Source organism: Dipteris shenzhenensis, chromosome 25 (assembly GCF_047967505.1).
Source record: "Dipteris shenzhenensis isolate YYH24624 ecotype China chromosome 25, Dip_SZ_1.0, whole genome shotgun sequence".
Taxonomy (NCBI): domain Eukaryota; kingdom Viridiplantae; phylum Streptophyta; class Polypodiopsida; order Gleicheniales; family Dipteridaceae; genus Dipteris; species Dipteris shenzhenensis.
The window spans coordinates 36,061,399-36,133,487 of record NC_141620.1 but is presented as its reverse complement, the minus strand read 5'-3'; the positions used below and the strand labels follow the sequence as shown (position 1 = coordinate 36,133,487).

At 40.9% G+C, this 72,089-nt stretch overlaps 2 protein-coding genes across 3 annotated transcripts; both read left to right on the top strand.

Annotated features, from left to right (window-relative positions):
- Positions 1–12,850: 12,850 nt before the first annotated feature.
- On the top strand, positions 12,851–25,866 carry LOC147885819 (citrate synthase 3, peroxisomal-like). Its single transcript, XM_087396355.1, has 14 exons — positions 12,851–13,416; positions 14,253–14,433; positions 14,817–14,902; positions 16,914–17,018; positions 17,119–17,181; positions 17,421–17,530; positions 17,710–17,829; positions 24,029–24,104; positions 24,241–24,314; positions 24,503–24,563; positions 24,723–24,782; positions 24,936–25,033; positions 25,262–25,385; positions 25,502–25,866. Exons 1-14 carry the CDS (start codon positions 13,153–13,155, stop codon positions 25,631–25,633), a joined length of 1,554 nt encoding a protein of 517 aa, XP_087252481.1. The 5' UTR covers positions 12,851–13,152; the 3' UTR covers positions 25,634–25,866.
- Positions 25,867–55,074: 29,208 nt separating this feature from the next.
- Positions 55,075–68,278, top strand: LOC147885818 (protein NUCLEAR FUSION DEFECTIVE 4-like). 2 transcript variants are annotated; one of them, XM_087396827.1, is made up of 3 exons: positions 55,075–55,786; positions 66,351–66,507; positions 67,625–68,278. In XM_087396827.1, exons 1-3 carry the CDS (start codon positions 55,334–55,336, stop codon positions 67,654–67,656), a joined length of 642 nt encoding a protein of 213 aa, XP_087252953.1. In that variant the 5' UTR covers positions 55,075–55,333; the 3' UTR covers positions 67,657–68,278. The 2 variants fall into 2 exon arrangements, with proteins under 2 accessions (XP_087252953.1, XP_087252952.1); XM_087396826.1 differs by having other exon boundaries at positions 66,351–68,278.
- The last annotated feature ends 3,811 nt before the right edge of the window (positions 68,279–72,089 follow it).

Genomic DNA, 72,089 nt, shown 5'->3' with positions numbered 1-72,089 from the left:
ACGAATTATCTTCATCCTTGGCAACTTTCTCAGCTGAAACTTGGGCTCAACAAAAGCAAAAGATCTCTGAGACATTGCAATCCTACTCACATTTGATACATAGAACATACATTACTTTATTACGATGATGAGTATCATAGAAGTGGTACATGTGGGAGATCGCAATGTTCAATGGTGCAACACTAACGACAAGAAACATGCCAATAGTAGATCCACAATAACCTGCTCCTAAAAATGGAGTAGCTCCATAAGAACCTACTGTTGCTGCAATCAAGGATCTCAAAGAATGTCAAGCAACATTTCTACCAATGGGATGACAACTACTCACCAAAAAAGATCTCCAATAATGTCTTAGTGAATCTCCTTCGAAGTGATTATTAGACTTACATGAGGTCACAATTGGTCAATATGTCACTGCACTCACCTTTTGATGTACTCATAGATACTAAGGCCATTTAGGTGAATAGGAACTCAGTTCCAAGTGCTAGGTCTAGTGTGTCCATAAAGAGCAATAAAGTTATAACATGTGAAAGTTCTAGGTGAAAATAGGACGGTGAAAATAGGCAGTCGAGTCCTCAACACGGCACATTTAGAAAATCACAACTACATCAACCCAAGGGCTCCTAGGAAGATAAGCTCCAAACACTAGGGAATGTCAATACATCAATCAGGATCAACAATAAATTCCATCAGCAAAGCTAAAACAGAATAGGGCACGGACTTATGCCTAAGTCACCAGGGTCTTGAATTTGAGTTCACACATGGAACGACAAGTGGCTCCCCACAATCAGCTCTCGAGGATGCATTCAATTCAAGGTGAAGGTGATTACACTAATATGGGTTTGGATGAGTTTCTTCTGACCCTCAAAGCTTTTTTCATATTCCTTTACTAACATTACCATTAACTATCTAACTTCTACTCATCCTCTTTTCTTTATTTTTCTTTTCTTTCAATTCTAGCTTAGAAGCCTTTCCTAGAATCCCCCTTCTATAACCCTCTTCAACCATAGTCCTCATTTTAGGGGTTTGTATGGTGTATTCTCAGACTCCTCTTGATTTAATGACTCAGGCAAATAAAGCTCCAGATGGTGCCACAACTTTATTGGGCTCAAATACTTCCAAGCAAAGCCCTAAATGAAATGGATTTTAAAGAAACTTCAATATAAAGAAGCAAGACAAAATGTCATGCACAACTTTAGACATTTAAACATGGCATGATAAAGACATAGTCTGATGAGAATCCATTAGAAGTCCTACCCAAATCAAATATGGGACTTAAAAGCAGCATGATAATGCACTTACTTACTCTGCTAACACTAACACCACTAGGATCTTACATCAATCCCTACTAACACCTTCTTCCCACTAAGTTACCCCTTTGATTTCTCTTTTTCTTTTTCTTATTCCTTCTTTGAATGGTCACAAGTACTCAACTCAGCTCACACAAACCCTGAGGTGCTAGTTCTAGATGAATCATGCATCCATACTTCCACCAAGCATTCCATAACAAGGATCCACTACATCGCTCTGCTACAATGGATCAAAAGAAGATTCAGCCCATTGGCACATGATGACAACACTCCAACAACTATGAACATTGCATGATCCAAAGGACTGGATCGAGATCAAAAAGGGGGGCATGTTAATAGATTGGTTAACAATATGCCACTGCTGGTTAAGTGATGTGATTTGATGGACAGTGGCAACTCCGTAGAACCAAGATTGTGTCTTGGGGCTAGATGGGCCCAAGAGGATGGTAAAAGAATGAGAAGAGAGAGTGGTATAAAGAAATTAGGGTTGGCCCTCCCTTCAAAATGTGACTTGTATAAAAGGCCAAATGGTTGACTTTGGTCTTCATTGTTGTTTGCACAAGTTTGAATACAAGCTCCCTCTTCTCTTGCAAGAGTGTTTTGGGTGTTCTCTTGTTTCCATTGTAGTGCCCTTGTGTTTGCCACTCCACCCCCCTTCACTTTCCTCTTCCCTTCTCCTTCTCTCCCTCCCTTCTCCCTTCTCTTCTCCCCTCTCCCCCTTTCCTCTTTCTCTCGTGGAAACACATTGCAACAATCTAGACATCGCTTGAGTGGCACTTGCAGATGACTCGTGCCTTGCATTGCTCTCATAAGGAGTAGCTTGGAGTGGAGGCTCCATTGGCATCTCTTCAACATCCCCATGACACGTGAGTCACCACTGAGACCCATACAAATTTTCTTGTGAATAGAAAAACAAAGCCCAAATGTCTCCATTATGAAAAGAAAAATGGAGTAAGGGTATTTCCAAGGGGTTTGAAATAAAATAATAGGGATAATTTGGCCAAGGTTAGTCAAAATACATGTGTGTGTGCATGCACGCACGTGTGCACACGTGTGTGCTCACATGTGCATGTGTGAGTGCACACATGCATGTGCACATGCGCACGCACGCGTGTGTGTGTGTGTGTGTTTACTTCTGTGATTGTGGGAGGGCTTCAAAAGTCTAGTGTGCCTCCCATGTTTTCTTACAATTTGAGCATTTTTGGAACCATGACCATAGGCATGTTTGGGCTACAAATTCTTCTTGCCCTTATCCTTGGCTAAAGATGCCCTTATTCTAGGCCAATTATTGCTTGCTCCTACTACAAGAATGAGATGCCCTTTCTTTCAAGTCTGCTCCTCCTGCAATAAGAGTGCTGCCAACTCTTGAAAAGTTAGAGAATATAGATTTCCCCTAACTGAGAGATTGAGCAACATGTGAAAGAAAGATAGGACTCTTGTAGGAAGTTCAAGGTAGCAGAAACAAGATGTGGGTTTGGAATAATTTCATAAGTATTCAAGAGTTTCTGACTCGTCTCAAATTCTAGTGACATGTTCTTGCATTGATTGCCCTTCATTCATGTGCACCCCATTAAGCTCCCTATGCAAAAATGGGACTCTATCTACCTATTTTTGAATGCCACAATACGACTGAATATGAGGAAATATGAACCTTTTCATGTTCAGTGAAATCGATGACAATGCTTGGGCATCATGAGTATCCCACCTCCTCTCAAGAGTAACCATTGCAAATGCTTGCACTTGCAGTTGCCCACTTGGAGTAGCTTCTTATTGTCCTTGTCTGCAATGACCAAGATAGCTCCCCCCTTCGGCACATAGTGGAGGAGTACTTGGCACTTGTGCAAGAGCACCACGATGGGCTTTAGCACCTATGACAAAGTCCATAAGTCTGAGCAACCAAAATATTATGAACCATAAAGCTCCAAAGATGATAATTGGAACCATCCAACCAATCCTCTTAATCAAGCATCTAAAATAAATCATATGGATTATTCTGTGCCATATGAGCAAAGTAAAAGGAGGCAAGAAAAATCAGTATAGTTCACACACTATGAACGCGTTGCTCAAGTCAGAGAGCACTGTCAAAGCCAATACTTGGCTTGAGGATGCACCTCAAATCTACTTGAAAAATCCTATGCTAGGATATGTATTTCAATCTCAAAATTATATGCTCAAGACTCCACCAAGTGCTCCGCTCAATGAGGCATAAAATAATGGCATAAAACAAATTGAAAATCATCTCTATCCTAAACAATCTATTAATTACAAAGCCTAATTCCTCGTAAGAAAGTAATTCAAAAACAATTGCTACGACTAAAAATTAGTGGGAAAACCAACAAAAAATAGGTTTCCCTACTTCTAAACTACTCTAGAGTTCAAAAAATCAAGTTAAGTTTCTTAAAAAGCACTCTAAGAGAGATGCGACTAACTTTTGTTGCCAAAAACTAGCCAAAGGTCACCACCCCTGAAGCATGTCAAAATTAGCAAAAGAAGTGGCACTTTTCCTCCAAAAGGAGTTGGCCACAGAGCTTCTATTGCTAGGTGAATTAAAAAAAGAGCTTCTACTGATAGGAAGTTTTCATGTGACAAAAGTGACTTTCTTCACAATTGAATCGAAGCCAGTGGTGTGGGTGCAAGAGGTAACTTTCTCTATATCAAATGTTGGAAATGGAAGTGTGAACATGAGAAATGGAGCTAGAGCAAGTTGGAATGAAATTCTAGTAGATAAATGAAGTTCAAAGAAAGGGTAGTCATAGAGACAAAATATTAGGATGGACCCTAAAAAGGTTCAAAATATGTGTGGCGACTAAAACACCCACAAACTCAACCTCTAATTTAGGTTAGTGGGAAAAAATCTTAATAAGGGAAAGAGTATGCCCCTTGTTACATAACCTTGGCCACTACCTTAGGACTATAAATATTTCTAATAGTCTGCACTTTATTCACTCTTGAAGGATGATGTCCATCAAGGTAAAGGGAAGCAAGAGGAAGGAATGCCCACATCTTATGCATCTGCTTATGAAGTTCTATTCATGCACTCTTCAATTATTATTGGCAAATAGTGTCCATCAAGATAGAGGGAAGCATGGACATGGAATCCTCACATGCTATGTATATTTGTTTCATAAGTTAGCGTAGCCTCCTCTTGGTGTGCACTTCATTCTCCTTGCAGGGCCTTATCCATCAAGGTAGAGGGAACAAGAAGAAGGAATCTTATGTATGCCCTTAGTGAATACTTGTGACTCTATTAATGTTTTCTTCATTCACTCTTGATAGATGGTGTCTATAAAAGTAGCTCAAAGAAAGAAGAAGCAATTCCCACATGTTGTATAAGGGCTTAGTAAAGGCTTGTGTCTCTATTCATGTCTAGTTCATTCAATATTGAGGGTGTCCATTAAGATAGCTAGAAAACGAGTCATGTTTTCCATCCAAAAGACCACGGCTTTAAATTCAAGTTCCCCCCCAAGAGAAATTAGATTCCAATTCAAATATCCCCCCAAAAGATTTGAGATTTTAATGTTAACTTACCCTTCAAAAGAACCAATTTAATTTTCCCTCTAAAATTCCCAAAAATATACTTTTAATTTAAATGTCTCCCTCTTCTTACACTCACTTTTAGTCCGTATTCTCTTTCTCACAATGCTCAACTTCCTAGTATCTAGAATTTTCCTTGGAAGCTGAAAATATTGTTAAAATCCTTATCCCAAGAACTCAACTTTTAGTTTAGACTCCTACCCAAAAACATAGTCTTCATCTCAAATTCCCCCTCTACTTAAACTCAATTTCTAGTTCTAGATTTATGCTAGTTGTGTGGAAGATTATACGAGAATCATTTACCATCATTTGAGAAAGATGAAAAGGACATAGAGAAAAAGAATGGAGTGGCATACTTGGTAGGGAAAGCACACAATTGGTGGATTAGCACTTTTGATTACCCAAGGAACTACATCTTTCTTTTGTGTATTTGTTGCTGAGAATAATTGAATCTAAGTAGATTAGGACAATGATCTAGAAGAGGGTTGATGGAGACTCAAAACATCTAAAAAATCAAACCATTACAGAGGTAAAATGAATAAGAGATGAAACCTTGGAATGGCAAAACAAACAAGAAATGAATATTTCGAAGAGGTGAAATGAATAACAAATGAGGAAAAATGGAAGAAGGCTTAGTGGCAACACAAGAGACTAGTGAGGTTAGAAGGTAGAGTTTGGTTGACAAAGAGAAATAGGCCCATCGAGAGAAGCCTGTCAAGAGAGGCAGTACGACAAATGGATCACAGAGAGAGAGAGAGAGAGAGAGAGAGAGAGAGAGAGAGAGAGAGAGGCTTGTCAATAGAGGAGAGAAGCCTATTGAGAGAGGAGAGAGGCCCCTCAATTGAGATGCCCCTCAGTTGAGAGGCCCATCAATTGAGAGACATGAGAGAGAGAGGCTTGATAGAGGAAAGAGGCCTGTCAGTCAAGAGACCCATCAATTGAGAGAGGTGAGATAGGCCTATCAATAGAGGATAGGCCCACTGATTATGAGAGGGAGAGAGAGCTGTCAAGAGAGAAAGGCTTTGCGGGGGTGTGTGTATGTGTGTGTACGCATGCGTGCATGTGTGTGTGTGTGTGCATGTGTGTGTGTGGTTGTGCTTGTGTGGTATGTGTGTGCACATGCGGCGTGTGTATGTGTGTGTGTTTTGCAAGACTAGTTTAACACACCGACTCTAACTTCCACATAAATAGACAAAACTGGACAATGAATCACATAATAGACAAAACAAAGTATGGTTACCAAGTGTTATGCACAATTGCCAAAAAACACACTTTGCGATGTGTTATTCAAATGCACACATATCCGATGGGCACGATACTTTGCACATGTGTCAATCCAACCTATGTGGAGCCGTATGCAAAGTATCCTACCCATCAGATATGCTTTGGATGGTCAAAGTTGTGACAAACCTCATTATTCACCATGTGTTATGCACAACCGCCAAAAAATAGCATCTGAGGTGTGTCATTCGAATGCACTCATACCCAAAGATGGGCACAATACTTTACATGCATGTGAATCCAACCAATGCTGAGGCATGTCTAAAGTATCGTGCCCATCGGATATGCTTTGGATGGTCAAACTTGCCACAAACACTATTTTTTCACCAAGTGTTAATGCATAACCGCCAAAAAATAGTATCTAAGGTGTGTTATTCGAGTGTGCCCATACCCGATGGGTATGATGCTTTGTACACATGTGAATCTAACATATTTTGGACACGTGCAAAATAGCGTGCCCATTGGATATGCTTTGGATGGTCAAACTTGGGGCCTAATGGCCACGATACTTTGTAAAATGTATATGATATAGAAGGAGCTTCACTCACGTGCATCCATCCACAAAAAATATATGTTAGAACAAAAAATAATTTACTGTGGACTACACGCTTCAATGCAGAAATCCACTTGTTATCGATGTCATCATATGAAGCAAATCAAATATATAGTCCTAGCAAGAGGTACTTTATGAGGTACCTCAGTGTTTGAGTCATCACTCGCAGACTATACCATAAGAATATTTCACACCTTGATGTTATTTAAGAGTCATCATGGGACCATTTAGTTTTTGAGTTACTAGCCCCATGTTCCACCAATGTCAGCATACACGACCATTTATAGCTATCCCATACATAATGAAGCCCATGTGTCTTCAAGGTCATTAAAGCTTCCATGGAGAGAAGGCCATTGCCTTAATAGATAGTAATTGATTGAGTCAATCATATTTTTAATGTATTGTCATACATCTCTAGCATAGAGATCCTACAACATTTCTTTCTCTATTTAATACCGCTAGCATAGAGAGCCTGCGACCTTACCTTCTCTATTCTACATAGAAACAAGCCACTGATAGATAGTACTATATGCAAAGTTTTAGGTAATATAATGTCATTTATATAGCACACACAAATGTCAAAAAAAGACTAGTACTCAATAAAAAAGGTCGATACTATATGTTGTATATAGCACATTCACAGTTATAAAGTATGTGAAAATGAGAAACAAAGCTCCAAGTTAATATTATATGCGACCATGAGCTTTACTTAGTCGAGCTCGATCACCGGATTGACTGGACCAAAAGTTATGCTAGTGTATGAGCCGGCTACTTTCATGCATTCCTCTAGGGAACATTATATGAGTGAATTGAGTCAATATCCCTTTGCTTTCATGTCTCATCTCGTAGGCCCTTTATAGGTTTCAACCCGACCATCAGTGAGTTCTTAACCTACAAAATCAACTTGTAACCAAATGATGCTTTACTAGCATGCTAATCTTCATATATCAAGCATGTGTAAGAGTGCATAAGGTCATTGAGATCACAAATGCATCATCAACAATATACTAACCTCCATGGAGCACTATCAGTTAGCTATAACCGTTTGTGTGATTCATCTCTAGCTGAGCATATACTTGTGTCTTTGTATGAGTATCCAAACTTCAAAGGACCTTCGATTAGAGCATTATAGAATAGATCCCCAAGATTCCACACTCAGTGTAAAGATGTGCAAAGATCTACTTAGATTAATCTATGTTCCCATGCTACGGGAATAGCTCATAAATGCTCATGGCACGTCACTTGTCTATTAGAGCAGCTTGTAATTACTCAAAGTAATCTTGAGGATCAACATATAGTCGTTGGTGGCAGTCTTATCCTTACAATTTTCACATAGAGTCTACCCCTTAGAGTCTACATTGTTGTGTCTATAGAACTGTAGGCAAGCCAGCATGCAAGGGACACTAAATATGCCAGCCCATGTGAGCTAGAAATGCTCATGGAAGCTATTCTTAGAAGCTCTACTAGCCCAAAAGCTCCTCTAGTCTACGTATGTTCACGGTGGCGATGTAGTCTAGTAGTGTCAGCTCGTATATATAGTGTCATAGCTTATGGGCCGAGTGGGTTGGTTAATTGATCATTTGTTGGGAATTCAACCAACATGCCAGTGCTCAAATCAGCTAGCAAGCAAAAGACATGGGTGAGCCCTTCTATAAGTCCTTCTTTGTCGAGCTTCTCCATCATGAGAGGCAAACAATTGTGCAAATGCAAGCTCTCCATTGGTGAGGCATCCAAGGCAAGTGGAGGGGGCACATGATGAATAAGGGATGAGGAGAAGCATGGGGACATTGGATTTAAGAGGCATGAAGAGGCAAGGGAGGGGATGAAAGGAAAGTATGCAAGAGTTGGTTCTACTAACCCATTGTTATTGGAAAACTACCGACTTCTCACCTTTCATTCATACATGTCATGTCGACTATATACCTTCCAAACAAAATACTCATGCAAGGTGCCATGACTCCTTGTATCCATTTTAAATTCTAATGATCCATTTCTTCATTTCTAAAACATGCAATTCTTTTGAGCCTGGGACCCTATGCTCATAGGAGAATTTGTTTTCCCTTGTAATTTGTAATCCAACTTCATGTACAAGTGTATTACAATAAGAGAGCCATCATAGATCCACTCAAGGCCCTCATTTTCCTGAAAATTTTGGGAATCATTTATCACAAGTGCAATCAATTTCAATGTATCACATATGTATGTGTGCTCAATGGACCCTTTTATGGAAAATGTAAAAGTTCCATATATCAAGTTAAACCAAATCAGGTGTGTCTCTTTTAGGAAGTTTCCTCAAGACATTGGAACAAGTAAATTCCCAAAAGGAAAACATATTTTTGGATTACTTTGCACCATCGCCACCATAGTGGAGTATGTTTCCATATTACATTGCACCATGGTCTTCACAAGAGTGATGTTATCACATCTTTGGAACAATTATTACACATGTCATTGTGTAAGTACCATATCCACACACACATCTAGAACACAATTTGTGTGTGTATGTGTGTGTGTGTGTGTGTGTGTGAGAGAGAGAGAGAGAGAGAGAGAGAGAGAGAGAGAGAGAGAGAGAGAGAGAGAGAGAGAGAGAGAGAGAGAGGGTAGGCCGCGGGGGATACATCAACATAGTGGAAAGAGCATGAAGGAATGTGTGAAAAGGAGCCAAAAAAAGACCTCATTCTACTATTTCATGCTTCTATATGTTTTAGGAAAGACTGGTGGCTAAGATATTTTTAGAATAAAGGTTAAGCGTCAGTTGACTAGGATGAGACTAGGAGGGGGAACTCCTAGCAAAAAGTACATCGACGATGATGGGAAATTTAGAGTGGCTGTTGTCAATTCTGTTGATTGCCCTTTTCAAAGCATCATCTTGAACGTGCTCTTTATTGCCTAAGACTTCTCTATAGTTGATTCGTGTGTCTTACCACTTTGACAATGTTGAAAAGGGCATGGTCTTTGTTGTCAAAAATTGTCCATGGTCCTCAAGAAGGTGCAATAAAATACGTACATATAAATCATTTGTAAAAGCAAGTGAGGATGAAATAGTCTCTTCGAGATGCACTCTAAGCTACCAAAATTATAGATAGTGATCATTGGGGTTTTTGCACTACAAAATGATCATCGCAGGTCACAAGCAGAGAGAAAGCCACTATGCTGCTTGTGGTCCTTGAAATGACATCTTGGAAGATGCATTTCTCATAGCATGGATCATTCTCACCAATTCGAACCTCCTTTATTGGCCCATAGAAAACCACCATTGGGGAAATTTGGACCTCCTATAGTGGCCCATTGGGAAAATTACTGTCATAAGGCTAGGGACTTTAAGAGGGTCTTGAGGGACACTTCTTGGGATGCTTAAGACTTACCTTAACTTTGGAGCTTGCTATGCAATGAAAGAGGAGATAAAACATTGTGTAGATGAGTCAAATACGAAGAGTTAAGTTTGAGTAAAGTATTGATATAGAGGTAGGAGTTCATATACAGACTCAATAGATTGAGGTAAAATGGGATATATCTGGATAATCCTAAAGACAATCAAGACCACCCATAGGTGTCATTGGAACCTTATGTGTGTAAGTGATGATAGGTAGTCAAAGGAGATAGTGAGGGCTATCATATATTGATCCTAAAGATGATTGAAAACAATATATAGGTCTCATATTAGCACCCTATGTGTGCAAGTAAGGATAGGTAGTAATAAAAAAGATGGCAAAGGCTAGTGAGAAGGCATTGGTAACAGAAACCTTTTGAGTTTTGTGAATCTACTTATACTCCACTTTTATTAATTCTTTTTTGTTGTTGCAATGAAAGCCTTTGCTTTTCTTCCCTTTGCTTTAAATTTACACTGTGTATGCTTACTTTCATTCCATTGTCTTTGCTTTTCACACCCTTTTGCTACATATTGAAGAATTGGGCTCAAGGTCCTTATTTGTTCTTCTTATGATTATTTGTTGAGCTTGTGTTTGATCAATTGCTCTTCCGTGTATTGATGTGGCATCTTCTTTTGATTTTGTCCCTATATGTGTCTTCACCCTATTTTGGTGTGCTTTAGAGCCTTGACTATTGTGTAGCCTTGCTTTCTTGCTTTTATGCAAGTTTCTATTTTTCTAGGTGATTGTCTGGTTTGTTTTGTCCATGATCTTCTTGGGGCAAGTCTTCAGTTGCATTGTGGGAGGAGCAAAGTAACTCCTTCAAATCTTGGGGTATGCAAGAGGATATGGAACCAAATTTGGTCAAGCCCAAATTTTGTGGGAGCGATGTTGGAATTGAGGCCAGGGGCTAGTTGGAAATTGGGGAAGGAGGAGAGGTGTGAGATGAGGAATGGGAAATATGGCTTATTGCCCTCTTCATTTAGCTCTCTCTTTCATCCCTTTCCTAATCTAGCACAATAAGAAGCACATCTCGTTCAAGGTTTGAAAGTAGCATTCCAAGTTAGCAAGGATGAAGAATAAAGATTAACTAATACAATACGAGCCTTTAGGACCGATAGGTAGGGGCAAACAAAACTTTTCTTATATTTTGATTAGCTATCATAGTCTCATGTGATGTGTAGGAGTTGCCAAATAGGTTCAGAGTTAGGAAGATAGAGCAATCAACACTCTTCATACATTTGTGAAAGATGCATTGGATTAGTGAGCAATGTTTGAGATTGATTTTCTTAATTATGTTGGTTGCAATATGCTACATGTTGGAACAAATTTTTGCCATTGCTTTGATCTGTGATAGATGCATTGGATCTAGTGAGCAAATGTTTTGATGTTGATTTTCTTAATTATTGGTTGCAGTATGCTACATGCTAGAACAAACGTTCGGCATTGCTTTGCATTTCCTTATTGGTAATTTTGTATGGAAGGTGCATGTGTAAATTTCATATGGAATTTCATTACTTTTCAAACCACATGTGGGGTACCATTGCACTGGCATCCTCTCCCTATTTTTAATTAAAAATTCCCATGAGGTAATGCTATCGAGCATCTTATACCTATTGTTTTCCTCACACCAATAGTTTTCTAACAATAGACTCGATGTTTAGTTTTTGGGAGCATTTGAAATTTTAGTCCCTAAATTTTAAGATAGGCTACCCTTCAAATTTGAGGCCTCATGTGACTCCCTCACCCCATGCACCCCCCTCCCCGTGCCCCCCCCGTGTGTGTGTGTGTGTGTGTGTGTGTTGCAGAGAGGGCCCACTCCCTAGACTCATGGAAATGCTGCCTTTGCTATCTTTTGCCTACGACGGCATTCCCACGTATCTCCGTGGAAGGTGTCGATTTTCGTTCTCAACCTTTTCTAGTTGTTTCCATGGTTTTCATCGTGAGTATCCAAGGTCGTGCTCACATCGCGAAATTTGTAGAAGAAATAAGCGTGAAATTTGTTGGATGCTAAAATATCGCGAGTGTTGAACAAGGCATCACAGGAATGTACTCTACACGTGGGAAAGCCCTCCAAACACCCTCTTCTCTCTCTCTCTCTCTCTCTCTCTCTCTCTCTCTCTCACCCTGGGCACATGAGGGCCTTTTGGCAAGGTTTCGACAAAAAAGCCTATCGGATGCCTGACATATGGAAACGGGCTGCACAATCAGGTAAGGTCTAGGAAGATCAAGAATTAGACAATCGGATTACATATGCTTGTAACTCCGGTAGGGTCTAGCAAGCTTCTGGCAGACGTAGCCTGCATGTGCCCTTGATTCTGATAACTCGAGCCTGAACGAATTTGCAATCGAAAACCTCTCGTGTGCTCGATCTCTCTCACCTGGGCACATGAGATCTTTTTCAAGCCCTCCAGGCAGGTTCGCGCTGAGGTGGCAAACGGAAGGCCATCGGAAGGCCAAACCTTGCCTGGTGCAAAATCGGATATACAGGCAGGTAAGGGTCAAGCAAGGATCCGGCAACCAATGAAATGCTCACAGAACACTCCCTTTTAATCCGGCAAGGTCCAGAATACACAGGCAGGTAAGGGTCAGCAAGGATTCGGCAACCAATGAAATGCTGCCCTCAACCTCACAGAACACTCCTGAGCCTGTGGCCGTCCAAAATACTTTAGGCAAGCATGTGCCGGTAAATCCGGCAGGCAATTGAAATCGGAAATGAAACGGAAATAGAACGGAAGCATACCATGTGCCCAAGCGCGCTCTCTCTCTAAGGCGGAAGATCAAAAGCAACAAAAAGGTGGATCATCACTGATGCAAGCTTTTTCAGTTTGGCTCGCCAGAATTTTCGCTGAACACTTTCTCGCCAGATCTCGCTTCTGTCCAGTCAACTTGCCTTTTCAGGAGACTGTCTCTGGTTTCTTGTGGGAAATCTCATTGGTTTCAATTGCGATAAACCAGCGACCGACACTGTTGGACATCTGAGCTTCCCTTTGTAATTCACCCTTCATCCCTTCGAACCTCCTCTTCAAATCCTTCGTCTTCGCATCTTTTTGGGCTTGCGCGAATTGCCCAACTCACTACCTCTCATCCTCACCGTTGTTTCTCCATGGCGCCCTCTCCTAATTCTCACGAAAATCCTTACCGCTCTTCAAAATCTCTCAATAGGTTATCTGTCTTTGCTGGGCATTTCTCCGGCTCAAACTCTGAGCCGTCAGCTATCGTGGAACGTTGCAATACTCTTTCTGTAGACTCTCAGGTTGCTCCTGGGAGCGGGGAAAATTCGCTGAAAGTGACGGATAATAGAACTGGAAAAGAGTACGAAATTGCTATTAGCAAAGGCGGAACAATAAAAGCCACAGACTTCAAGAAGGTACCCTACTTCATGTAATTTAATTTAGAAAGTTTTATGTGCGGATTCAATTTTAGTCTCGCAATAACTTTTCAATCCAAATAATAGAGCGGTGGCGACACTTCGCGCTCTTTCACCCGTATTTATACTTTGCTCTCTTGAGCCTATTCTGTAAAGTGAAACTAAGCTACTATTGAATAGCTGTATGCAAAATCTTGCTATAAGAGAAAACCTTCATAGTGAACTTGAGCACATGCTGGGATCAAAGTTGGGTCTCCTGACAATCACTCGAGGGAGGGTTATCTAAAGCAGGTTCATTTCTCGTGATGTACCAATTGTACCTTCGTTGACTCAATTTTTGCTTTGTAGCTAGAAAGTGAAGGTTGAGTATACAATCATTATTCTGGATGCTCATGAGGCCTTGCTTGGCATTGATAATCTATGTTTTTACATAATGATAGCTGATTTAAAAAAATAATATGCTGGTTTATGCCTCTCTCTCTCTCTCTCTATATATATATATATATATATATATATATGCATGAATTTCAAAGGTTTTGACAGCCAGAGCCCTAGGAGCTTGTTGAGAGAACTGAAAATTTGAGGAGTTGAAATTTTGGGTAGTTGAAAATGTGTTTGCTGTGAAGATAAGTTCTCCTTACGTGTCTTTGGGAAAGTGGCATGATATTAGGCTTGATAAGGACACTCCAAACTTTTGACAAGGAAAATTGATACGAAAAGGAAGGAATTTAACACAGGGCATCTTGTCGAAAATTTAAGAGTTAAGTTGCCCTTTCCATGATTTAGCCAGATTTGTAAGCAAGTGGATAAATCTTGTTTTGGGGCTTGTTGAACAGATAACGACAGGTGGAGACAGCAACGGTTTGAAATTATATGATCCAGGCTATCTGAACACAGCACCTGTGCGATCATCGATTTCTTACATTGATGGAGACAAAGGGATTCTTCGGTACAGAGGGTATCCTATTGAGGAGCTTGCAGAAAAAAGTACATTTACTGAGGTGGCCTATCTCTTATGTAAGCAGCTTTCATATTCCTTTTGCAATTTAAAGCTTCTTACAGTTACAGTAGAAATTTCAAGAGAAAACCCAATAGGGGGCTGCCCAAGGGGCAAGTAGGATGGGTTGTAGCATATGTAGCAAGTTTGATGAGACAAGGAGATTTACAGTGGTTTATTGTTATTATTTCATCAGCATGTTCCAATAACTTTTACCCAAGGGTTCTCTTTGGTGAAGGCATAACTAGAAGAGCTGTGGATTGGACATGATGATTCGTTTGCATGCATTTCCTTGTAGAATTATCCTTGTTTTTTATATAACTAGGGGATGTTTTCAGTTTTAAATTTTCATATGTCGCCTGGGTGCTGGATTTTGGACCTCAACGATGCTTGTTGTTTGTAGTGTATGGAAATCTTCCGACACAAGATCAATTATCACATTGGGAAGCAGCTATCGCACAACACTCAGCTGTGCCTGCAGGCGTTCTGGTATGTTCAGTGTTGATGCTTCCTGTGTTATGTTCAGAGAGGATATAAGATTCACAATTTGATAGATTCCCTTGTTGTGCTTAGATGATCTTTCTTTCATGCTTTTTAATATGTACCTGGGTAACAGCTCCACTTCCATTAAACCTGCTGTCAGAAGCATCCAATGCTTACAGCTTTGGATCAGTGGAAGTCTTAGGCTGATCATATGGTTGTCTTCCTACCTCTGCAAATCATTATCTGGTGTTACAGTACCTAGGACAACAGACCTGTGTTTATGATCAAAGGAGAGCTTGTTTAAGCACAACTGATTTAGCCATGCAAAATATTAGGAATTTTGTCGAGGTTTCATGCAACTCTCTGTGTTTGCGAGCATAAAAGTCCCAGACAGTACAACTGTTGTACTTATCTGGCTCTCTGTGTAGAGATTGCTACAAAACTATAATTACAGATTGGAACCAGCCACTCCCTCAATCGTTTTGGGACCCTATCTTTTCGCTTGATGCCATAGGTGAAGCTTAGGCTAGATTTAGCAAACTGACAGAAAAAGTCATATATAGCTATTGACTACAGGTTGCAGCTCTGTGGATAGCTGAGAGCTGTGCAGGTCTGAGTTGTATTGTTGCACTCACCTGAACTGGTACCAGCCAGAGCTTTCACAAAGACTTTTCCTTTTTGTGCATGACATTTCGGAGATGGAAGAGTTGCTGCGCTTCATTAGTGGTTGGGACTGGGCTCTGGTCTCCGATGTGAGGGCTTACAACCCTGAAACCATTGAGCAAGCTGCCCAACTTGCGGAGGTGTTTGAGCCTATGTATGCCTACAAGTACAAACGTGTTACAAGCAGCCCACATGGGACTGCGTGTGATGGTGAAAAGAAACCCAAGATGTTTGACTGGCATGATAGGAAAGTTGCAGCAGCACCATTTCCAAGGTTTCCCGCAATATTGGGCCTTTCAATACAACTTGGATGCACTGTCCCCCCTGATCCCACGAGATGAGATCAATTGTATGATACGGTTGGATCTACTCAAGCTCTACACGTCACGGACTTGGGGGCGAACCAAGAGTTCCCCACTAAGCAATAGTTCTACCACTACCTTGATGACAAAAGAGTTTCACATGCAATGCGAATTGCCAGTGGACAGATGCGGATCTCATCCATCGGTTGAGGCCCGAGGCAAGGAGAGCTGCAAGAACTCCCACAGAGCAATGGATCTGTAGGCTTGCATATTCAAGGAGGTAAAGACAAAGGAGCATTTTCTATGTACTTGCCAGCCTATTATGAAATCCAAGGACAATACCAATTGGCATAGAGATCTTACCCCATCGAATGAAGTAGAGTCTGTCAGGGAAACTATCGAGTGTATTGATAGGCTTCAGGCTCTAGAGTCAATCATGAGAAAGCTGGGGTGCAGGGCATAAGTCTAAACTGCCTGATCTAATGCTCCATCAGGACTGTTAGCTAATTTCCAAAGGGAAAATATTCAGACTTCCGCTGATTCCTCTCGCCTTTGAGGTCTTGATGAAAGACAAACGGGAATTCGTAGATAATGTTATCTTGGTTGAGACTTGTGATAAGATTTTGTAGAAGCTGAAGCAATACAGAAGGATGGAGTTAAGACACATGCAAAAATGTCTCATCCAACTTGGGTCCTCTCAGGTTTGCAGTGGTTATCTTTTGGAAATGGTCAGATGGGAACATGTCAGAGTACATTCTTAGGATAAAGTTGGTTCTGGATGATTAATTGTGTAATACCCTCTGTGCCAAAGTGATTTCCAATGACATGTAAGCCCAAAGATCAACCCTATATAATAGTGTTTTTGTTTTGCATGTGGCATAAGCTGGCCAAATTAGTGTTGTTTAAAGAACTTTTCCTATGATTGATCACCGAGGTAAACTTACTTTCCGTGCTTTAAATGTCTTGTTGACTGTGAGTGAACTTTGGTGATGAGGTGTTTCTTTCTTTTTAATAGTGCTGATGTTGCTTGTAACTTTTGATTGGGCGGGTAGACTGTGATAGCATCTTTACCACATGATGCTCACCCAATGGGGGCTCTTGTTGGGTCGATAAATGCTTTATCTTCGTTCCATCCAGATGCAAATCCTGCATTGAAGGTATGGCTGATTCTCATGATATGTGGTGGCTTGTTTTCTGCTGAAGGCATCTGTAAACTGTGCAGTTTTGAAGGTTTGACTAAGTTTCCTCATAATGCAGGGCCAAGACCTGTACAACTCAAAGGCTGTTCGCGAAAAACAGATTGTTCGTATACTTGGAAAGGTAAGGCTTTGGTAGTACACAGTAGGATGAGAGATATTATCATGAGTGTCATGTATTTCTTGGTTCTCTAATGGCAGTTATCTCCCTTTGTGTCTGTGTACCTGTCTTCAGCTCCATGGAAGAAACGCTTGGGCTTTCTTACATCTGCTTTTTATTTTATATCAATGCTAAAGGCACTGAAGCTTTTATAATCGAATGCTGTGGTTTTGTCACATTAGCTGCATTCTCCTTGTATGCAGGTACCAACCTTGGCAGCTGCAATCTACTCTCGAATGGCTGGCAGACATCCTGTGGCTCCATCTAGCCAGCTCTCGTACTCTGAAAATTTCCTCTATATGTTGGACTCAATGTGAGTAAAATTGCTGCAGTGTGCAAATGCATTATCTTGGAAAGCTTACCTTGTCTGAAATATGGAAGTATTGACCAGTTTAGTCAGAGTAAGGGTTTTGCACTTTTTGAGACTTCAAGATTACATGGTGCATATGTTTTGGACATGATGTCTAATAATAATGTCATATGTTTGCGCAGGGACAATCGATCATACACTCCTAATCCACGTCTTGCTCGCGTTTTGGATATTCTTTTTATATTGCACGCTGAGCATGAAATGAATTGCTCTACAGCTGCTGCACGACATCTTGCCTCCAGGTCCAACTTTTTATCCTTGGAGTGCTTTATGGATAATTATCTATCATAAGTTTTTTCTTTAATGTTCACTTATACAAGATCTTTTGTAGAACCCCCCCTCCCCCCACATACACACACACACACCCCGTTGTTGGCCTTCTTCCCCCTCTTTCTCTGCCCACCTACTTGTTTGATCCATTTATTTGAAGACATGGTCTATTTGACGTCCCTAGATATTCAAGATGTATCCTTTGAAATCACGCTCCATTTCATATCCAATCTCTTTCATTTCTCAAAGATTTTCTTAATATGTAAGACTGGATAAAGCTAATACCTTCTAGGTTGGTACATACATGCATGGACATGTATGTTCCCCCCCCTCCCCCCCCCCCCCCATATAATGTAGCCGCATATGCTGAATATGTTTGTGCCCATAGTGTATAGGATGTTGCGCTCGTCGTGAGGGAGGTAAGTTCTATATGAGCCATGCTAAGATCTCATTGAGTATACCTTGATGTCCTTGGCTTAGCTGCATGGACTAATGAATGTGATGCTGCGAGGCGGATCCCATTTATAAGGCATATAGGGTGTTTTTTTTTTTTTTTTTTTGCCGAAAAAACAGTGCTAATTATATTACTTCGAGAACAAGATACAAAAGGTCAGCTTGTAGCTGACGGGCTGCGTTCACAAATCGGACACAGCCCTAAAAGGTAACACAATAAATCACTCTCTCACGTCGGGATAAGGCGAGTGTGAATGAACAGCCATCGGGGTGGTGAGTAGCGCCACCGAAGGCCCTGCGAAGTCTGCTCGAAGAAGAGGCCCTGAGTGTTCCAAGTCCGGAGGAAGCGTCTCCGCTTCTCTTGACCGGACCGGGAATCTCCCTAAATCTGGTCCCACTGGCCTCTGAGGGTATGAATAATCTCGCACCAAATATCAGTCATGATCTGGGCAGTCGATAAGGAGGTGCCACCGAGGATCTGCGCGCAACGCGAGGTCCAAATGTGCCACCCTGCTATGCTGCTAATAATCTCCCAGACTGGCTGCCTTTCCTGAACTCCTGTATCCGCCTCTGCTAGGTGCTGCGGGATACCCTCGAGCAGCCCCCATGTATCCTGCGTGATAAGGAAAGTGGGGTCCTGCTGGCATGCCTCGAATAAGTGATGTAGACCAGGTGCGGTGCTGCACCAACAGAACGCGCCCCACGTGATCAAGCCTAGCTCTGGTGCTGCGCGAGTGAGAATCCCGAAAGTCCACCTCCACACTTCCTGGGCGCGAGTGCAGCTCCACAGGCAGTGTTTTGGTGACTCCTCAACCTCATGGCAGATCTGACAGCGTCCGTCCTGGCCTATCTGTCTCAACCAGCTCCCCACCGGAAGACCTTTGTGGGCGAGAAGCCACAGGAAGTAGGAGATCTTCCGCGGCCGCCAGCTCTCCCACAAGGCCTTCTAGAAGGCCTGCAAAAAGAATCTGGAAATACCCTGTGCATACCAACTGGGCCGCTGGGTGGGGGGGCGGCGGCTCTGCATCCTCCCAAGAACTCGCCTGCCCAAAGTCGTGCTGTAGGCAAAGGAGGAGGTCGGCCCCTGTCCTGTCACAACCTCTGGCCAGCTCCACTCTCCTGGGGCCCAATCAAGCTCTGACAAGGCCCGCCCCTCCCAGAGCCAGAGTCGCCAAGGCATATAGGGTGTTAAGCTTCCATGCCTAACCATCTTTGGATGGTTTAACTAGTTGTCGTCTTTTGCCTCGTCATCTCTCTAGTGCGTGGGATTTCATTGGAAGAAGCCCATGATCCTCTATTGTTGAGACACATTTAGTTGCCTATCTTGTGAGATGTGGACCTTTGGTCTTGGTACTTAATGGTCAATCGTATGTTTGTAAGCCTTTGAGTAAATGGACAATGATACTGACTTGAGATCTCATGTGTTGCATCAACAGATGGTCCTTGGTCTCCACCTCTTGCATGCATCAACATATAGTCCTTGGGCGCTGATGACATCAGTGGGGATGTCATAGTAGCTAGTCCTTGCTATGCATGATGGAGTTTATGGTTTTTAATCTTATGAGTGACCCTCGTGAGATTGAAACCGCACTATGTTGTGTTTTTAGAGGATGAGTTTGGGAATGTTCCTGGATTCATCTAGGTATGTGCTTCTGCCGTATTAGTGGACATGCAAATTTCACCTTGTGAAGTTTTCGTCCAAGTTGCGGCCTGCTGGTATTGCGATAATTCTTTCTATCTTAAATGGTGCGTTGCCCTATCAGCTAGATTTAGATTCAGATGCTCGTTTGGGAGAGACTAAAATGAAATCGTTTAGACTTCACAAAGTAGTTGTAGCTTGAATGAAGAGATTTGGACTACTTTTTGATTAGCCTTCTGCTAGCCTTCGTCATGGCTGAGTTTGCCCTTCACCTCTGGAGTGACGACAGAAACTTAGTACGAAGACTTTGTATAAATGGATGCTCAAGTATGTAGTATGTGTGGGTGTGTGGATTTGTATGTGTGAGAGCATACTTTTATACTATGGTCTACACCCACTGTTGGGTGCCGCCGATGACGTCAATGGGGATGTCATAGTAGCTAGTCCTTGCTATGCGTGATGGAGTTTATGGTTTTTAACCTTATGAGTGACTCTCGTGAGATTGAAACTGCACTATGTTGTGTTTTTAGAGGATCAGTTTGGGAATGTTCCTGGATTCATCTAGGTATATAGTCCTTGTTCTCCATCTCTTGCATGTGTCTTAGGAGCACAATCTTAACTCTTGGTGGAGTCATATGCGTGGATGCTCATAGGTTGCCTCTATCTCGACGTCAGATTTTGATGATGCGCTTAGGAATCCACCTTATTATCAAATTAATTTAGAATTGCAACTTTAATGTCTTAATAACATTAAAGGAATTGATGCAACCATGCATCATAGAAAGCAAACCATAAAGGAGAGTAGAGTTAGAGGATGTTACACCACTAACCATATGGGGTGTGAAGTTGTGAACAAGTTGCCATGTCTCCTACTAGGGATGTATCCTTGGCGTGTTTCTTCATTTATAACTGAAATAGGAGATACAAAGTGTACAGAGTCTTGGTATAGAACAACTAAGGACTCTAATCCAGGGCTTGTAACATTTGAGAAATACAAAAGGATTTTCAAGTAGGAGATGGCAAAAATCTCCACAATTAGAAGGTTAAAGAAAGCCAATTATGCACCTACTGACTGGCAACAATCTTTCGTTAATAGGACATCTCCAAAGAGTAGCCTCTAGCGATCAGATAAGCAAGAACACATTTCAACTGACACACAAACACTACACTATAAATTAAAACTTTCCCCAAGTGTTATCTAACATGTGCTAGTGCAATGCATGGCTAAGGCGTGACATGTCATTATGATTCAATTGGCCAAATGTTGCAGAGACCATATTCACTAAACCTCACGTACACTAATGGTCTCGAGTCCCCTTGTTACTATGTATCTGCCCTATCATTGCCGAGGCTCACCCACAAAAATGTTGTTTAGACCATATTCCCTAAAACTCATGTATAGTAATGGTGTCAAGTCCCCTTGTTACTTTGTATCTCCCCCATCACCGCCAAGGATGACCCCCCAAGCTGTTGAAGAGTGATGGTAAAATTACCAAGTGAGCGTGCCTTGCATTCTCAGTTTTGGGGGTCGTGGAAACCGTATTCAGCCATACACTAATGGTCTCGAGTCCCCTTCTTACTTTGTATCTGCCCCATTCTCGCCAAGGATCACCTCCCAAGCTGTGAGCTCTCTGTGCGTGGTGATAGAGGTTGATCTGTTTATGGTCTCTGTACTTTGTATAGCTCCTAATGGCTCTAACCTCTCAGCAAGAGGTCCACCACATGCAATAGCCATGACCCTCTACTCACTAAACACAACCTGAAAGGACCAATAATGTCCGCACTAAAAGCTGAGGGCAGTCTCTGAATTGAACTTGCTGACCCGGGTTGTGTATAGTTTTGCCAAAAAGGAAACCTACATACAACTCAGTAGCACGTATAGCAACCAAAGTAAAGGAACATCGGAAAATATGCTGTAACCAGGCGGTACACTCAATTTTTTTGATGAGATCCGGGTCCCAGCGCTTGCTCCACGGCAATACGGATTGTATGAGGTGCAGATCACCAAAATAAATTGGAAAATATGCTGTAACCAGATGATACACTCAAATTTTTTGATGAGATCCGGGTCCTGGAGCTTGCCCCACGGCAATACGGATTGTGTGAGATGCAGATCAGCAGGTTTGGGAGTGTCTAGATAAACCGTTTTAAGTGAGGTAATGAAGTGGCGCATATAAAGACCATCCTAGTACCAAGTGGGAGACCTAGTTCCTAAAGTAATCAGCTTCAACAACCCTTTGAGTGTCAGTGGGGACTTGAGTTCATTTGAAAGATTCTTCAAGATGCTCAATGAAATAACCCTTGGAGTGCCAGGTTATGGATTGTGTCACTGATGCATTTGTCTACTCTTGTGAATGCAATCAAATTTCTAGATTTTGAATTCATGTACAATGCATATGGATAGATGCCTGCAAAAGATGCTTTTTTTGAGAATGTACTTGGTGAATTGTGTGTTGTGTTTGTAAAGCACCTCATTATGATATGCGCAGGAATTGACACCATTATGATATATGCAGGAATTGGCGCTAGATTCTTACATAAAAATGCATTCATACACATATGTATGTAAATGCGTACATACTACAGATAGAGCATAATGCAAATGCTAAAAGTCTTCTGAAGAAGAGTGAGATCATGAGTTGACATGTAGAGAAGGCTTAAAGCTTAAATTGACAGCAATAGGAATATTCAAGCACCATAGCATTATGTGGCGTAAGCTCGATTTTTTGACAATAAGATTTTCTTTTTAGAGACCACAGCTCATTTGTATGTCTTTTTGTTATCACTGTAAAAAGCATTTTCTCATTTTTCCACTTTCAAGTTTCCTTATTCCTGATGGCAGTCATTTCTTTTAAGCAAAATTAAATTGAGCATAGTACCTGATGACATTACAAGTGGGTTTCCCTGTATATATCTAGACACTGAAGATGACTCTATTACTAGAGCAGAGAAGCTGAGACTTTCTCTGTTTCTGGTATATGGCCAGACATTGCAGGTGGAGTGTTTTGAAATTGATTTTGACAATAAAGGAAAGTTAAGAAAAAAGGTACAATGAAGGTGTGGTCAGTGGCATTTTCCCTTGTGGTTCAAATCAATTGAGCCTCATTAAAGCTCCACAGATGGGCAGCCAAAAGCCCTTGTGAGATTTCATTGAAACACTTTTAGGTGTGAAACTTCTAGGTCGTTGGCTTGAGCTGGTTCCCCCCCCCCCCCCCCATCCCTAGTGCATGGCAGTGGGGTCCCTTTTCGGTCCGGTGTGCTCAGGCTCTCCTAGGGATGCCATTGCAGCATGCCGCTCCGCCAATGGTCATCATTTTCAGCATACAAGTCTGCTAAATTGCATTTTCAGCCAACATTTATGCCTTTCTGAAACTGCTCTACAGGTCCATTCATTGGGATTATTGCGGTCACCTCCCCAGAGGGGTACTTATGAGCTCCCAAATGAGGTGTACAAGAAGCATGGTTTGGGTTCGAGGGAAGCCACGTGGGACAGCTGGATTGCCTGTGAAGAATTTTTTATTGGAGCACACTATTTTTTGGCCTTGTTTCTTGGTAGAGAGTGGTGCATGTGTATGTGTTGGAGCATGAGGTTTATTAAGAATGTTTGCTGAGGAGGCTCATCTAATAATGTTTGCTGAGGAGGTTTCTATTATTTCCTGTCCATACTGAAGAAAATTTTATTTTGGACTTGTAGGCCTCGAAGAGTGGGATACACAATCTTACCTTTCTCTCACAAAATGTTAAATGATGTTTTCCCTCCTATGTCGAGTCTCTCCTTTTAACTCCTTTTTGAAAAATTTTCCCTGTTTGCAAATTGCACTCTAAATGTATTAAGCATCCCTTTTTACTCATTTTTGGAAGGTTCACGCATTCCTTGATTGTGTTTTTATTCTTCAATAATGTTAGAACCTTCTCTGATGTGATCGTTTTTTAACTCTTCTTGTCTCACTTCATGGGTTATTGAAGCTCAATGATAATCAAGTGTGCCCTCGTCTATTTGGGAGCAAGAACATTGCTTATAATGTCTGTCAGTTCGTGGTATGCTGTCGAGGAATTTAGAAATCTGCTTACTTTTGCAGTGGGGTTGATGTTTACACTGCCATTGCTGGAGCAACAGGTGCTCTATATGGACCACTACATGGAGGTGCCAATGAGGTTTGGTTTTGACCTTAGACTATGTTTTGAGAGCCCCCCTTCTTTTCTGCTTTAACTAAAACAGAAGACAAAGTATTTCTTTCTACGAACATGTTTGTATTATAGAACTAACAGTAGGCCCATGTACATGCTGCAGGCAGTTTTGAAAATGCTCAATGAAATTGGAAGTGTCGATAAAATCTCAGAGTTCCTTGATGGTGTCAAGAACAGGTCAATCTTCTCTTGTACATTTTGATATGTTTCCCTGGTGTGCATTCTCAAGGCAACACGATTGCTTATGGTTGAAGGGGAGTCAAATTGTCCAGAACGAGGGAAAAACTATGGACTGGTTATTGGGTTTCTAATTACAAACAATTGCCTTTAAAGTAACAAGATTTGTTTATTTCAATATTTCTCAGGAAGAGAAAGATGTCAGGTTTTGGGCATCGAGTGTACAAGAATTATGATCCTCGAGCCAAGGTTTATCTCCTTGTATTTAAAGTCCTAGTTTCTTGCTCCTGATGTCAAAATATTGTAAGATATTTCCATAGCATGTATAATGCCCAAGCATCCTGTTTTACAGTATATAGATTCTTGGTAGTTACAGCTTCTTGAGTTTTAATGAATTACTAATGACAGGTTATAAGAAAGCTTTCTGAAGAAGTTTTCTCGATCGTTGGACGTGACCCTTTGATTGAGGTTCTCCCTTGCATTACAATAGCTTTTGAGACCTAGAATGTTCAATTGCAAACAAGCAGCCTCTTTCCAGTGTTTGGCTTGTTTTATTGACTCTCCTATGTTAGCTTTTACCATTCGAAGAATGTTTGACTCATTTTATCTTACTTTGTATAGGTCGCAGTTGCACTGGAGGCAGCTGCTCTTTCAGATGAGTATTTTGTCAAGAGGAAACTATACCCAAATGTTGACTTCTACTCTGGCCTGATATATAGGTGAGTAATGCATATAATCTGATTGTCATTTTATGTGAAATGCGTGTTGTTTAGCTGCCATGTGCCGAATTACGTTTTGTTTTGACATTGTTCTATTGTGTGCATCTCCCAGAATTCCTGAATGTTTTCCCAATTGTTTCGAAATATTTGCCATTAGTTGTTGGGTGTGTGCATCTGTAAGCTGATAAATGTTAGTCTTGACATTATTTACTGTATTCTACCTGCCAGAGCGTTAGGGTTTCCACCTGAGTATTTCACAGTGCTCTTTGCTATACCTCGTATGGCTGGGTATCTTGCACACTGGAAAGAGTCACTAGATGATCCAGACACTAAAATCATGCGGCCTCAGCAGGTCGGTTCCTTTTCTTAGGCTGCTACATATTGATGTGGCGAAGGGTTTCGAGAAATTCTGTGTGTTCTAAGTTTTTCTGCTCATGTAAAATAAAGAATGCCTGGTTTTTGTGGCAGTGGTATACTGGTGTATGGCTGCGCCACTACAATCCTGCTGACAGTCGGTCTATTTCAGAAAAAGAAGATACATTTGGTGAAATATCAACCTCTAATGCAACCAGACGCCGGAAAGCAGGGCTTGTTGCATAATTTTTATGTGGCCACAAGGTTTCTCATAAGCCCGGCACTTGAATTTATTTGTCTTACTGACAACATCACAGTTCTACGGTGTCTCTTCATGAGCAGGCTGCTAAAGGAATGTTGATTATAAATGTGCTTGTTTCTAGCACTCATACACCATGTAGGTTTCAAAGAAAGTTCCAATAATTTTGATTACAGTGCCAGATGGATACTTGAATATATGAACCTTAAAGATTCAGTTATTATTGGATTCTATCTTCTGATTTCGATCTCCATGTGTAACCTGAATTTTTCTATGGCAACAATAACGTGTCCGGTAATGCCCATGCATGGCAACACGTGTGCATGCTCTACCCTTAATGTTTGCAAATGCCATCTAGTCATAATACTTTACCCATTGTGTGCAAACACAGCATGATCGAGGAGAACATTCACAAAGACCAGAAAGTACTCATATGAATGATTTAATGGTCATTGTGAGTGAAGGGTTGTAAGGCTTCTCTGCCTACTTATTAAGACTTACAAGCAGATTGTAGATGGGAAAGTGGGAAGGAAGAATTAGTATAAAATTCACAGAAAACCAAAAACTTTGAATAAATTATTTTAAGTTAATCAGATTCAGAACTGCATGAAGCCTCTCTTTAGAAAAAGGGGAGGAAAGTATATTATAGGCATGGCATAGGGTCTAATAATCCCTTCTATAAGGGATATCTTGACGAGTGTGTTTGCAGAGGGGACACAGGTGGAGATAACGTCTGATATACTGGTTTTGAGGTGTTTTTTGTTGCATATATCTTGGGTGCCTTTGTAGTATTTGTGCACCTCTTCTAGCATGTGTGAAAACACGTCCTTGTGTTGTGGGGAGAGATTTTCAAGGAATGGTGAAGATTGCTACTGTTGGTCACTTATTGTGCTGCGCTTGCATTGTTGTTGACAAAACTAAGATTGCCTAGAGCAATTGTAAATTGACAACTAGGACAATTGTTAGACTTGGTAGGCAACATAGTCGCATGAAAACCGGTTTCAACCTGTTCGAAACCTCGAAACGTGAAATAGACGAAACTTTTTGAAACAAGAAGAAACACTCTCAACGAAACCTTTGTTTCGCCCAAATCAAAATACATGTTTTGCCCCATTTTTTCCATGTTCCATATGCTTTTAAGTTTTGACTACATAAATATTAAATGGTCACATATCTTTTATGCCCCTCTAAGGGTGTATATTAAGCATCAATTCGAAATCTCTCTTTCGTTTGAAAAGTTGAAATGAAACTTGTCGAAATGACGAAATGACGAAACACTGTATTGGTTGCAACGAAGGAGGGCAAGGAGGGAAGGTTGCTATTATTTGCTCATCCAAGTCAGTTGTCACCATTTTATATTCTACCAATGAGGGTATGGAAGATCCCTAGACAAGCCATGGTGGACTTGAGATTTCTTGGTGCATTGGATTTGTAGATTGAGGGATCTAGCTTAAGAGTGCTTCTCTTCAAAATCATGCAAGCCAAGGACAGGTGGCACATTTTCCACACGACAATGTCATCTTTCAGCTCCCCACAAAAGAAGATTATAATCATCAAGGAAGAGGCAACAGAGAAGAAGAATGAAACACAAGCTAGATGAAGAATATGAGTGTATTGAAATAGCTAAGAGTACAATCACAAACAATATTGTGCTATTTATATAGAGGAAATTAGCATCCTCTTCAAAGAAGATGGGCTTCACAGGGATAGAATGCAAGCACAACATTGCTTTTAGCTCTAAAGAATCACAGTTGTCCCAATGTTCTTTGAAACAACCCTCATGCTTTTATGTGCTTTCTATTACGCTTTCAAACATTTCTCAAGTGCTTTTATGTGCTTGCTTTGAAGCACTCCTCATGTGCTTTTATGTCCTCTTTATTGTGCTTTCAAATATTTCTCATTGGTTTCAAAATTCCTCATTTGTGTTTATGTGCTTTCTATTGTGCTTTGAAGTAGTCCTCATATGCTTTCTATCATGCTTTGACATAGTCTTCAAAAGCTTTTATGTGCTTTTTATTGTGCTTCAAAGCAGTCCGCATCTGCTTTTTGTTGCATTCTATTGTGCTTTAAGGCAGTCTTCATGTGCTTTTTTGTGCTTCATGTGCTTTCTATAGGGCTTTTAAACATTTCTCATGTGCTTTTAAACAATTCTTGTGTGCTTTAAATTCACAATCATGCTCTTTTATGTTTTTATTTGTGCTTTTTGTTTACTTTGACCTCATGTGCTTTTATATGCTTTCTATTGCTTTGAAGTTGTCGTCATGTCCTTGTATGTTCTCTCTAATGTGCTTTCAAACATTTCTCATGTGCTTTCAAGCTCCTTATGTGCTTTTATCTACTTTCTATTATACTTTGAAGCAGTCTTTATGTGCTTTTGTGTGCTTTTACATGCTTTCTATTTTTAACATCATGTGCTTTTATTTGCTCTCTATTGTGCTTTCAAACATTTCTCATGTGCTTCTCATGTGATTTTATGTGCTTTCTATTGTGCTTTGAAGCAGTTCCATGTGCTTTGAAGCTATCCCTTGTGGTTTTAACTAGTTCCCATGCCCTTTTAAGCGCTTTCTTTTGGCTTTGGGATGCCCTTATGTCACCAACCATATGTTGTTGTTTGTGTTGATATTAGGGTTGGTGAATATAGAGGGGTATTTCTAGTGTCTAGTGGTGGAGCTTAAATGTTTGTCAATATGGCCCTTGCCCTAAACGGGACCCCTTGAGATCCAGTTTGACACACGTTGAGAAACATTTATCTCTTGATAAATGCAAGGGCCACATTGACAAACATATTGACCTTGCTTTTATTTGCTATGTAAATTTAGCACATTTAAGCAATGGTCATGTGCTTTAAAGGATGTTCATATTCTTCAGAGCACCTCCATTTGATTTCTCTAATAGTCATGCATAATCTACAGACAGAGTTCTTCTTGAAGTTCAACTCAATGCATATTGATGTAATTATAGGGAAATGTTGTTTCTTTTTTTAAATCTTTTTTCCTTTTTTTCCAAAAATGAGGGTTTGTATTAATATGTCAAATGAGTATATACATTTGTCTATAGTAGCTATTAGCAAGAGAACCTTCTCAGAGGGGGAAGTTGATCTTCTCTTAGCGGGTTAGAGCTAAAGAGAACCGAGAACCAGATTGAGTCCTGGCTGCAGAAAGTACCTGTTTTTCTAAAGAATCCCTTCCAGTTAATATATGGTCGCATAATTTATCAAACTCTCCACATGCCCTTCCACAGTTCCGATCCTTTCGCAACATAGGTTTCTTGACCAAAAATAAGAGACCCTATGGGTATATCTTTCTAGTGTCTACATCGGTCTAGTTTGACTTTCCCCAGATTTTTTTAAATGACGGTATCCTAATTTGATTTGGGCTTTTGATAGGATTTTAGAATCCATTGAGCCATAAAATGTACTGAGGATTTTTCAATATTTACCACTCCTAGTCCCCCTTCGGCCTTAGGAAGAGTGCAAAAGTTCCATCTTACCTTAGAGCTTTTATTCTGATCTAGGGAGCCCACCCACAGGGAAGTTCAGAAAAGCCTATTGAGTTGATTAATGTGTTTTCTTGATGGAAACCAACAAGCTATAAAATACAACATGAAAGGGTAAATGTAGCGATTTAGAACAAATTTCCTCCTGGCTAGGGACAGTGGCTAGGGACAGTTGAAGGCCTTGCCACCTATTGATTTGTCCATGACCCATTCCTATTTGTCTTTGATCGTGCATCTGAAACCCATTGGAATCTTGAGGAGACGAAAAACCTCTCCCTGCCTTTAATTAGAGAGATTAAAGGCAAGATGGGTCTTCTCACAAAATCCAAGGAAAAGGGGTGCTTGGGGTAGTTGACATTGACTAAGCTGCAAAGACGTTATTAGATTCTCGGATCATCAAAGTAATAGTGCCTACTCACATTGTTACTTAGAAATGCGGACCAAATCATACCAAAAGGAGCCCCCAAATTCACGAAGTTTCCCCTCTTTCTACCTTATGAAGCTCCAAACCTTATAGGACAAAGGGAAGACCCCTATGGAAATGGCAATCCTTGTGGAAGGCCTTTGAGGACACAAAGTGCCATATTGTATTCTTAGGCAAGATTCTTGGAAGGCGGCATTCATGGCTCTTGAGTCCATGTGGGTGCCAATGATTTTCAAGGACAACCCTCTCAAGATAGAGACTTTGAGGCAGCCAAAATGATTTCAAAAAAGGGCTCTAGATCTAGGGATAGGTTTGGGACAAGAAAAATATGAGGTGGAAATCTCATGACATAGTAATGGGCGAGATTGATTGTGGAAGGGTGAATCCTAGTGGAAAGGGGGGCACATCCTTAAACTGTAAGATGGAATTTTGTTGGATAGGTAGCTCCCACTTTTTTCCCCATTCCTACTACTCCTTATATAGAAGAAGGAATAGGAATGGAAAGATGGATTCACAAAGTTATGGAGCAAATCCATCGCTCTGAAAAAATCTCCACTTTACTTTGGTTGATTCTTCACATGGCATTTTGGACAAATGCTAGAGGCTTGGCCATTGGCAAGGGTGATGGCAGCTCTAAGAGGTGCAGATGCTGTAAAGAGGACATTTTCTATCTTTTAGTTGCCTACCCTCAAGCTAGAAAACTTTGAATTTTTTTGTAGATATACATAGGAGAGCACAAGACTAAAAGCAATTCTCCTTGGTGATGCCTGTTAAGTCAAATAGAAAAGTTGGGTGTAGATTAGAGCACATGCATTGTGGTATATATGGATCAATAGAAACAAATTTCCATTCAAACATGTTGATTCTAATAAAAAAATATTCTTCTCTTTTTGGTAGGACAAGAACAAGAGAGACTTAGCCAAGCTATCATGATGATTCACATGATCAACTACGCTGAGGTGGATGCCTTTACATGGAGTAGGAGATAGAGTGGATATCTTCCTCCACCCCTCCCAACCCCTAAGGGTTTGAATATGCGGCCCTTGTTGATCCTCCTTGAGCACCAACTGCCACAACTATCATGGATGAACCTATTTGAAAGGTGGTATACTTAAAAATTGGTTATAATTGGATGCTCCTCTATTTTGAGTTTATCCTGTGATGAAGATTTTGGCAACTTCAAGAAACCACCCTGTGTATGGATCTTGTTTCTATTTTTATAGTATGCAGCAATGGCATGTCTACATTTTGGTAAAGCTACTCTTTTTTTAAAAATACTCCGCTTGTGGAGATATGAATTTCCAACTTAATATTTTCACTAATAGAATATAAACAACAATATTTATCTTCTCAATAAAAAAGCATTGAGATATGACAAGTCACCAAGACTAATAATGAAAGACAACTGGGGAGGAGAGTGCAAGCAAGGCTTTTGCTATGTTGGTAGTTTGTACTAAAAAAGCCATTATGAACATCATTATTGTCTAATGATTGAAGATCTAGGAACAATCATTCTTTCACATCTGGTAAAGTACATTTAATTCTCAATGGAGACTATGAAAAGTGACTCTAATATGTACTACCTATATTTTGATATTAGTACATGAGGCCATATACAATGCAATCTAGACCTTTGTAATGACACTTGATCTTATTATCATTTTGAGAAAGAAATAATATTTTTGTAGAATTGTTTATGCATGAATGACTCACACATATGTAGGAGGCCAACAATCAGATAGTGAGAGGTTCTTTTAGAAATCCAAATACAATAGAGGATTTGCTCAATTGATTAGACACATAAGATTGATTGTAATGCACGTATCATGTAGATCACATTCCATAGGAGGTGACTAGCATGACATATGGAATGAGATCAACATGGAAGTTTGATTACAAATGATGTTGAGTATCTAAAATTGTATTGGAATTCCTTGAAATGCATATCTTCAAAATGGAAACGTGAAATGCCAACCTATCCATTGAGTTGAGTCATTTGTATAAAAGACACCAAGGTTAGTGATCAAGAAGTCATAGATTCTTTTTTAGTCTGGTCTTTAAGTTTATCAAAAAATAAATATGTGCCATCCTTTTTCAACGAGCATTTGTAGAGGTTATCATTAAGTAATATTGTATTTTACTCATTGTATTGTGGAAATATCCATTAGGATGACTCCAGCTTCTCAAAGAAGATAGAATTCCTAGATTTATTCTCTTTAAAACATTGTCTCCAAATGCACAACTTCATATGTATACGTAAAAAAACTCATGAGCAAATACTATGAGCAATGTTGCATCCTTTCCAATAAAGTGCATGTACTTAGGCATGGGCTCACGTCTCCTAGGATTCAAGGTCATCATAAGCACCCCATTCATATTGTACTAAGATGGTCTTTTTCCTAACATTTGGGTAAGATTGATAGATAATGTTTGTCAAGATCAAGGAAATACTAGAGAAGAAATCCTCACATTCTAGGTATATTTGTTTCATTTGCAAGCTTAGTACTCTCTTGGTTTGCACACTTCATTCCCACTCAAGTCTTGATGGGCGGTATTTATCAAGGCACAGAGAAGAAAAAAGAATGTTTTTAATTATATTCATGTCCTGTAGCTAGGAGCTTAGACATACTGGTAGGCCATTATCCTAAAGGTTTGGCGAGTTTCATTATCATTGTGGTTGGTTTTAAAATATTCGAACTATCACAAGCATCGTCTAGTGTAAAGACCTCTAGCCCATGGTGTGGAAACCCAAACATACAAGCATGGTCTTTGTCTCAAGGATTGGGTGAGTTTAGTTAATAGATGGCATCTATCAAGATAAAGCAAAGAAAAAAGAATGAACCCTCAAATATTTATATCAAATCAATTAGCTTGGAATTCTCTTGTTTTGCACTTCATTCATTCTTGGTAGACGATGTCCATCAAGTATATCTAGGAATAAAAGAAGAAGGAATTCCCACATGTTAATTTCTTGTGTCTTATTCATTCACTCTTAATGACGGACAATGTCCATCAATATAGAGGGAAGCATGGAAACAAAATCCTCACATGCTTTGCATATTTTTTTCATGGTTAGCATAGGGTATGGATCTCATTATCAATAGTACCATGTACACTTTGCTTGTATTTCCCTAGGATAAGAAAGGCAAACATAAGATATCCCTTATTTGTTGTCAACTATGGGCGGATGCAGTCTACTAAAACTATTGGCCATGTAGATAAATATGCTCAGCATAGACGGATTCACACCATCCATGGTGGTCCCAAGGTGTAAGCTACATGCCTCCTCTTCAAAGTCTCACCACATGTCCTCTACATGCTTCCATGCAATACAAATCCAGAGGAATACTCAAAGTATCATTGACAAAACAATATGGAGCATGCCATGTCATCAAATGAAGCCATGATTACAAAGTTCATATCTTTTCGACTTCTCTATGTCAAATGCATAGTTTTTGTTTATGACATTTAATTGTTACTATTCATTATCTTCTAACTTAAAGGTAGCATATTGTGTAAATGATCTAATGTATTTTTGACAAGTCCTGATGAATTTTCTAAAAGTTGTTCTATTCAAGAATGCAAGCATGAATCATCTTTGGACTTTGTCTTTAATCTATATGTTCTAAAAACATTCTAGCATACGTATTCTTGTTCATCTCTTTTGGAGTCTTAGTACCCCGTAAACACTTACAATCCTACATGTTCAAAGGTTCAATCAAATTTGGCAATGAATATATTTGGACTTTGTCTTTAATCTATATGTTCTAAAATCATTCTGGCATACGTATTCCTGTTAACCTCTTTTGGAGTCTAAGTACCCCATAAACACTTACAATCCTACATGTTCAAAGGTTCCATCAAATTTGGCAATGAATCTATTTGGACTTTGTCGTTAATCTATATGTTCTAAAAACATTTTGGCATACGTATTCCTGTTCATCTCTTTTGGAGTCTTAGTACCCCGTAAACACTTACAATCCTACATGTTCAAAGGTTCCATCAAATTTGGCAAGAATCTATTTGGACTTTGTCTTTAATCTATATGTTCTAAAAAAATTCTGGCATATGTATTCCTGTTCATCTCTTTTGGAGTCTTTGTACCCCGTAAACACTTATAATCCTACATGTTCAAAGGTTCCATCAAATTTGGCAATGAATGTATTTGGACTTTGTCTTTAATCTATATGTTCTAAAATCATTCCGGCATACGTATTCATGTTCATCTCTTTTGGAGTCTAAGTACCCCATAAACACTTACAATCCTACATGTTCAAAGGTTCTATCAAATTTGGCAATGAATCTATTTGGACTTTATCTTTAATCTATATGTTCTAAAAACATTCTGGCACATGTATTCTTGTTCATCTCTTTTGGAGTCTTAGTACCTCGTAAACACTTGCAATCCTACATGTTCAAAGGTTCCATCAAATTTGACAATGATGTGGCCTTTGAAGATTGGGCACATGGATAGAAGAATTCATTACCTTAGACTTCACAACCATGGAACTATGTAGTTTGCAAATGTGAAAGATGAGGTGACCATTTGGCACGTGACTAAAGGACGACATTCTCATGAATAAAAAGATAAAATCATTGATTGAAAGTATTGATACTGCTTGTTGAGAAATGAGCTATCAGTTATAGATCCAGAGCAAAAGGTTGCCTAAATCCAATAGCCCATAATGAAACAATGGTTAGTGTGGGAGTTAAAGACCACTGTGCCTTGACCCTGGTTATGTACAATACTTAAACACATATATATATATATATGGATGACATAGAAGATTAGAGTGTTTTGCACCCACCAAAACTTCTATGGCTCTCTCTTCTTGCTCTCCCTCTCTCTCACCTTCTTCCATTCCACTCCATTGTTGAGATCTCTCAACTAGTATCAGAACGTGGGTGTTCTAGCTACTTATTGCCATTGCGATTGCTATTGTTTTTCCATTGCAGTTTGCATTTTCTTTTGGGCCAGATTTGCTCATATGGATGCATAGTATATGCACGAGTCAGATAAATTTTGATGCTTTGAGTGTTGAGATTTTGGTGATATTACCCTCCATTATGACAAACATGTTTGGATGCACATGGTATTTGGTGTGATTCTTTCTTGTAGGTACTAGCATTTGGGATTTTGCTTTATTTGCATCATGGCATCCTCTTCCATTCATGAAAAGGAGTTTTCAGCATTAAAAAGATTGATGGGACAAACTTTTCTTTATGGAAAGAACAGATAAGGGATGTGCTTATTCAAAAGAAGCAGATTAAACCCTTGGTAGGGATTGAAGCTAAGGCTGCAGATATGTCCGAGGATGATTGGAATGAGTTAGATGCATTAGCAAAGTCTACTCTTAGACTTCATCTTGTAGAGTCAGCTTATTTCATAGTAGTAAAAATGAGCAGACTACGGAAGATTTGTAGAAGAAATATGTGCCACTTATGAGAAGGAAACTGCCTCTAATAAAGTTTACCTCATGAAGAGGTTGTTTGAGCTGCAATGAAGGAACGGGTCTCCATTGCTTCTCACTTGAATGAATTCAATATTATTTTCAGCCAGCTTTAGGCACAGAAGATGATCTTTGATACAGAGACTAAGGCAATATTCCTCTTGTGTTCATGGCCATCTTCATGGGATACCTTCCATACAGCTGTTAGTAACTCTACACTTGGTGGAGTACTAAATTTTGATGATGTTGTGGGTAGCTTGTTGGCCGAGGAGATTGTACAAAAGTCTATGGATGGCAACAAGCAGGTTGTAGCCTTAAATGTCCAAAGGGGCAGATTATAGTTCCAAGGGAAGTCCAAAGAAAGAGGGAAGTCTCGTGCCAAATCAAGGGTGCAGAACATTGAGTGTTACCACTGTGGCAAGAAGGGCCACATGAAAAAGGATTGCTACCAGCTGAAAAGAGAGGAAAAGGATAAGAAAAAGAATACAAATTCGGGAATGAAGAGAGTCCTAGGGAGGACAAAGGAAAAGTGAAGATCGAGGAGATCAATGCAGTCACTGATGATAGTAACAATGACATTCTCTTCATGTCTAGCCTACTCGTAGACTTGCTTACCACTTCAGATGATGCATATCCCTAGGATTGGATTGGGATTTTGGTGCTTCATTCCATGTTACTCCCCATAGGGAATGGTTATCCACTTATGATTGTGGAAAGACAAGGTGTGTGCATCTTGGAAATAACTATACATGTGACATAGTGGGAGTAGGTGAAATAAAGTTTTCTTTTGCAAATGGGTCTGCATTTGTTTTGAAAAATGTGAGACATGTGCCTAAGCTGAGCAAGAGTCTTATTTTAGTGGGTCAGCTAGATGATGTTGGTTTTTAGACCACTTTTGGCTTTTCAGAGTTGGAAAGTTTTGAAGGGGTCTATGGTTTTGGCAAGGGATGCCAAGTGTGGGACATTGTATCCCTTACATGTATCAGGGGCGTCTGATCATGTTGCAATAATCGTGTAGCCAAATACTTCTTTGTGGCATTCTAGCTTGGGGCACATGAGCCAAAATGGAATGAAACTCTTATGCCATTTGGGTTATGTACATCATTTGAGTTTTTTTATTTTGAATTTTGTGAGCACAATCTTTATGGGAAGTAGACTAAATTAGCCCATAAAAGAAGGGGAAAGAAAGAGCTTGAAAAACTTGACCTTGGGCATTCAGATGTATGCGATCCCATGCCTACATGGTCATTAGGTGGGGCTGAATACTATGTGACATTCATTGATGATGCAACTAGGAGAGTGTGAGCTTATGCTATAGCTCAGAAGAGCGATGTGTTCCAGGTATTTTAGAAATGACTGGCTTTGGATGAAAATCGGTCAAGTAGAACACTTAAATGCCTATGGATTGACAATGATGGAGAGTATCTCTCTCATGACTTTCAGCATTTCAGTGATACACATGGGATCAAGAGGAAGCTCATGTCCCCTAGAGCAAAATATAGTTGTTGCAGAATAGATGAATTGTACCATTCAGGAAAGGTTGCAATGTATGCTTTCTAATGGTTTTTCGGCTGAGGCAATGAAGACTGTAGTGCATGTGATCAATAAGAGGCATGGAGTGGCAACAAGCCCTCTTACTCACATATATGTATATTTGGGTGTGAGGCATATGCACATGTGCCAAAAGAGCTTCAGAAGAAGTTAGATCCTAAGTCTAGGAAATGCATCTTTCTAGGTTATGGTGAAAGTGGAGAGATGGGCTATCATTTGTGGGATCCAAAAGCAAAGAAGACCATACGAAGCCATGATGTGGTCTTTAGTGAGAAGAAGATGCATAAGACACCCATGAGGGATGTGGAAATGAGGAGAATCACTTTCTAGAATGTGAATCCACCCAAATATGTTGATAGACAACAACCTGTTTATGCATCAAGAAATGGTTCCACTAGGTACGCCCATAGGCACACAATCAAGCGAAGATGATGGTTCATCTATTACTGGAAATGCTGAGCCAAATGTGGCTGATATGCAAGCAGACAAGCTGAAATGCCCTTGAAAAGATCAGCTAGAGTATCTAGACCGCCTAAGAGATTTGTTCTAGGGGTAGACTATGTGATGCTTACTGATTGCGGGGAGCCTTCTTGCTATAGGGAGGCTATGATGCATGAGGATCAGCACAAGTGGGAGTATGGTATGCAATCAAAGATGAATGTAAATGATCGGTGGGGATAGAGCTAAAGCAACGACCCATTGGGGTAGAGCTATGGCAATGACCCATGGGGATAGCAGGTCAGCGGGATAGAGCTAAGGCACCTTGTTGACACTTGTTTGACCGGAGGGATAACTGACTGATAGTGGGGATAAGGCTAAGCTAATGGGTCAATGCTTGATCGCTCGATGGGATATGGGTCATGGGGATAGGAGCTAATGTGATGACCCGTGGTGGGGATAGGAATGCATAGTGTCACTGATTGGCTTTTGATGATTCTTGACAATTTTGGAGTTTCTATTCAAGTTTTTTTGTGATAGGGGAATGCTAACGTACTAGTCTTCCTACTCAATGCAAAAACAAGAAAGAAAAACAATATTTGAATGCAAAATGAGAGATTTCTTGAAGAGGTGACTATCAATACACAAAACCACTTCCATTTTCAGCATGATTTATCATTCTTGGTCGTTTTTTGTGAGTTTTTACATCAATAGAAAATGATAGCTTCTTCTTTTTTCCTTCAAAAACTCACACTTATTCACTCATTCCACTGCTACAACTCCACTAACAAATCTCCAAGTTAAGCTTGAAATAACGTGCAATGGGTAGAGGACAAGAGAAGGCAAGTGCTATGTAAAAGCATACCTTGAACTCCCCAACAATGGTGCCAAGATGTGTAGTCTCGATGGTGACTCACGTGTTGTGGGGATCTTGAAGGAATGTCGATAGAGACTCCACTCCAAGCTATTCCTTGTGATAGCAATGCAAAGTACGAGCTATCCACAAGTGTCACTCAAGCGACTCCCAGATTGCTGCAATGTTTTCCATGAGAGAAAGAGGAAAAGGGGAGATGGGAGAAGAGAGGGAGAAGGGGAGGAGAAGAGGAGAAGGAAGGGGGATGGAGTGGCAAACACAAAGGCACTACAAGGGAAACAAGAGAACACCCAAAAACACTCTTGGAAGAGAAGAGGGAGCTTGTTTTCCAAACTTGTGCATCTAACAATGAAGACCAAAGCCAACCACTTGGCCTTTTATACACATGTCACCTTTTGAAGGGAGGGTCAACCCTAATCTCTTTATACACTCACCGTTCTCATTCTTTTACCATCCTCTTGGGCCCATCTAGCTCCAAGGCACAATCCTAGCTCTATGAACTTGCCACTAACCAAATGAAAACACTAACCAATGGTGGCATATTGTTAACCCTTTTAAAGGACCATTTTGAATTCAAAAGCTGGCAAAATTAATCAAGAAAGATAAAAACATCAGTTGGAAGAACCAAGAAGAAGTGAGAGCCAGCGTTTAGCAAGAAGTTCAAAAGTTACAAGAGGCAATTACAACTAAAGAGCTATGGCAACCAATAACCATGATACAACAAGGTGAGACAAAATGAAAATCAGTTAATGTAAAACATTCAATCCAAAGAAATCTGGGAGTTACATCTTGAAGGCACGAGCTTTGAAACAAAGAGCCTATTTGTAGATTTGTTTAAATCTATGAGATAGGCATAGGTTCAAATCATAGTAGAACAACTGCTACACATAGAACTGGAAGTCCGAAAGATGTTGGTAAAGAAGTTTCTAATCCATCGATGTTCCTATGGAGAAATGACCCAGTGTCTAGACAAACCATTTCCATACCATGCTAAGCCTAACGATGTCGATTACAAAATGCCCACACTAAAGGTACAATTTCACGGCGGCTAGCATCTGATTGCTGTGTTACTAGATGGTAGATCCTGGGTCATTATCTTACCCCAATTCATGTACAAGAAAATGGGCTTATATGGATTGGATCCCACAACTTTTTAAGTGCCAATGGCAATCATTCAAGCCCTGGAAATCATACAAAACTAGGTAATCCATATCCAAGGGCTGGTCTTCTACATCAATTTCATTGTTTTGGAAATAGAAGAGAGTGACACACCGTATCACATGTTTCTTGGTAGACCATGGTTCAAGGAAGCTAGAGTAAATTAGGGGTGTCTCTGTAATCATTGTTAGTAAAGGAAACTAAAGCTCAAAATGATCCTGAAGCTAATTCTCAAAAAGATAGTGTAGCCACACTAATTGCCTATGGCATAAACATGGGATTTGAATTGGCTGATGATAAAGAGAAACAGTTCTTGGATGTAAACCCACCCATTGTAACAATTTTTTAAGATTGACATCAGTTAAAACTTTAAGTAATACTCATGGGAAGACATAAATCTGACAAGTGTGTATGTTGTAGTTATACCTAGCTTTGTACAAGAGTAGGTGCAATTGGGGGCCTCAACACACTAGATCTAGAAGTGGAATTGGATACAGAGGAGATTCGTCGCTAGCAAATATGGGGTGAGGACGTCATCACCGAGGCTAAAGCAGCATACAAAGAGCAAATGCAGTGAGCCTCTCACATAAAAGAAGATGACTTAGAGGAGCTGAGTCTTTACACAAAAGATAATCCAAAGATGGTGAAGATCAATGTCTACATGCAAGCTCAATTTTAGGATGATTTGATTGCTTTGCTGAAAGGATATCATGAAATCTTTACTAGGAATTATACACATATGATGGAAGTAGATCTTATTGTTTGTATGTGATAAATTAATTTAAAGAAAGATGCAATTCCTATAGTTCAACAAAGATACAAAAGGAATTCAAAGTAGGTGAAGTAGGAGATTGACAAAGTCTTAAGAGTGGGGTTCATCTACCCACTTGGAAAGGTCACATGGCTCTCACCGATTGTGGTTATGCTAATGAAGTATGGTTTGTGTGGATAAGTTGGAAGTTGAAACCATACCAACCCATTCCCACTTCCATTTTGTGATACACCTTAGATGACGTTGTGGCCATGAGGTGTGTAGTATCAGGGGCTACAATCCAATAGGATGAAGAAGACAAGGACAAACTAGCATTTGTGATAGAGTGGGATGTTTTTGCAAGTTGAGTCATGGTGTTTGGCTTGAAAAATACACCATTGACTTTTCACATTTGGATTTAACAAGTATTTTCTCTGTTTGGGACCAGATCCATGAGAGTCTTCTTGGATAATTTTAGTGCTTTTGGGAGAAGAAGAAAGCATATAGAACACCTTATGTTGTGCTTTGATAAGTGTGGATCCCCCAGGCTCAAACTCAATCTGACTAAATGCACATTTGTAGTATGCCGACGAGTGTGGTTGGGAAATATCATATCAATTGACAACATGGCAATTGATCCAAGGAGGATAGAGGCTATCTAGAATGCAAAAATACCTCATAATGTGAAGGAGCTGATGTAGATTGTATGCCAAGTGAAATGGCATAGTCGGTTCTTGAGGTACTTATCATATATTTGCCATCCACTCACCAAAATCATGAAAAAGGACACCCCATATGTGTGGGCAGGTGAGCAACCAAAATCTTTTTGGTTGTTTAAAAATATGCTAGTCATAGCTCCAACCTTGCAACACCAGATTGGAAACTAGATTTTTGTGTATTTGTCGACACCTTGGATATAGCAATTGGGGTTGTACTAATGTAGAAAAGATAGAAGAAATGGCATAAACCAAGTGATTATGCAAGGCAAACCCTAATGCAGGCATAACTAAATGATTGTGTGATAGAAAGGGAGTGTTTAGGACTTTGAAAAGTTTCGGTACTACTTGTTGTGGGCAATAAAATTGTGTTTCGTGTAGATCATTAGGCCTTTGTGTATTTGGTCATCAAACCACAACCAACCAATAGATTGGCACAGTGGATACTACTTTACCAAAAAATTGAATCATACAATCATCCACATGCCAAGCAGCTAGCATCTTGTCAATGATTATCTTAGCCACCTAGAATTAGGACATGGACCAAAAGAAAGCACACCATATGAATTGCCAGATCCGTTTGAGGTAAAACCAATTCGGGGTACATATTGATACGATCTAACAAATAGGATATTTGATTGATCAAAGGCATAGGCTAGAGATGGAGTAAACCTTTTTTGGTTATGGCTAGAGCATTGTACCAAAGAGGTACAGATGAAGTACTCTAAAGATGCATGCTAGATAACAAATAGAATGTGATACTATAGGATGTACACGAAGGAGTACTCAGAGATATTTTCTCAGGGAAAATTACATCAAAGAAGATTTTCTAGGTAGGTTTGTGGTGTCCTCTTATGATGATTTGCATGAATATGCATGTCAATGCTGGTATTTCCAAAAGGATGGACATCAAAGAGATGCAGATGGAATGTCATTGAATCCTCTAGAACCATTCCAAAAGTGGGGCTTGGATTTCATTGGATTATTTAAACCAATTGCCAAACACACAAGAAATAAATATGTTGTGGTGGGTTCTTCATAAAACTCATATATCTTCATAGAACTCATATTTGAAATCATGGAACTTGCATCAACTTCAACACATATAAAAATAGAATGAAATATCACAAAGTGATGTAGCAAGTGATGGTTGGGCACCAATTTTGTGTGCCCTAAAAAGTGCCTCTACTCAGACCCCTTAGGCAGTAGATTTACCCTTGGAGGCACCTTGTATGTTGGCTATGCCAATATGGAGAATCATGATAATTTACAAAAGCAAAACCAAAAGATTTATAGGGTTCCCTATTGCTACTTCCTAGCTTTTATTCCTAGAGCTAATCCACCCTAGCCTACATTTGTGCTTAATAGTGCTAATCCCACCTACATACTGGTGCTCCTGTGTGTCTATATGCAGCATGCATCATATTTAAAGTGATATCTAGGCTTCAAAAGTAGGCCCATTAACGTCTTGAAATGGGCATCGTCAATGCCTAAATTGTGGACCCATGCTAGGAAATTTGGGTAAGAAACTCCTAGATGGGTTTCTTAAGCACATAGAGGCTAGCAATAAAACACCCTTGTGAGCATTTAGGAAGGGCACCACCACCCACCCACATGGCAATCATTACTTAAATGGAAATTGGCACCAGTGCCATTCTCCATAATCCTAGCTTCAAGTTGGAGATTGGCACCAGTGCCATCCTCCATAATCCCAAACTCAAATGGAGATTGGAACCAGTGCCATTCCCCATAATCGTAGACTCAAATGGAGATTGGCACCAGTGCATGGATCCAAGAGATTGGCACTAGTGCCATTCTCCATAATCCCATATGGAGAATGGCAGTGGTGCTGACATGTGGGTTTGTGGTGAATGGCATTGGTGCCATTTTCCACAAACCCACATGGAGATTGGCAACAATGCCATTCTCCACAACGAAATTTGAAATTTTCTAGACTCACATGGAGAATGGCAACAATGCCATTCTCCACAATCCAACATGGATAATGGCATTGCTGCCAATCTCAATATGGATTTGTGGAGAATGGCACTAGTGCTACTCTCTAGGATCCATGCGGGGAATGGGTCTAGATAAAATTTCCATGAGATCATGAACTATGTTCCAAAATGTTCTAGTGATTTGGTAAAAATTTGTCCTTAATTCCAAATTATTTTATACAATAATTAGGGGATATTTTAGTGGTGATGTGACTACATCATGTTATTCGAGGTTATTTTTCTTGTGCCATTTGAAGTTGATGTTGTAACTACATCATCTAGATCCATGTTGTGCCTTTCCTCGGAGTCACGCAAGGCACCATCGACATCCATGTGTTTGATGGTAGTGGCCTCATGTGGAAGACCTCTCCCACTCCCTTGATTGACATCCAAAGCATCCAAGTTCCCAACCAAGTAGTCGGTAAGGAGCTCCCATGTAAATTTCCCTATCAACATACATGGATAACACACCTGGCATCTACAACCATGTCGCCTCGCACCATACATGGGTGACTTGCTAGTGGCAAGGTTCATATCCTTGCCAAGTATCATGTTGTGCATGATGCAACATGCAACTATATTGCGGGCTATGTACTTTGGCGTTGGATGGGATATCTTCCTCAACAAGTAGCGCCACTTCATCTTGAGATGACCAAATGCATGTTCAACCACAATGCGAGATTAAGAAAGCCAAAATTATAGTCCTTCTACTTGAGCGTGGATGGCAACTCATATGGCACCATAAGCCATGGCTTATGGCCATATCCACCATCGGCAATGATATACTCCCGTATTCAAAAGGTCCCATCCACAAAGTTCTCCCCACCAAGATATTCACCTCGATGCACACAATGGAAAAAGCGGAATTGTGAAGCACACAGTTGTCGTTCAAGCTCACTGACCATCCAGTGAAGACATCAAGAAAGTGCATGTTAGAGTCAACCACTGCTTGCATGCACATGAAGATGTTCTTGTCTTTGTCATACCAATTGGCACTACACTCATCCTTAGGAACCTCCATCTCTATGTGGGTTACATCTATGGCACCACAAATGTTGGGGAGGCCACGTTGGCAATAGAAGCCTTGCTTCACTCGAGCAACTTCAGATGGAGTTCTTGACCAATGCAAGAATCGATCTTGATGGTTCAGGAGGGCTATCACAAACTTTTTGACAATCTTTGAAACACTGGACTTTCTTATCCCAAAGTGCTCAATGATATCGATGACCCTACTGCCACTAGCAAGATTCAAGACCGCAATGGCCACTTGCTTCTGAATGGGTAGGAGTCGTCCACTAACAGTAGCAAGAGAAGAGGGGATGGGGCCCTGCTACAGTTTAGTGGCCAATAAGGCAGAAAGGTCTAAGAGAAAAGTGACAGGGAGATGGAAGACCTCGCTAAACCTTGCATCATCCCCATGTGTGGCCATCACGTAGTGATTCCACCAATCCAAGGAGGTTTGACATAGTAGTCTGAGACCGTCTGAATTGCACCAACAGGTCCATGAGGGTGGTCTTTAATTGGGAGTGGATGAAGGCAAGAACTAATGGTATATGGAAGTTGTAGGTAGAAGTAGCAGCTTGCATGGATGAGAATGAAAATCGAGCAAGACCTGCGCTCTTAGAATGGCATAAGGAGATGGAATCTTTGCGAGAAGCATGAAGGCGATGAAAATGAGCATATAGTGTGATGACAAGGCTAAGGAGGGTGACAAAAAGGGCCTTCACAACTTGGATTGAAGGCATGGTGCCTTGGACTTGGGATGAAGTAGTTGAAAGGAGTGAATAGTGTGAGTGGAGAGAGGGGAAGAGAGTGGAGTATAGTGGGAAGGAGTGGAAGGAAGGAGGAGGTGGAGGGATGGAGGAAGGAAGGAGAAGGAGGTGGAGGGATGGGGTGGAGTATAGTGGGAAGGAGTGGAAGGAAGGTGAAGGGATGGAGGAAGGAAGGAGAAGGAGGTGGAGGGATAGAGAAAGGAAGGGGAAGGAGATGGAGGGATGAAGGGGGTGGAGGTGATGAAGGAAGGGGAAGGAGATGGAGATGGAGGGATGGAGTGGAGTATAGTGGGAAGGAGTGGAAGGAAGGTGAAGGAGTGGAAGGAGAAGGAGGTGAGGGAGGTGGAGGGATGGAGTGGAGTATAGTGGGGAAGGAGAAGGAGGTAAAGGACGAAGTGTAATGTGAAAGAGTGGAAGGAAGGAGAAGTAGGTGGAGAAGGAGGAGGTGGAGGGAGTGTTTTTGAAAAAAGGGAGGGTGAATTTTTTTTTTTCATGAAAAAAAGGAGGGAGACTTGTGCTTTTTTATGAAAAAAAAGGAGGGATGTCAAAAACGCCCCTTTTTCGAAAAGAAATGGAGGGACAACTATGTTTTTTGATTAGAAAATGAGGAAAGGGGAATATATTTTCATACAAAAAAATACAAAAGGCCCATCTTCACAAAAACGGCGGGAGATTTATTCATGAAAAAAAGGTGGGAGACTTGTGCTTTTTCATGGAAAAAAGGAGGGGATGTGAAAAACGCCCCTTTTTTGAAAAGAAATGGAAGGACAACTATGTTTTTTGAATAGAAAATGAGGAAAGGGGAATATATTTTCATACAAAAAAATACAAAAGGCCCATCTTCACAAAAACGGCAGGAGATTTATAAAAACGGAAGGAGAGGCCTAGTTTTCGAAGGGAGGGGGGAGGAATTAATGGCCTACAACTGTATAGCTAGTAGAGCAGTTGGTGACAAAAAATAGGCAGCCACCTTGCATGTCAAATGCACGTGAATAGAGTGGGTCCCAAACTTTGCACTTGCAATTCACCTCCAGCCCGCATCTAGCACAGGCTACACTCCAGCCTGTGCATGTGCACTGGCTCTTACATCTACATCGATTATTGTGGGGCTACGTGCGTGCCAAGACCTTGGGTCCATTGCATCGAATAGAGTCTGTGAGCCATGAGCTCTGCTACCCTCTCGACACCTTAGGAATAAAAAAAAGACATGAAATCCTCTAGCTCTACCTTCAAGGTTCGTTCAGGTGACCATCTCTTCCTCCCTTTGGATTTCTGTCAAAGTTTTTCATTTTTCGTCAAAGTTTTCCATCCAAGCAATATAGGGAGAAATTTGAGAGTGGTGTGCAATGAGATGTGCATGGGAATATAGGGATTGTGAGGAGCAAGGAGCACATAGGTTTGGGTAGGGCTCTCATTCAACACTTTGTGGATAATAGCACAAAGCATATGCTTCACAAGAGTAGAACCATGCTAGATGGTTCTAGAGAGACATAGTAGGTGCTACCAGAAGTATATAAGAAGATAGACATCCTGCGTGAGGTCAACACTTTGCTTAATCAATGTGGTTATGAGAGCCTATCCACATCCACATTTGGTAGAATTTGGAAATCATACTTCAAAAATGTAGCCCTTGCTAAGACAAGTGAATTCTCAAAATGTAGCTTATGCAGTCGGAGGCTCAGTTAGTAGCCACAAAAAGTCAAGATGAGAGCAATTCACTGATGGAGGAGAGAGAGATCATATGATACAGCAACAAAGTTGTAGAAACCTGTACTATGCATGGCATAGATACTCAGAGATTTATCCACAAAATATGTATGCATAATCCATGATAAGATAGACAAAAAAAAGATGGCGATTCCAAGACTTCGGGTGAAGTCCAAGGACATTGCCTCCACATGGCAATTACAAGTTTCACTCATTGGAAAGATTACGCATGGGTATGGACACAGTCATTATGGACACTTCACCTGACCTCGGAGACCTTGCTACTGATGAGATTCCAAGAAGCAGTGCTCACCTTCTGAATGCTTTATGCTCAAGAAACACTTTGGACTCCCATTACAGTTCTGAAGGTGCACAAATTTTCACAAGGGGACCTAGCTTGTGTGAAATTGTAGATGCCACGATCACAAATGAAAATCTAGAGATTGTATTAGACGTTGACTTGAAGTCTACCATGGATGCCATGATGCCTTCCATTGCAAGGGCTACAAACACATGCAAGAATTTGTTGCTGTCACATACACGTGAAAACCCATGCTCTTCAGATGGCTGTTGAGCCACCATATCAAAAGTTTCCAAGAGAACTTGCTACTTGGAAGCTAGATAATTGTGGATCCGAGAACAAAAATAGATACTTGTTTGCATACCTTTCTCTTCTTGTAGTAGCAAGGGGATAGTTCAATAGGGCTTCTTGATGGAAAAACATGATTGGTGAGCTCGAATAGGAAAACATGTCAAAGACAGGAGTGTATAGAGATTTTTGGCCAAGAACACAATCGCCTGATGAGGAGGAGGATATAGATGCTTGCATTAATGAGTTCCAAGTCGATGAGGAATGGAATGATCACTATTGCGAGCCTCTAAAAGGTAAGCCGAGGGAAGAGTTTAGACCAATGGTGGACACTAAGCAAGGGGACTTCGTTTTGGTGAGGCCGTTAGACCCTGTGTACCTCATATGGCTTGGGGTTACCATATCAAGTGTCGAGATGGATGTTGCATATCCTAACTTCAAGAAATTATTGATTCAGTATTGGGCACCATCGGTAAAGAGAAGGGGCCTCAATGATGCACATCCATCAAACCCTGTGTACCTCATATGGCTTGGGGTTTCCGTATCAAGTGTTGAGATGGATGTTGCATATCCTAACTTCAAGAAATTATTGATTCATTATTGGGCACCATTGGTAAAGAGAAGAGGCCTTAGTGATGCAGATGCGTATGTTGACCGTTGGAACAAGTATTGGGTAGGGAATAGGTTGGATCCACAAGTATGGAGTGTATTGATGGGGTGGTCTAGTCATTGACATCAAAAGCCATAAATCGACCCAAGAAGATTAAGATTCCACAAAATGTATCTATCAAAGCACAGGAGAGCTTGCTTGGTATCAGACATAGAAAATGGTGATGATTTTCTCCTTGTTGATCTCCCAAACTTCCAGTTTAATATGTTGTCTCATGTGATGTTTCTCAATCGTTGTGATCTTATCGATGCATATTTGCATATTATCAATATGACAATTTTCAAAACCTATCTTTCACCAACAACTACTTTGTTTCTAGTGGTTAACTTTGCATGGTGTTTGTTAATACCACCAACTAGTGTTTATTAATACCTCAAGTAAAATATCCACATCGTCCCTAAATGGTGTTTATTAACACCACCAAATACATGATTTGATCTATTCTTTGAAATCTGACTTTGCAACATGATTCTATATTGTATCAGCTTTCAACGCATGTTTTCAAATTCTAAAATGGAGATGATTTGCTTGTCGGATTGAGGTCCGGGATTGAGGTCCGACTTGTCTCCAGTTGTCAGAAGACACTCCGACATTGTTTTGAATGTCAAATTGTAAATTCCGACGGATCTAAAGCAAAATCCTAAAGTCTAAGCAGTTTGAAGCATTATCAAAGGTAAAATTATCTCTACTTTTCTAATTTACTAATTATATCATGGCAAAGTCAAAGCAAAAGAAGTGTAGAAGGATACATTGTGTATTGTTTGATGCTTTGTTCTATGTGTTATACCCAATGAAAGATTTCACAACTAATGAAGATTTTCATAATCATTGGAATTTCCAAATATTAACAAAATATCAATATTGGCAAAATTCCTACAATCAATGAAACTTTTCCCAAATTTAATAAAATCCACCCAATTTTAAAATTCCCAAAATGCAACTTTTGTCCCACTTTATCTAATATGGTGTTTAGGCCTTTGAAACCCATCAGTAAGTTCTTAGAACAAACTGAAGCCATGCAATGGTCAAAATGGTATTGTCAATTTTTGATGCACTTCAGAAGAGTTAAATAGGACCTCGTGAAAATTTGATGTGAAAGGCCACAACGTGTCCTCTAGCTTGATTGATGTAGTGCACCAATGAGGGATCTTGACCAAACGTGTCCTCTTGCTCAACTAATGTAGTGCAGAATGAGTGATCTCAATCAAACATGCTGTGAACATTGGACCATTGAGGAGATAACTCATCCACCTCAAATGCCTCCTATAACAATTCAAAAACCATTACATTAGAAAACTCACAAAACCCATTAGAAGACCAACAAATCAATTCATAGCTTGCTTACCATCATAACATTGTCTTATTCTATGCATTCCTCTCTTCTAATCTTGATTAGTCTTTAATAATCTTCCTATCTTCCAATGTTCATTGACCTTTGGGATGATGTGGTCAAAGCATTATGATAGTTTCGATAAGAAAAGTGAAACGAAAGTGCTCCTTTACCCCTTTGTATACCCAAACCTTATAAATATGAATTCTATTTAACAAAGGCCACCTATTATCTTATGACCTTAGACATGAAATCATAGAGTAAAACCATTGGAATAAATTGAACCACGATTTTCTTTGTCCTCCAATTCATGAATCAAAGCTCTGTAAATGCCAAAATACGCAACTGGAATCATGCACAGCTTGCACTAGTCAAACACATTGGTAAATGTTGCATGGGGGATGAAATTGGCACTGTTCATGCACTAACTCTGACATACCAGCCTCTATTGCCACATGCCACCCTTGGACTCTTGGCTAGCACTAGTTGTCAGATTACCACCCTTGGACTCTTGGACTTCAAGCTCTTGCACTACCACCCTGGGCATTATGCCACCATATGCCTACGCTATGCCAATTTTCACGTTACGATGGTTGTCCAAATTTGCTGCATACTAGTGTTGTACGTGCTCCATTTTGGAGATGGAGAAATGAGCTCTCCGCCCTAGCATTGCGTGGCAAGGCACATTCAATCCAATCTTGTGCAGGCTGTTGGGGTTGCTAGCCACCACTTGGTATTCTTCTTTGTTGGCCTGTCCTCAGGTAGCCTTAGCAACGCTTCATATTTGGCAAAGCAAAAATTAGGCATTTTTAGAATTTTTGGATGTACATTTTTGCTATTGGACAATATGTTGACTCTTCTTCATTGAACTTGAATGTTGACTTTTAAGTGGTTGACTCTCTCTCTCTCTCTCTCTCTCTCTCTCTCCCCCCTTCTTTATCTCCTCAAGTCTTCTTCTTACACACCATCTCCCCTGCCCCCCCCCCCCCCTTCTCTCCCCCCTTTATCCCCTATAGTCTTCCTCCATACCATTTCCTTTTTGTTTGCTTTTTTGATCTTGGGCAGGCCTTATGAATGATTAAATATCATTCACCTTGTTTTTTCTAGGCTATCTCGTGGGGACAGATGCCATGCCATGCTACTCATTGTCAAGAAGGGTGCTATATAACCGCTTTTAGGCGGGGTGCACACCAACCAGTAGCACAAGCTAGGTATTAGACGCCTACGAGTGGAATGGGTTGAACACGCCACATTGTCGGGTTGAGTTGTCTCATGGCAGAGTGTGCAGCATTTGTTGTCAGCTCAAGGGTATCTCCACCCAATGCCCATGAGAGTGCTTTCAACGGAAGCAAGAACGGAAGAGGGAGAGAGAGCGAGAGAGAGAGAGAGAGAGCCACACAAGTTTTGGTGGGTGCAGAACCACCCTAATCTTCTTTTTCATTCATTTATATATTTGTTTGAGTATTGTACATAACTGGGGTTAAGGCACAGTGAACCTTAACCCCCACAACCTCCCACTTAAAGAACAATGTGCCTTTAAGGGAGAACAACCAATGAGCATACTATCCAATGCCCATCAATACACGACAATACTCAAACCGCTGACTAGGTAAACTCTTCGTCAGCATATCTGCAGGGTTATCATCTGTATGAACCTTGACAAGCTCTATGCGCTTGTCCTCAAGTACCTCCCTGATGAAATGGTACCTGACCTCAATGTGTTTGGTCTTTGCATGAAAGACCGGATTCCGTGCTAGCTGAATAGCACTCATGGAATCACTATGCAATGTCGGTACACCTGTATGAATCCCCAAATCTCCCACTAGCCGATCAAGCCATATAGCCTCCTTGCAACCCTCTGTGGCTGCAACATAGTCAGCCTCTGTGGTAGACAAAGCCACGCACTTCTGTGCACGAGACATCCATGACACTGCACCACCTGCAAAGGTGAACACATAACCAGAAGTGGATCTCCTACTATCCACATGCCCTGCATAGTCTGAATCTGTGTACCCAAGTACACGCATGTCTCCTTTACCAAAGCAAATGCACATCTCCTTGGTACCCTTCATGTACCTCATGATGCACTTAACTGCCTCCCAATGCCTCTTTCCTGGATTAGCCATATACCGGCTAACAACTCCCACTGCAAATGCAATGTCTGGTCTAGTAGCTATCATAGCATACATAAGACTCCCAACTGCTGATGCATAAGGAACCTTGGCCATCATGGCCCTTTCCTCATCTGGTTTGGGACTATCTGTATGACTCAGTTTCACATATGGAGGCAATGGAATACTCACTGCCTTCCCCCCCTCCATATTGAAACGCTGTAATACTTTTGTAACATACTCTTTTTGTGAAAGCCAAAGGAGTTTCCTACTCCGATCACGCGTGATGCGCATACCAAGAATATGACCTGCAAATCCCAAATCCTTCATATCAAAGGCCTCATGCAACTTGGCCTTTAAAGCATCTAGCTCATAAGTATTCTTGCTAGCCAATAGCATATCATCCACATATAGTGCCAAGATTATCAGGCTATTATCCTTAGCCCTTTTAGTGTAGAGGCAGTGATCAATTTCACTCCTTCTAAAACTCTGGGACCGAATGAAAGCATCAAACTTCTGTACCATTCTCTAGGTGCTTGCTTAAGACCATAGAGACTCTTTTTCAGCTTGCAAACTAAATGCTCTTTGCCCTTTTCTTCAAAGCCTTCCGGCTGAACCATGTAAATTTCGTCATGCAAATCCCCATGCAAGAAAGCTGTCTTGACATCCATTTGCATAAGCTCCATATCCTCTACTGCCACTAGTCCAAGCATGCATCTAAGTGTGGTCATCTTCACAACCGGAGAGAATATCTCATCAAAGTCCACACCCTTCTCTTGCTTGAACCCTTTAGCAACCAAACGGGCCTTGTACCTAGGCACATCATCACCTGTGACCTTCATTTTGTAGACCCATTTACATGGCAATGCTTTCTTTCCATGTGGCAAAGAAACCAAGTCCCAAGTCTTATTCTTCATAAGTGAACTCATCTCTGATTGCATAGCATACTCCCACTTGCATTGATCCTCACGCATCATAGCCTCTCTGTAGCAAGAAGGCTCCCCGCAATCAGTAAGCATCACATAGTCTACCCCTGGAACAAACCTATCAGGCGGTCTAGACACTCTAGATGATCTTCTCAAGGGCATTTCAGCTTGCTGTCCCACTTGCATATCAGCCACATTTGGCTCATCATTTCCACCAATAGATGATCCATCATCTACCCTTGATTGTATACCTGTGGGAGTACTTGGTTGTACCATTTCTTGCACATTTGGTGCATGGACCGCTTGCTGCCTATCAACATATGCAGGTGGATTCACATCCTGGAAAGTGATTCTCCTCATTTCCACATCCCTCATGGGTGCCTTATGCATCTTCTTCTCATTGAAGACCACATCATGGCTGCGTATGATCTTCTTTGCTTCTGGATCCCAGAGACGATGGCCCATCTCTCCACTTTCACCATAACCTAGAAAGATGCATTTCCTAGACTTAGGATCTAGCTTCTTTCGAAGCTCTTTTGGCACATGTGCATATGCCTCACACCCAAATATATGCAAATGAGAGTAAGAGGGCTTCTTGCCACTCCATGCCTCTTCAAGAATACCACCATCCAAACTCTTACTAGGTGATCTATTGATCACATGCACTGCAGTCTTCATTGCCTCAGCCCAAAAACCACCAGAAAGACTTGCATTGGAAAGCATGCATTGCAACCTTTCTTGAATGGTACGATTCATCTTTTCTGCAACTGGATTTTGCTCTGGAGTACGAGGGGATGTGAGCTCCCTCTTAATCCCATGTGTATCACAGAAATGCTGAAAGTCATGAGAGAGATACTCTCCACCATTGTCAGTCCGTAGGCATTTAAGCGTTCTACCTGACTGATTCTCAACCAAGGCCAGCCATTTCTGAAATACCTGGAACACATCACTCTTCCGAGCTGTAGCATAAGCCCACACTTTCCTAGTTGCATCATCAATGAATGTCACATAGTATTCAGCCCCGCCTAATGACCGTGTAGGCATGGGACCACATACGTCTGAATGCACCAAATCAAGCATTTCAAACTCTTTCTTTCCCCTTCTTTTATGGGCTGATTTAGTCTGCTTCCCATAGAGACAGTGCTCACAAAATTCAAAATCAGAGAAACTCAAATGCGGTACATAACCCAAACGGCATAAGAGTTTCATTCCATTCTGGCTCATGTGCCCCAACCTGCAATGCCATAGAGAAGTGCTTGGCTGCTCGGTTATTGCAACAACATGATCAAATACCCCTGATACATGTAAGGGATACAAAGTCCCACACTTGGCACCCCTAGCCAAAAGCATAGAGCCCTTCTGAATTTTCCAACTCTGAAAGCCAAAAGTGGTGTGAAAACCAGCATCATCTAGCTGACCCACTGAAATAAGACTCTTGGTCAGCTTAGGCACATGTCTCACATGTTTCAAAACAAATGCAGACCCATTTGCAAAAGAAAACTTTATGTCACCTACTCCCACTATGTCACATGCATAGTCATTTCCAAGATGCACACAACCTGTCTTTCCACTATCATAAGTGGAGAACCATTCCCTATGGGGAGTAACATGGAATGAAGCACCAGAATCCAAAATCCAATCCTGGGAATATGCATCATCTGAAGTGGTAAGCAACTCTGCAGATAAAGTAGACATGAAGAGAACATCATTGTCACTATCATGTGTGACTGCATTGATCTCCTCGATCTTCACTTTTCCTTTGTCCTCCCTTGGACTCTCTTCCTTTTGATTTGCACCCCAATTTGCATTCTTTTTCTTATCCTTTTGCTCTCTTTTCAGCTTGTAGCAATCCTTTTTCATATGGCCCTTCTTGCCACAATGGTAACACTCAATGTTCCGTGCCCTGGATTTACTACGAGACTTCCCTCTTTCTTGGGACTTCCCCCTGAACTGTGATCTGCCCCTTTGCACATTTAAGGCTGCATCCTGCTTGTTGCCATCCATAGACTTCCGTCTAATCTCCTCGGCCAACAAGCTACCCACAACATCATCAAATTTCAGTACTCCACCAGGTGCAGAGTTACTGACAGCTGTACGGAAGGTATCCCATGAGGATGGCAATGAACATAAGAGAAATATTGCCTTAGTCTCCGCATCAAAATTCATTTTCTGAGCCTGAAGCTGGCTGAAAATAATATTGAATTCATTCAAGTGAGAAGCAATGGAGACCCCTTCCTTCATCTGCAGCTCAAACAACCTCTTCATGAGGTAAACTTTATTAGAGGCAGTTTCCTTCTCATAAGTGGCACACAGTTTCTTCCACAAATCTTCCGTAGTCTGCTCATTTACTACTGTGAAATAAACTGACTCTGCAAGATGAAGTCTAATAGTAGACTTTGCTAATGCATCCAACTCATTCCAATCATCCTCAGACATATTTGCAGGCTTAGCTTCAATACCTGCCAAGGGTTTAATCTGCTTCTTTTGAATAAGCACATCCCTTATTTGCTCTTTCCACAAAGAAAAGTTTGTCCCATCAAGCTTTTTAATGCTGAAAAACTCCTTTTCAGGCATGGAAGAGGATGCCATGATGCAAATAAAGCAAAATCCCAAATGCTAGTGCCTGCAAGAGAGAATCACACCAAATACCAGGTGCACCCAAATGTGTATGCCACAATAGAGTGAAATATCACCAAAACTCAAAACTCAAAGCATCTGACTCATGTGCATATACTATGCATCCATATGAGCAAATCTGGCCCAAAAGAAAATGCCAATAAGTGCCAAATGACTCAAGCATAAACACTGTCCACTGGCATATGCATCAATAATGTCTCATCCAAGAGAGCATAGCACTATCAGTGCGTCACCTGCAATGTGTCAAAGCTGTCCCTCAGCATAAAATAGCATCCATGTGCAAAGCGTCCATAAAAATAGCATCCCACAAGGCAATTTGGGCCTATCATCGCATCCAACAAGGACCGCAATGCATCCAAATGGCCTATAAATCATCCACTGCAACCCAATGCATACCACGAATGAGCGCACACTGCTCAAACTGCAACCAGAGTGATCTGCATAAGGTATGCTCAAGAAATCATAGTCCCACGGTAATGAGCGCTACTGAAAATAGAACCTGAGATGCTTCAAAACATGGGCGCCATTGCATAATCGGACTCAGCAAGAAAATCTGCAAATATCTCTCTTCTGCCAGAACTCCAAAATCCCAACCGATGAATGAGAAATGGGAGTCAACACTTATCCAATGCCATGTGGCATAAATCTAAGGTTTCAAAACCTTAGAATGAAAAATGCATAACAGAGAGACGAAATCGAATACACAGAGATTTATAACTCTGACAATCCTCCACAACGGAGCGTGTACCCAACCCTTAAACTAACTAACGCTACTATAGGAACATCAACAACCACACTGATTAGACAAACTTCATGAGAGGGTGAGCCACCACCACGTGTTTGAAAAGGTCATCCTGTTAGATTTGGTTGGCAAAGCGATCATGGTTATGGCGACGTATTACCATTTTCGCTTAGATTTGGTTGACAAAGCTATGGCTATGGCTATGGCGACAATTGCTCACGGTTTCCTCGTTTCCTGCCCATGCCCTCCTTCCATCCCCTTTGATTCTTCGCGTTTCGTAACCTTTGCATCATACCCGATATTATCATCGCTTTCTTGATTTTTTTTCAAACCTGCGGGCCTCGCTGCAATGGATTCTCTCAACGATTCCTTCAGAACCGTCTTGACTAGTAGCTGGTTCGTTATCGCTGCTGGAATCTGGGTTCAATGTAGCACCGGTGCTACCTATGATTTCGGCATCTACTCGCAAAGCATTAAAGACAGCCTTGGATACGACCAGCAGGACTTAGATTCTATCAGTTTCTCGAAGGACATCGGAGCTAATATTGGGATTCCAGCAGGCTTATTGTATGAAAGATTGCCGCCATGGACAATTCTCGCTGCTGCAGCGGCACTGGGTTTCACCGGAAATTTCATGACATGGCTTTCAATCACAGGAAAAGTGGAAGTTCCGTCTCTGTGGCTGATGTGTTTGTACGCATTTCTAGCTGCGAATTCTCAGACTTTCTCCAATACTGCAGTTATAGTTACGTGCGTGAAAATTTTCCCGAGAAGCAGAGGAACGGTTATTGGATTGATGAAGGTATAGCTTGTTCCGCTCTCTTTGAAGTGAAGAGATGGTAATTGCGAATATGAAATCTGCGTTTACATGCGCTCGTTCACTTGAATCCTAATAAAGAGATGCGTAAACTTTCCTGTGAGGGACTCCATGCATCCTGAGTTGATTCCTCGGTCACGTAATTTTTTGTGTCTTGTTGGAGATGTTCATGTTTGTCTAGAATTACTGGTACGACTGGCTACATTGTTTTCCAACAAAGCTTTCAGAAATATGATAGCAGTTTTATACACCAAACGATGGGCGGATAATAGCCTGTCAGTATACCGTGCCTTAGCTTGTAGCTTTATTATTTTGCGTATTCTTACACAAGCGTTTTGAGGGACTTGTGTAAAGGAAAAGATTCCAAATAAAGGGCTGGATTAAATAATACTTCGTGACTGTCGAAAGGGGACCCTAGATATTCAAGGTTCATTTTTACAATATTTCAAATTCAGGGGCATATTAACTAGGTGCTAAATGTGTGGTTGCTTGCACGTTTGAATAATATGATTGGGAATCTGACCATACAAGTTATGAAGTTTAAACAAGTCTATATACTTCAGCAGCACAAACATAATCTTTTTCTAATGGTTAGCTTATAGAGTATCAAGCTGACATATTGTTGTATTATAATGTCAAGCTGGGTCTCCGAAAATTGAAAATGTTAAGTCAACATAGTAATGCCAAGTTGAAGCAAGGAATGGTGCAATGTGATTTCCAACGAGAATCACATTCGCATGGCCTATGCATGCATGTGTGTGTGTGTGAGAGAGAGAGAGAGAGAGAGAGAGAGAGAGAGAGAGAGAGAGAGATTAACGTCCTTGGGAGGCCTCGCAGGCATATGGGACAAAAGTACATCAAGAAAAGAACTTATACAAGCCTCAATGGGCTGAAGCAAATGTTACCCTAGGGCCCTTGCTGAGTGCTATCTGAGCTAGAGAGAGAGAGAGAGAGAGAGAGAGAGAGAGAGAGAGTCTGCACATATACAGAGCTTTGATAAAAATCTATGCTTGAAAACATAAAAAGGAAATTGACTTAGATGAAAACCCAAATTAGTAAAGCAGGTATTTTACTGCTCTCTTCAACCATCTCTCATGTTCTTTCAAGTAGAGGGTATAGTCAAGCAAGCATGTAGATTCTAAAGGCTATGGACAACTTTGAGTTTTATCCTGCTTGTAAACCTTTTCAAAAAGATCTACTGAAGAGAGAAGGTAGAGTTTTTTCCCACTTTTAGAATGTGCTTAAGGACAAGTTTTACTTACATGTAACAGTACAGTTTTGGAAAATTTAGTCGCTCCAGTGCAAGCCCTACCTTGACACATGGAGGGTGGAGCTGCCCTAAAGGAACAGATAGTAAATACTCCATGCTGACTTGAAAAGGATTCTGCAGAGGGCACTGTCACAGGTTAATCAGTGTTCATCCCTTGATTGACTTTAGTGCACAGCACCACTTAGCAATACATTAGCATAAATATAAAGAATGGTTTCTTCTTTGGTTGTGGTCACAACATAGAGGCTTCCCCATAATATTTGTTTGAAGTTTTGGAGGTGAACCCCCCAAGCTTGGTATATGCCTTAATATTACTCATATTAAGGCCTGTGAAAGTAACAGAACCATCATGTACATGTTTGGCCATGCATATTTTCTTGTTTCTTACTACACATCACGCATGAGTGTTAAAAATATGCATCGGTGCACCTCTAGCATATGTATGATGGCCATGATACTTTGGACAAGACTTAATCTTACTCATGTTAAGGACCTAAAAAGTTTCATATGCATTAGATATCATTTGCATGGTTAGGCATGCATCGGATATGTTACATAATTATTTACTTTCAAAGCATATCCAAAGAAATCACAGTCATTGTATAACTTGATATTTTCCTGCTAGAACAATTAGAGGTCGAAGTCTTGTTGACATTACTCTTCACCAAGCTTCGTGGAACATCTTGGTCCTAGAACCAACGATGGTCACATGCTTGATGCAAGGTCAACTGATTTAAATTCTTGATCTCCTCCCATCCATCATAACTGAGGAAGCTATATAGGAGATTACTTGTCAATCATGTTTGTTCCAGCAAGGAGCAGATAATAAACTGAAGATGAGTAGATCATAAGACCATGACAGTAAATTCTGTAATTTGAGACAAAGATTGCTTGCCAAAAGTTGATTCTCATTTGTGCCCCCAAAGAGATGTGCCACTTATTTGCACATTGATGCCATCCGGAATTCATGTGACTTTCGACTAAATGTTGACATTAAATTTAAAGCTTCACAACAAGAAATCATGAGTTCCTGCTAAATTTTGAGTAGACTGCAAAACTCCAAGAGACAAGTATGGTGCAGGAAGCTGGGCGTTGAAGCCATATTTTATGGCTATATCACGCCTGGTGTAAATTTGTTGATCAAAATCTTGAATTTAGTTACAATCTTATCTAAACTTTAGCAGATCTTACTCAAGATCTAGCAGAATCCGGGAAAACAAAAAAAAACAGTGTGTCCTGAAACACTCCCGACTGACACTCTCGTTGCACTGCACACTGAGGGGAAACCCAGAACTCTCTAACGTATTTGGCAATGCTAATTGGCAACCAACTTTCAACTTTATCTAGCATGGTTGATTGTCTTTATGAAGTGGATTCAATGTTGTCATCCCTTTATTAGTTGTCTTACGATACCTTTACTACATTGTGAGAGCAGCCCTTCTCCTAACGTTGATAAGTCTCCTTTCAAAACTGTTCAAATGCAACTTGAGGGTTCACATATTATAGCTGTGTTGGGAGACAAGTTGCAGCTTATGATATGCCATCAGTTCTCAAATTTGATGTCAAGGAATCTCTTGGCATGTCCATTGAATTCATGGATTCATGTCCCTTTCCAACTTAGCTTCCATTCTTATGGTTATCATATGCATATTCCAACAAATCATCCATTGCCTTCTCATTCCCATTAGTAATCATCCTCTTCTCACATAGGCATTTTTGCTCCAATCCGTGCTGTGTTTGCCTTGGAACTTCCAATTTTCCAACTGTTTTAAGGAAGGCCATAAGCAAATCACGTGCCTGTAACTGAGAATGGTCTGAGGTGCCTGTCTGAGGTGCCTCGTAGAGGTGGAAAAGTGTCAGCAACCCTCATAGGCATCGAACGGGGGACGACAGGAGCAAGATGTGCTGATCGTTTTTGTGCATGCTGAAGAAGAGGGTCAAGGTCTAGGGGCTGGTCTCAAAGGTCCTGGGCAAGAAGGGGGGGCTCTGGTAGTGCGTGTAGAAGAAGTAGGACGAGAAGCCGGAGTAAACCGTTTGGGCCTTTTGAGAAGCCGGAGTAAACCGTTTGGGCCTTTTCTTCTTCCTTGGGCAATCTCTAGTGAAGTGCCCAAGGGTCCTGCAAATCCTACATTGATCCTGTCTCCCAGTAACCTCGACTCTTTGTCAAAAAAAGGAACCATCTGGTCGCTGAAGCATAATGTGATCTTTTGTAATATCAGGGTCAAAGATGATGACCCTGACTCGTGGCACCCCATCCGATCTGACAGCCTCTGCCGCTAAAGAGGGCATGCCAGGGAGGGGGGGGATCTCTGTGACCAACCCAAAAGTGGCTCCTATGGACGATGTGGAAACCGTGGATGCGAGCAAAGAGTGAGGTAGCGTACTCATGCTCTGAATTTGTCTTGAGCTGTTGAAGCTCGTCTTTTGAAAAGGTAACCGTTCTTGTGGCCGGTGGAAGCGGTTGAGGATTGGCTGAATGGGAACCCATTCGTCAATCAAGGTGGAAAGGCTGACGCAAACCCGAAGATGCTCAGTCCGTCCGAAAACCTGCTGTCAGGAAGAGAGATTCTCTCTCTTTTTCTAGAGGGGGCTGAAGAGGGTGGATGGGGGGGGGGCAGGGTAGGGAAGGAGGGGAGGGGGAGTGAAGGAGGGAGGAGTTGAGGCAGGGGGGGAGCGGGAGAAGGAGGAGCAGAGGGTAAGGAGGGAGGGGCAGCGGGGGGGTAGGGAGAGGCGGGGAAGGGGAATCGGGGGTAGGAAGGGAGGGGCGTGTAGGGGGAGTGGAGAGTAGGGAGGGAGGGGCAGCAAGGGGTAGGCAGGGAGTGGAGAGTAGGAAGGGAGGGGCAGCGGGGGGTTGGCAGGGAGGGGCAGGTAGGGGGAGCGGAGAGTAGGGAGGGAGGGGCAGGTGGGGGGAGTAGAGAGTAGGGAGGGAGGGGAAGCGGGGGATAGGGAGGGACGGGAAGCGGGGGACAGCGAGGGAGGGGAGCGGGAGAGTAGGGAGGGAGGGGCAGGCAGGGGAGCAGAGAGTAGGGAGGGAGGGGAGCAGCAGGAGAGGGAGGGAGGGGACCAGGAGAGGGCAGCGAGAGGGAGCAGCAGCCCGGAAGGAGGAGCTGGCAGGGAGAGGAGGAGGGAGGGGAAGGGAAGGGAGAGGAGGGAGGGGAGAGGGGTGCAGGACGGAGGGGCAGCAGGGAGCAGCTCGGACGGGGAGCTCAGCAGCCTGACTTCATTGGAAGAATAAGCTGGACTAGCCCTTGTTATCTAAATGATATGCATTGAGGTGTCTTCAAAATCACTTTGCATCTTAGGCCAATAGAAATTCTACTTGACAAAAGCCAACATATCTTTGGATAGTATCTAGTACAAGGGGTGTCATAACATTTGAAGAAGACTTCTCTCTTGCATCTTGGGCATCTGTTATGTAGACTTCACCCTTTGGGATAAATATGAACCACTTGGTTCATTTGGGCATGCCCCAACCTAGACATGTTGCCAAATATAGCTGAAATAATGATCATGCTCATACAGCTCTTAAGGGATAGAAAGAGATAAGTTTGGATCTTAGTGAAACTCACAAAGTTCACAAAACTGATCACTTAACAGATCAGCCCCAACATTACTTGATCCTTTTCTATATCAGATTTTAAAATTGAAATCCTATATAGGCTCAGACTATCTAGTCTTGTGGCCATGTAAGTCTGAAGCATTATAGAAGTACTTCAGTGATGTGTTATCCATTCCTCAACGTAATCCCAATCTATATCTCATTTGCCCCACACATGCCACAAACTCAGAACCATATACATAATATCTCCACTTCTTCAATGAACTAGAATGAGAGCTCGTTTTCATGCATGTGATAATTGACCTATGTTGGTATCATCTTTTGACTAAAAAGGCCATACGTGAGGTGACAAGTTACAAAAATTGAGAATTCACAAAAAATAGCAATTCAAAATTGAAAAAGATTGGAGTTTTTAAAATTCCAAAGCCCTTCTTTGCTCTTTCTTCTACATTGCTTTTGAGGCACCCAAATCTGCAAAACATCCTCTATGAGGCCCTCCTCTAGACATACAAGGCATCTGAATCTTGATATTGACTGACCGGCGTCTCAAATGAAACTCAAAAATCACTATAACCACCGGAAAGTGGTTTGAGGTGAAAACCTCAATGCAATGCATACCTAGCCACCTCAGTCTAATGCCCAGTCATCAACATAAAATCTATCTTTGCATCCATGGATTGGCATCTGCAGTCCCCTATTTGACCAAAAGAGCAAGAGAGAATCAGGCAAAGTGTGAAAAGCATCATCCATCTATGCCCTTGAACTAGAAAAGAAAGCCATCCCAAGCTTCTTTCTCCAATGAGTGAATGCCACATTCTCTTCTTCCCTTTTTATTTGAGGGCAACTCCACTATGTTGAAGTTAGGGGACGAGCATTTTCCGAGCGAAATCTTCCGAGCGTCCGAGTGAAGGAAAAAAAAAGCTTCCAACTATGCAAAAATATGACAAAAATGGATCAGAAGAAAACATAGTTTCACTTAGAAATATGAAAAGTATTATAGGAATGCCTATTTTATACATGAATATTTATGTGAATCTTTGGGAATGGTGATGGGATGGCTTTTGAAGAAACCCACATGTAGAGTAGACTTCTCTATGAAAATTCCCTTATGATCCTTCTTACAACTTTTTACTTAATAGGGGGTGACATTGAAAAACCTCTCTCAACCTATCTTCATGAAAGGGTTTCTCCAAAGAAAACTCATTGAAGCAAGCCATCAAGGTAGTTGCGCCGACGAAACCCCTTTGAACAAGGTCTTTCAAGGTAGTTTCGCCAGCGAAACTACCTTGGACAGCACTTTTAAAAGTGACATAACTTTCACATCCAATGTCCAAATATAGTCATTCAGCCACTCAAATTGATCGGAAAATCCCATTTGAGCACATCTATGGGGTTATATTTTGGAAAACCTTGCATATATAGTATTAAATATTACATGTATTTTATGAGAGTGATATATAAGCCCAAGTTAATACTTATTTACAGTAATTTAAACTTCTGTAGAAACATGTCCATAAATATCTTGTTATAATACTATAAAAACACTTGAAAGATATTTCCATATGATATAAATGTGTTTAATAAGTAATTATTTATGTATAATATTATTATATTGAGAGTGATTATGAGGGACGTTTCTTAAATGAATTATTTTTCAATACTTTTTTAAGGTAATAACAAGGATACAAAGGGATGTCTATGAATAAGAAGATTTATGTTATGTAAAAATGAATGAGTGACTAGTCTATATATTTTTATGATAAAGGGATCTAGTTCTAATGAATAGTGTAAAAACCATGTTTCCTAAAGAAATACTATTTTTAAAATCTCTTGAAAAACACGCTCGTATAAACCTACTCATAGGTTTTTGCTCGTAAAATTGACGCATCCGTTGAAGTTACATGAGTCTACAATGGGGGACAAGAGAGAAGCTCCCTTCCAAAAAGGACACGATCCCCTCTATTATTGGGAGCTGATAAGACCAACCTTACGCCATCCAATTAATAGTATGATCCATTGTGCTATAGAGTGTGATGATACTGTGCCCAACCACAAGGGGAAGAAAGGAACCTGAGATTGAAATACAGGCTCCTTCCCAAAGCAAGAGACCAAAAGGTATGACCGGGAAGGAGTCTACTTGATTTTGCACAATTTCTATCATCCCGCTTGTGTTTCTAAATTAAAAGAATATCAATGGATCCCCTAGTGACACATGGATGAAGCTGATTACAAATCATCTACCTAGACAACAATGAGGGATACCACCAAGGCCTTAAATAAATATTCCAACAAACGATTCTCATCGACAGCAGGAAGTCGGTAGGAAAACCTTACCCGACCTAGTGGCAGCAACAACTCCCTCTCCTGAGTAGAAGATCTCCTAGAGTAGTGGAGAGGAGGGAGATCCACAAGAGAAAGAACCCCCACACGTGAGGAGGATTACACCGTATTGATAGAAAAACCAAGAATCGCATCATCAAAGGTAGAGGGCGCAATTTCTACTTCTCCAAAATAAGGCCATAGGAGGGAAACAGTTCTTCTAGTGCTGGAGTCCGTAAAATCCGTGTCTATGAGGCTGGAGCCACATCCTTCCCATGATCAATGAATGGGGTCTGGAGAGCAGATGTAGAAGAGGGCTTTTCACGTGAGGCGAGGGTCTTGAGAAGGGGTTGAAGGAACATTATCCCTAGCCTTGGCCAAAGCTAGGTCAAGGAAAATGCCCACGTGCTAAACTAGATCAGGGGTATCACTAGCAATGACCAGAATTGAAATATCACTAGCTCCAACGGGAGCAGGGTCCAAGGAAAGAGAGGAGGCCTCTTGATTTGCAGCAGCTGGTAGAGGACTGCTACCAACTCTAACTGCAACCAATGTTGTAGGAAACGGAGGGAGTGCTAGATGTGTAGGGGGTGCCGGAGGTGCACTGTGACAAGAATGAGGAGGTCCGCCATAGAAGACTTCTTGTGCCTTTTACTCTCTCTTGGGAAATCCCTAGCAAAATACTCAAGGGTCTTGCATATCCAACACTGATCTTGCATGCTTACAATATCAACTCTCTCTGCCATAAAGAGCCATCGGGATGCTAGAAATGTATTAGACACAATGACCCAAAATTTGGGATCCCTATGTGATGTGATTGCCTCTACTACGGAAGAGAGTAAACCAAGGCGGGGGGTCTCTGCGACCAGCCCAAAAAAAGGACCAATCATGGCAAGACGTCCATGGTAGACCTAAAAAAGAGCGAAGAATCTGATGAAGAGTGATATGACCCGACTATCCTCCTCTATTGGGTCAAAAACCAATGCGAAAGGTGTAAGCCTTGAGCAGTGTATTCGCAGCTCTAGGAGAAGTAAAGCCACCTAAAATAAAGCTCTTCCCAAGAATCATTCATCAGAAAAGCGGGGGGTGAGTTCTAAAGGTAAGGAAGCACGCATCAAGTCCCTGGCGTGTGTATTGGAAGGGTGGGACCCATGGATGCATGCAAAGAGGGTGGTAGAGCTCTCGAACTCCACATCTTGCAACAACTGATCCTGCACTTTTTCAAACTGTGGAGTTCGAGAACAGCCTTGTTTGAAAAAGTGCAGGTTCTCATGACCGGTGGTAGTGGTCAAGGATTGGTTGAATGGAATCCATGCGTCAATCAAGGTGTCGAAGGCCAACTAAACACAATGACGTTCCGTCCATCACTAGGAGTAAGAGGAAGGGGAGAGGTGAAGAGGGAGAGGGAGGAGGGAGACGCTGAAGGGTGGGTAGGAGAGGCTGCTGGGATTGAGAGGAGGAAGAGTAGGAGAGGGGCTGAGAGGAGGGGGAAAGGGCTGAGAGGAGGGGAGGGGAGGCTGAGAGGAGGAGCGGAGGGGAGGGCTGAGGGTGAAGTTAGAAGCGGGTTAAAGGATGGGTTAGAAGGTGGGCTAGGAGTGGGTGGCCAGCTGGCAGGCAAGTGGGGGGGAGGAAGAAAAATGCAAAAGCAGGCATAGGGGCTGGCAGCAGGGAGAGAGAGAGGCATTTGGCAGCAAGGTCGGCGAGTGGCAGCAGGAGGGCAGCAGGAGGGAGAAGGTAAGGGAGGACAGCAGGGAGGGAGTGGAGATAGCAGGGAGGCAGGGGCTTCCCTTTGATGTCAATAAAAGGTAAAAATAAAAGCTAAATTATGGGTTTAGACTGAAGTGTAAAAAGTAAAATTATAAAGTAAACAATACGTGACACCTGCAATGAATCATTAGCATGCTCTTGCATGGGAAGCTGCCTATACATGCATATGCATGCAAAGGAAGGAGCCATCATATTTTTTTAAATGGGCTTCAATTCTGGAGCCTTCACCTACTAGGACAGGTTGAAAAGTCAGCTAGGTGCTGAAGTACCCCTTGGGAGCAGCGGGATGTACTTTCATGGCAACCAAAACACTCCTCAGGACAAAATTGCAACAACCAACGAATGCTGATCATTTTGGTAGGGCAACATGTATGTTAATGGATCCTATTCTTGCTCTAAGTCTTTGGCAAGCTAGGCTTTTGTTCAACTGTTGTGCCTAGTACAAAATGTTGGCATGTGTAAGATGCCTATTAATCCTTGTTGCTCACCATACCTGATTTTCTTTGGAATCCCTCTGGTTTGAGCGAATGAGATCTTGCCCTTTGTGAGCTAGGCTTTGTCTTGGGACATGCAGGTCGATATTGGACCATCAGTTCATTCTCTTGAACCATCCTAATTATGGGATCTTCCTCAGTCTTGTGACTGTCTTATAACTCTGTATTCTCTTCATCCATGTCTGAGGGTTCTCACTCAGATCCATGTCTTAATCATTCCGTAAGCATGCTATGTATTTAAATGCCTAATTCATGCCATGGCATATTTGTAATGATTAAGTTCCCATTAGAATCCGTAGTACCAATTCCTTCAGGGGTGGCCTAATCTTTATACTATGAATTCACAAATTACTCTCAAAGCAGTACTCTTTTCCAAGCTGTTTAATCTGACCAAGGACAGAATGTCTCTCTAGAACATTCCTTCTCTAAAGGTCTCATCTTAGTTTTATTCTATTTGTGAACACTTTTAATATGCATATTTTTACAATTCCCTTCATGTAACTCCAAATCCATTGTGGCAGAAATATGAGACCATTAACACTGATCCAAACGAGGATCTCTTGATCAGTTAACTTGGATTTGGAAAGCTGAGCTAAGTCCATCTATCGCGTGTTAGTGGCAAGGCAGCCAGTCAACAGAGTGGAATATTATTTTTGGGGCAAATTTTATCTCAATATTCTGACTCTTACACTTAAGTTGAATTCTCAGGTGACTCTGATATCCAACGTGGCTTCATCCAGGATACCGTATCGTGGTGCTATTATGTCTGCCTCACGAGAGATCATATTTTCTTTACAGCTACAATTATCGACTCAATTTCCTCTCTTTCATGTGAATTCCTTGTAAGAGATGGATTTTTCACGTTTATGCATCTAAAAAGCCCTCTTCTTTTCTGTTCAAGTACAGAAGGTGGAAACTTTTCTGTGGAATGTCTTTCTGAGAACGTACATGTCACCCTTTAGTTTCTAAGAAATCCATGTTCATGATCTATAAATCCAGCAAGGCATAAGAGAGTCTGCAATCATTATACCTTTTTTTTCACACTATACGTTCAATATGAATTATTTAAGTGCAGTTCAAACTTCATATTGAGATATTGAGATATGCTAGCTGGATTCTCATGATTGTTTTTATGTGTAGGGCTGTCTTGGACTGAGTGGAGCTGTGCTGGTTCAGCTATATTATGCTGCATACGGAAGTAATCAGGAAGCTTTTCCTTTCCTAACAGCTTGGCTTATGCCTGTCATATGCCTTACTTTCATGTTTGTTATTCGGCCCATGCCTGCAGTCAAAACTGGTAATCAAAAGAAGTGGCTAAACATGTTCTCATTGATTGTTATAGCTCTTGCAGCGTATCTGCTAGTTGTGATCATAGTTCAAAGTTGCATATCTGTAGGAAGGTTATGGAAGATCACAATTTTTGTGGGAATCATGGTTGTTCTCATCGTCCCTATATGGGTTGTGGTAAAAGCTGAGCTCGATTTTAGATTGCACACTAGTGAAACTAATCCCTTATCACATAAAACCATTGAGGAGGAAGGGTTGCTTCCACAATTAGGAAAGAATACAGAAGATCTTTACACATCACAGAAAAGAGACACACACGAACAGAGAACGTCATCTGGTCTATCTGGAGTTGGGACTGCCACTCATCCTATAAGGGGAGAAGAATTTTCCTTGTTGCAAGCAATGTGCTCTTTAGATTTCTGGCTTCTTTTCTTTGCCTCAGCTTGTGGCATGGGTTCAGGGATCACAACAATCAATAACATGAGTCAACTAGGTTCTTCTCTATATTATACCGAGACTGAAATTAATACTTTTGTATCATTATGGAGCATTTGGAATTTTTTAGGTAGATTTGGTGGAGGATACATATCAGAGATGTTTTTTCAATCTACAGGCATCGCAAGGCCACTTTTCATGGTAATCACGCTTGCTGTCATGGCTATCGGGCATATTATCATAGCTGTCGCTTTTCCAGGTTGTTTATACATTGGGCCAATACTAGTTGGGATATCTTATGGTGCCCAGTGGTCATTAATGCCCTCAACTGCATCAGAACTTTTTGGTCTGACAAGTTTTGGTGCAGTTTTCAACACCATTTCTGTGGCTAGCCCTTTGAGCTCCTACATATTATCTGTGAAGGTTATGGGATACTTGTACGATTTGGAAGCAGAGAAAAATACCTTCATCTGGCCCCTTTCTTCGCAGCCATCCCTTCGTTCTGAATCCTCATGCAATGGTGCACATTGTTTTCGATTGAGTTTCATCATCATGGCTGCAGTTTGTATGGCTGGATCCTTTATTTCTGCTATTTTGTTTCTTAGAACCAGGGTTTTTTATAAGGACAAGAAATTGCAGTTCGAAATAGCCGGACATGGTTGAACCCTATATATAAAGTTTGTTCTGGTCAGAGAGAGGCTGCACAATGTGGAGGATTGGTTAGGACAAAATTGGTCTGAGGCCTACTTATATAAAACCAGTGATCTTTTTTTGGAGTTGTGATGATCACCATGTATTCACTTCTAGGATTTTTCTTGGGTGGGACTTGGGCAAGAAGGTGGAAGCCATTTCACAGCCATTGAAGGCCTGTCCATGCAGCATGTACACAAGATTGCTGTTGTTTTGCCAGCCTACTATCAATGCATATTTGATTGTCCCTTAGCCTTCTGAACATGTATGTCTTTCTAGATTTGTGTCTAATAAGCTCCTAGAAGAGTAACACCTAGGTTCAAGAATGGAGTCTGAATTACAAATTTTCGTAAAGTTTGATCTTTTAATATGGGTATCTCTATTTATCCATCTATAGTCATGTATGTAATGTAATGGAACTCAATAGTTACAAACTTTTGTTTCTGTTGGTTTGTGTCCTTGATTCCCTAATGTCCCAACAAAATTGACAAAACCATTGTAATTATACAAGATCTTATTTTATTCATTGCTGAAAATTTTCAATCCACCGTGGAGGTGACAATGTACAACTCACAACAAATAGAAGGAAGCCGTCCTCCATATATTTATCTTATGCTTGAGATGATCTTTCCATAGGCACCTTGTTGTATAGATCAAAACACATGCTTTTGGAAGAAAAACTTCCTTCAATGTTAAATATATCTACTTTGATTTCCTTTTCAATACAAAAAGCGTTTGTACTCAAGTAGGTGTACTAGGGGCTCTATGGGAATGTCCCATACATTGTTGCAAATTTTGCAATAAATCCCATTGCCTACCAAAATCTTGAAGGTCATGATTATGTTGTTATCTTATCAAAGCTTAAGTGTTGTTCTAATGCAGAGTTGAAAGAGACTCCTGTTTCTTCCATTTCTTGATGCAAACAAGAGGATGAGAGACGTATTTCATGCCTTACATTATACGCCCGATCTTTGTATTTTAATGAAGGTGTTTTGTGTGGAGTTCCTTGATTTGCTGATTTGTTTGTTTGCTAAAATACCCTTGTATTGAAGCATCACGTCTCACTTCAATGAAACTTCATGTTCCTTATTGGCTTTGATGGATAGTTAAGTGCTGCCTACTGCTTTAGCTATTTCATATAGGGTGTAGATGTCATTCTCTTAGCTTGAATGATATTGGATGTACTATATATCTCCATAGACTTCTTTTTTTGGGCAATTTAAAAGGGCTATTACCCATGTTTTCCTAGTAGCCTCAACGGAGTGCGGACCTAAGATGATAATAATTTTTGTCTTCAAAACATCCTCCTCTCTTTTGTTTTATGAAAGACAATGACATCAGGTGTGCTACTCCTTTGAAAGGATCAAATGAATAAATGAACCATGGAATACTGACATAGAATGGGTTCCCTTTAGTTTTTACCTTTGGTGGCTTATATAGCTTTTCTTTCTGCTCTTTAACCATTATAAGAGTGTTGATGTCTTCAATATCTCCTTCTATCTAAAATATTGACCATTCAATTTTAGACAAATGCAAAAGAAGTAGATTAAATTTTACAGCATGACCAAACATCCATGGTCATTGTCTTTTTCTTTCAAATTGGCCACTTGGTCGATTTAATGCTCACAAGGATAGAAAAGATCATCCAATACGATGTGTGCACACAGGGTCTCTTGAAGATACATGCCTTCTTGTAATAGTCATCTCAAATCAACCACATGGTCAATTTGAAACACATGCATCTCTACCATGATTTTGTTTCTTAGTCCAAACCTACTTGAATAGGATCCTACACTAATGGGGGTCTCATTATCTGATAAGGGTAAAATACCCACCTTTTTGTTAGTTAAAATTTCTTGAATACGGACCCTATACAAGTAGGGCCTCATTCCTTTGATAATGGGTTTGGAAAAACAAGTTAGTCAAAAGCTACTTGAATAGGGACCCTACACAGGTGGGGGTCTCACTGCCTACTCAGAGGTCAAGAAAAATTAAACACTAACCTTTTGGGTAGTTAAACTGACTTGAATAAGCACTCCACACAAGTAGAGGTCTTACTGCCTACTTACATGTCAAGAAAAATGAAATACCAATGCTTTTGTTAGTTAAACCTCTTGAATAAGGACCCATTTTGAATTTTTTTATTAATACAAGGTTGATTTGCAATCTTTGGTCATTGTTCTCACCACCACATATTTTAAATTTCGAATTGACCCAAACATTGCCTTGATAGGTACAGATCAAGTCATACAAGATGTAAGGAGCCCCCCCTTAATGCTTGCTTGCCTCTAGCATTGACAATTCATAGGGTGTAGGCAAATTACACAACATATGCCTTCAAGGAAACATACATAAGCTCATCTAAAAAAAATGTCCTGGATACTTTTTTTGATTCTATCAAAACAACAGAGATCTTAGATGTGAAATTGACTACTTCTCTCCAGCAATTCTTTTTTGTGTGCATGAATTTGGTCTTTTTTGTGTGCATGAATTTGGTGCACTTACGACACCTTGGTTTGCCTTTGTTCTAGCGATTCTTTTCATCGTGGCAGCTTGCCACAAATAGTGCATGAAATCTTGGTCCTAGATGTTGATCCCTTGCTTTAGAACGAGTTTAGAACATAGTCTTTGATGGTCGGACATACACGGGTTCTCCTTCTTTTCGTTGCAATTTCTATCTTGTGTATTTTCATCTTGGGAACACTTTTCAAAGTGATTACAACTTGTTCATACCCACTATCCCATGAGTCTATATTATTTAGCAATACAACACATGCTTCATCCTCTTCTATGTCTTTCCCTACACTAGCAAGCTGAGTTTTAAGAATTTCCAACCTATTGGTCAGTGCAGTCATGCTCTCACTTCATTTCAACTCAAGCTTATAAAATTGCCTGAACAAGTTCATCTTTGAGTTTTAAGACTCTTGAACCTATTGGTTAGTGCAGTCATGCTCTGACTTCCTTTCAACTCAACCTTATAAAATTGCCTGAACAAGTTCATCTTTGAGTATTAAGACTCTTGAACCTATTGGTTAGTGCAGTCATGCTCTCACTTCCTTTCAACTCAAGCTTATAAAATTGCATGAACAAGTTCATCTTTGAGTTCTTAGTCTAAGATCCAAACAGTTGATCAAGCTCCTCTTGCTTCCCTTATACTGGAGATATGCTGAAGTACATCATCTTGCAGCCAATATGCAATGATCCCAAGGGCCTTGTTGTTATGCTTCTTCCATTCTACATCCTTCTCCTTATCTTTGTCTTCATCACTAGGTTCACCTACCTCAAACAGATCCCACAAATCTTTCCACATTAGATCATACAACAGTGTAACATCTAACTCGAGATAAAAAAGAGAACTCTAGGGGAATCTTTGAAAGATTTCCCTTTTTTCATGTAAATTTTACGTTTATTTGAAAAAGATGGCTTTTTGCAAAACGGTTTTTGAAATCTTTTTTGCATGGCGTGTCTTGGCTTCCATTTGTTCACTACATCCAATTAATGTCTTTGGAATTTTTTGGGATATTATGTATTGTGTATCCTTTAGCAAATGCTCAGCTTGTGTTAATTGAAATGCATATACCAAAATATCTACCTCATCCAATGGTAGAGTATCAATTCTTGGACAATTCTTTGTCGCCCTCTTTCCTTTTTGGCCACGCTTTCTTGTTACCACCATCTTTGGGTTATATCAACCTGTGAAAGCATCCATGGACTTGGTGAAAAACCAATGAACGTCTATTGACTTGGACTTTGAACCTTCCTTTTTTACTTTCACAACTTTAGCAATCCATAAAGGAAATCCACTAGGATCATCTGTTGCTAACATAGCAACCATCATACCCATTGCCAAGTCCTCGATGCTACCACTCCACATTTCTTGAACCCTTTCCCTGGCTTTTTCGGCTCCAAGGTACATTTCTCTCTCCTCCCCAATATAGTTCTTCTTTGAAGGTGCATGTAAATGCGCACTTGAATAAGCATTCATATGCACATTTACAAAATCTTGTTCAATGCATTGTGGCCAACTAAAATCTGACACATCTGATAAGTATTTGGGATGTAAATAATGGATTCCACCATATCCACACCACATCTTCAAAATACGTTGCAGCATGTTGGATGTTATTCTAATCTCATTGACTGAACTTATAAGGTTTACCTCTCTCCGCTCCTTCATGGCTCGTTGCACCTACCTCACTGATTGAAAAGGTTGTAAGGGTGCCACATACAACTCACACTGTGGAACACACTTCAAGAACTTCAATCCTTTGACTGGAACCCATTGACTGGAACCCAAGTTGGTGATGTGGAATAGAACTTCCCCCACAATAATGTCGTGCCTTCTTGATCTTTCTTCATTCGAAATTGGTGTTGAAAGCTTAACTCGTTGAGCTTCTCAATACATCAATCAATTTGCTTGTTGCCACCAAACACAAAGCGTCTGAAATCTGTTGTTTTTTCCATCTT

What these genes read in the sequence shown, in the direction of transcription:
- LOC147885818 (XM_087396826.1), top strand. Translation starts at nt 55,334, where the DNA reads ATGGATTCTCTCAACGATTCCTTCAGAACCGTCTTGACTAGTAGCTGG. An exon ending in CGGTTATTGGATTGATGAAG is followed by an intron (nt 55,787 to 66,350) that starts GTATAGCTTGTT and finishes TTTTATGTGTAG; the next exon opens with GGCTGTCTTGGACTGAGTGG.
- LOC147885819 (XM_087396355.1), top strand. Translation starts at nt 13,153, where the DNA reads ATGGCGCCCTCTCCTAATTCTCACGAAAATCCTTACCGCTCTTCAAAA. An exon ending in TTGTTCGTATACTTGGAAAG is followed by an intron (nt 17,182 to 17,420) that starts GTAAGGCTTTGG and finishes CCTTGTATGCAG; the next exon opens with GTACCAACCTTGGCAGCTGC. An exon ending in CTCTATATGTTGGACTCAAT is followed by an intron (nt 17,531 to 17,709) that starts GTGAGTAAAATT and finishes ATGTTTGCGCAG; the next exon opens with GGACAATCGATCATACACTC.